This window comes from Camellia sinensis, chromosome 8 (assembly GCF_055761805.1).
Source record: "Camellia sinensis isolate YWXY chromosome 8, ASM5576180v1, whole genome shotgun sequence".
NCBI classification, from domain to species: Eukaryota; Viridiplantae; Streptophyta; class Magnoliopsida; order Ericales; family Theaceae; genus Camellia; species Camellia sinensis.
Genome location: NC_138968.1, coordinates 88,118,405 through 88,190,493, shown reverse-complemented (window position 1 = coordinate 88,190,493; position 72,089 = coordinate 88,118,405). Strand labels below are relative to the sequence as shown.

The 72,089-nt window shown below is 42.4% G+C and overlaps 1 protein-coding gene and 1 long non-coding RNA gene across 7 annotated transcripts; one reads left to right on the top strand and one right to left on the bottom strand.

Moving 5' to 3' along the window:
• Positions 1-19,837: 19,837 nt before the first annotated feature.
• On the bottom strand, positions 19,838-21,078 carry LOC145797876 (uncharacterized). The gene is made up of 2 exons (XM_082885307.1): positions 20,772-21,078; positions 19,838-19,908 (listed from the first exon to the last, which is right to left on the bottom strand). The coding sequence occupies exons 1-2, from the start codon at positions 21,076-21,078 to the stop codon at positions 19,838-19,840; spliced, it is 378 nt and encodes a 125-aa protein (XP_082741433.1).
• Positions 21,079-43,923: 22,845 nt separating this feature from the next.
• LOC145797012 (uncharacterized) lies at positions 43,924-50,562 on the top strand. 6 transcript variants are annotated; one of them, XR_014337935.1, is made up of 7 exons: positions 43,924-44,246; positions 45,988-46,535; positions 46,820-47,060; positions 47,457-48,246; positions 48,662-48,784; positions 48,983-49,061; positions 50,221-50,562. It is a non-coding gene; the product is annotated as an uncharacterized LOC145797012 (long non-coding RNA). The 6 variants fall into 6 exon arrangements; XR_014337933.1 differs by lacking the exon at positions 48,983-49,061 and having other exon boundaries at positions 45,988-46,073; positions 46,284-46,535; positions 50,221-50,561; XR_014337937.1 differs by lacking the exon at positions 48,983-49,061 and having other exon boundaries at positions 43,924-44,141; positions 50,221-50,561.
• The last annotated feature ends 21,527 nt before the right edge of the window (positions 50,563-72,089 follow it).

The window sequence follows — 72,089 nt, the reverse complement described above, 5'->3', positions numbered from 1 at the left end:
AAGAGATGAAAAAGTGATGAAAAATGAGGCTACTACGAATTGATATACGCATAGTCTGCTCTAGTGCAAGAAGTGACGCTCGAGTGCCAGACACAGTAAGTTGTTCCACTCAAATGCAAGAAGTGATGCTCGAGCGCAGAATGCACACATCTAGTAGTTTTGCAGGCAAGAAACCAATTGCTCGAGCGCAAGAATGGCCGCTGAAGCTAAACCCATTTGAGCGCAGAAAGTACCGCTTGAGCATAGAATACACTCTCCTAGTAGTTTTGTAGACCTGCAAAAGTACTGAGAGTTTACAAAGCCCACTTGAGCACAAGAAGTGCCGCTCGGGCGGATGACCAAAAATCTGGGCAACAAAATGTTTGAAAACCAATCGACCAACCTATTCAAAACACAATCGCTACAACCTAAAAGCCAAACTTAAGGAGATACAAGGGAAACAAGATGTAAATAGCAATATGAAACCATCAAACTCGAGTCTAGTGTACCACATGGATTGGGTCAAAACTTGAATCGCTATAACCATGGCCTTTTGATTATTAGATTTATAGAGATATCTGATGTTAGACCTTTATAGTCCCTTCCTAAAAACTATATGGTTTATTTGTCAGTCTTTTATGGTCCCTTCGAATAGACCTTGATGGTCGCTTTGATTTAGGTCTTATGGCCCTTTTGTTACTCTATTGGATGTACCACGTATGATGTGTGATAATTGATTTCAATATGGCAAATGCTCTATTTGAATTCAATATATGATTCATTTGAAAATGTAAGATATGGCAAATGCTTTTGTTTTGGAAAGTGATACAAGATTCATTTTGGAATTCTAAGACATATTTCATATTATGGTGATTTCAATCACTAATCTCTTCGTTTTAGTATTACTCACTGGGCCCTAGCTCACCTCTCTCCCTTATATATATGTAGGTGAGTATCAAGAAGATCAGTATTAGAGTGTACTTTGGAGTTCGCCCATTTTGTCAAGCCACCCGAAGATGTGCCTCCATGTTGAGGCTTAAGCTTTTGTTTTTGTCAAGCTTGATAAGCTTTATATTTTGTCAAGTCTTATATCTATTATTTGGGATGTATAAGATATGCATTTGTGTATATATATATTAAAAGTGTGTAATGAATGTTTTAAGTATTTCAGTTTGTCATGTATTCATAGCTCAATGGACAAGATTAATTTTGTTTTTGCTTCTACTTCATGACTCGATATTATTTAAATATTTTGAAATTGTCTTTGAAATCGTAGGTAATCTATGATTATTGGCCGGTTACCACTCTAACCTCTAGGGACTGGTTGGGGTCGTGACAGAATCTAACACTTTATGCAATTTCCAGATTGGACTTTTTAAGAATTTTCTCAAAAAACTATATGTTTTAGATGATGTTGTGATTTTTTATTAAAATATGTGTAAAAAGTAGAACGAATGAAAATAATTTTTTGACTTTTTGATATTTGTTAGTTTTTGACTTTTAAACTAAAATCTCATGTTGCGAAATGAGCCATAAGTGTAGTGTAACTCTTTTTTTTAAACTATTTTTTTGGCAAAAGATAAGGTTTTATTAAAAAAAAAAAAAAAGGATTACAACAGAGAAAGTTTGGTGGGAATAACGTCATAATTTGAAGAATATATTCCAGCTAAGGTGTTGTCTGGTTAGAGATTATTTGGCTAAAATATTCAATAAAGATAAAATATATTAAAATAATTAATAAAACAAAATATCATATCTAATCTATAATTGTTTAATCTTTTCTCTTACAACCATCAAATTAACTGTACAAAAAAAAAAAAAAAAAAAATTATCTATAAATTCCATTTTGAGAAATAGTGATCCATTTAGTCTCAAGAATTTTCTTATAAACCAATTAGTCCAATTAATTTTGAAAATGTAGATTTAACATATTATTTAAAAATTAAATTTACGATTATACTCTCATTTCTATAAATTTGGGATGAACTTTTTTATGGGAATATTTTTTATTTGAAAAACATTTCAAAAGGAGCATAAAAATGACTTGAAATATGAAAATTTTCAAACATTCTATAAGGACGTGACATATTTCAAACATTTCAAAAAGGAGTATAAAAATTTCTTAAGTTTTGGAAAAATGTATAATTTCAAATTGCAACACTCAAACGTAACACTCCAAAAAAAATCCTTAATGTATTTTTTCCAAACATAACACTCCAAAAAAATTTCTTAATATAACATTCTAATGTAACACACAAAAAAATTTCTTATTATACTTTTCTGAAATGTAATACTCCAATATAATACTCCAAAACAACTCCTTAGTGTAACACTCTAATGTAACACATACAAAAATTTCTTAGCATACTTTTCCCAAAGATAGCACTCCAAAAAACTTCTTAGTGTACTTTTCTCAAACGTAACACTCTAAAAAAATGATGTGTCCTTTAAACCATTTCAAAAGGAGTACAAAAATTTCTTAGTAAGTTTTTGACAAATGTATAATTTCAAATTGTGAGTATTACATTTGAAAAAAGTATGTTAAGGTATTTTTAGTATTTTTGTATTGTTACATTGGAGTAAGTTATATTGGAGTGGTACGTTTGTGATTACATTGATTGGAATGTTATGTTTGAAAAAAATATACTGAAGAATTTTTTTCTTTTTTTGGTTACATTAGAGTGTTACGTCTGGGAAAAGTACACTAATGAGTTTTTTTGAGTGTTATGTTGTCACATTTGATAAAAGTATACTAATAACTTTTCTAATATGTTACATTAGAGTATTACATTTTTGTTCATAATGTCGGATTTGTTCCAAAACTTGGGAAAATCCAAAACTTCTATAGTGCAGATTGCCCAAATGTGTAATTTTATAGTTAGAGAAACTCACTTTTATTCTTGAAAAATTAAACCCAAACATGTAAGTGACTACACTTTTGTGTAATTTCCATTTTAATGGGGCTTTTAGGTTTCTATGAAAAAATGAAAGACTAAATAGTTCAGAAGATCAGATTTTGAGATTTATTGATACTCCACCCAAAAAACTAACTATTATCTCAAGCACAATATTTTTTTTTCTTTAAAAACAAACTAAAATAGTTAAAAAAATTAAATAATCAATTAAAATAGCATATTTCCAAACAGGATCTAAGTTGACATCTATTTCCAAGCACAATCATATTGCTAACCAAGGCAATAGGAGGGTTGGTGAGATCCCAACCGAAAGAGAAAAAAACAACACGCAAAGAGAAACAACGCAAAGAGAAAGTTGATTGAGGGCGATTTGAGTTTAATGGTTTTAAGTTCTTTAAACGATTAGATAAAGTCGTTGATTGAGCTGCGATTGAGGTTTATCGCGCTCTTCACCCAAATGGTAGTTCTGATTTTGATAATCACCGCTAATTTTTTCTAATTGTAATTTGAATAATTTAATTTTTATGCTTTTAATTTATTTTTTTTTAAAGTGATCCATCCGTCATCTGTTATTAATATTTTGAATGAAAAAAATCACGTGTAAAAATAGAGCACTCAAAGTAGAATTTAAAACAAATTATAAGGATTACCAGTGTAATGAATATATTACACCAATAGTCCTTATAGTTTGTTTTAAATTTTACTTAGGTCCCTCTAGTTTTATACTTGGTCTTTTTTAGGGAAAAATTCATTTTACCCCATTGTGGTTTAGATCTGGAACACTTTATTCCATTATGGTTCAAATATAAATAGAGACCTCCCTTGTGGTTTTGAACTAAATTGCAACCCCAATTCCATTAAAGTTAACAATAAAAAGTCATTTATACCCTCCTTTGTCTTTTACATTATTGTTTGCAAATATATATATTACATCTCATTAAGTATCAATTTTTTATAACTTCAATTCACTTTCTTTTAAACTTAATTTGTAAGATTTATTAATTTTCTAAACTTAATTAATGGAATGGGGTAGCAACAAGGGTGGTTTGGGAGGGCAGATGGGGTAGCGATGGTGTAGACTAGAGAAGGGATATTGGCGATAGTCAAGGAGGGGAGAGGGGGTTTTTTGTGGCGGTGGTTGGAAAAGGGAGATGAGGCATCAACGGTGATCTAAGGAGAAGATATGGCAGTGGGGTTGGTTTTCGAGAAGAGATGGATAGCAGTGGGCTTGAAGAGAATAGATCAGGTGGTTGAAGAGTATTTCACTATAGGGGAAAAGGGATTAGGTGGCGTTTTTTTAACGACGTATTTTTGAACGTCACTTTTTTTAATATTTAACGATATTTTATAAATCGCCTCATATTTATTTAGCAAAACGACACCGTTTTAAAATAAAGAAATGCCTCCAAATGTGTTGTGCCTCACGCGCTTGGTCTCCCTCTCTTTTCAAGCCCTAATTTTGAATCTAAGACTCACCTAAGACCAAAATCTCGGTGCTCTCTCTCTGTCTCTCTCTCTCTCTCAGAGCGATTTCGAAGCTCCACTGCTTGTTCATTCTCAGCGCGAGGTAGTGAGCACCAACGAAGGTGAGCTCCATTGTCTCTCTTTCTCTCTCTCTCTCTCTCTCTCACTCACTCTCTCTCTCTCTCTCAACCCTCTCTAAATCCTCACCAGAGCGATTCAAAGATTCATCTCAGTGATTTCATCGTAGAGATTCAGAGATTCAGAGCGATTTTATCTCAGTGATTTCATCGCAGAGATTCAGATCGGTCTCCATCGTCTCTCTCTCTCTCTCTCTCTCTTTCTGTTTTAGTGATTGATGAGTTGTATGTGCTCTGTTTCAGCAATTGTTTTTCACTGATGAGTTGTATATGCTTTGTTTCATTGTTTTTTCTTTGTTTGGTTGTTGAGAAAATTGGGAAAAAAACATGCTCTGTTTCGTCACAGAGATTCTTTCTTTTCATTGTCTTTTCTTTGTTTTTCACTGACGAGTTGTGAGTGAGTGATGGCTGCTTCTTCTTCTTCTTCTTCAGTGCTGTCGTCGTTGCCACCGCCGAAATATCCAGACTTGTATGGGAAGCGGGAGGGAGCTTGCTAAGGTTCAGATATTGGAGAGAGATAGATTACTTTTATTGAGGTTAGCTTCTAATTCAAATTTATTTATTAATTAATTTTTTATTTTGAATTTTTTTTTGGGATGTTTTGTTGTTAAATTCATGTAATTATTGTTTTTACTCTTGATTGGGGTTGGATGGTGAATTGGAAATATGAGAAATTTTACCTTGAAAAACTAAAAATAATTAAAAGAAGATGAAAATTACTGAATTAGTGAGAGGGAAAAAATTATGGTGGAAAGTGGAAACCAATTAGAATTACGATTTGGTTGTTATATTAAAATGAAGAAATTGTTTTTGAATTAATGATATCAATTTGGGGATATTCTTGCTTGATATAACAGTTTCAAAAACCTTATCGTCAGCCTGCTTCCTAGTGCCGTAAAGGGTACGTGATTGGTCTTACAATTGTGTTGTATAGCATGCAGTTGATTTTTTTTCCCCCTTCTTTTTCTGCCAGACAAATTCATCCATACAATTTAAATATCTTGATTTTTTTTTTCAAAAGGTTATATTTTATCTTACGAATTAATCACCTTGCTTGTTTCTACTTTTCAAAAAACACATTTAAAAAAATTCTACTTTCATACTTTTCGTATTTTTTTGTTTCTACTGAATTTTTTTAATATTTTAAGCAATTTTTTTTTTTTACTTTTTAGACACAGCTAACATAAATACACCTAAATAGTAAAAAAATTGTAAAAAAAAATCTTTTAAAATTTCACTAAATACCAAAAATACAAAAAAAAAAATGCTAGAATTCAGTACATTTTTTGTATTTTTATGTATTTATTAATTTTTTAAAATATTTTTTCACAATTTTTTTACTTTTTAGATACGTCTAAGTAAGCTGCATCTAAAAAAGTAAAAAAAATGTTTAAAATTTAAAAAATATTCACTAAAAATTAAAAAAAAATTAATTTTCAAAAAACTTAATCCAGAAAACTCAAACCAAACACACTGATTGATGTTCGGTTACTAAACCTAAACTTGATCGGACTTCACAATTTGGTAGGGTTACTGATTTCATGGTGGCAAATTCAGATCCTTTCAGTCCAAAGAAAGCTGAATTCTGAATCTTATGTATGATGTTGCATTGCTTATTGAAACTTTAGGAAAATAAAATTCATGGAAGCAAACTGAACTAGTTGTCTTTGTCTAATTGCTCTTACCTCAACTTGAATTTTTATTCTTGAAATTGACTTCTCTTCAGATAACACAACAACACATCATGACTTTTAATTCCTGGTTTTAAATTTTTATCTTTGGGACATCACATCTTGCACCTGCAGTAGGCTTATCTGTTGGTTTTCCATTATGCTGGTGATGTAAGTTTCTATTCTTCGTGTTGCTATATGTATTTATTTAATAGTTCATTAAGATGTAGAATATACACTTTTGAAACAAGAAACATTGACCAGCACTTCAATTTATTTTTCAGGTCACCTATCAAATTGAATTTTTTCTGGACAAAAACAAAGATTATGTTATTGCTGAATATCAAGCACTCTTGAGTGCTTCCAAATGTTCCATTGTGTCTGTTCAATATGGGAGTTAGATTAACATACTTGTTCAACTTTCTGATTTGAAATCATGCAAGTTAGTTTGTGAGCATTGAGAATTTTCCTTTTTTGGGTCCAATAAATGGTCCAGTTTTGGAAAATAATGGAATAATTTTCGAGAGAATTAGTCAACCTCAGTAAAAATTCCCAAAAACGGTTTTTGCAAACGGCCACTGCTCAACGAGCACGAAACCTACTCTCGAAATGCACAACCTCGGATTCATAACAATGGAAAACTGCCCCTTATCTGAAGGACACTGCATGGCAACGGAAAGTTGCCCCTTGTTTGGATAGCACCGCAGCACACTGTAATCAGTCCTCAAAGTGATGATTACAATCGAACTCTCGGATACAGAAATGACAAAGATGATTTGAACCATTACATGGACACAATTGGCTTGGAAATGTTTATGGCTGGACTTCAGGACGAAGTTGCCTACCTATCCCAAACATGGGAATCAAGCCTTACGTAGTTTCGGTCAAGGTACACTCGGGTATTAACCTCTCCTTTTACGCTCTAACTTTTGCCAAGGCCGCCTTTTTTGGGTTTTCAATCTTGCGAGCTTTGTTTTTCTTTTCTTTTCAATTCTTTTCTTCTTTTTTTTTTCTATCTTTATCTTTTCTTTTCATTTTTCGCATTTTCTTCATTTCTTCTTTTTGCTTTTTCTTGCTCTAACTTTTGCCTGGGTTGCCCTTCCGGGTTTTCGGCCCAACGAGCCTCTCAAAGGTAAAAGTGTAGCTTTGTCCATGTCAAATGGTTTTAGGATCTCGAAGCTATCTGAATCCAGGAGAGTGGCTATTTTTCGCTGACGATGTTGGAGTCCATCCTATGGGGGTTGAATTTGCCCCTGGCATTGTGGATAGGAACTCGGTTGTCCTTCAGCAATACTTTCTTCTTTCCTCCCTTCTGGGATTTGGCATTTTTTCCGATCTTCGTTGATTTGCGGAATGATCTATCTTTGGCTCTTCGAGCATAATCTGACATCCTTTGCCCCTAGTTCGAGGGGTGTTCCCAATCTAGCTTCGCAAGCTTCTTTTGATCATATCTGATCTACTTGCCCCTGGTTCCGGGGTTTGGTTCAAACCGGGCCACATGGGCCTCACATTGTGGTTCACCGTTGAACTTTCTGAATCTAAGTTCCAGGTTTGAAAGCCAGGGGTCGAGTCTCGGGGCTGAGAGCGATCCTTAGGCTGCACAATCTCAAGAGCGATTCTACACATGTCTTCGCTGGATGACGCAAAACATTTTGTGAAATCTTTTAAGAAAGCGACAAATCGCTCGTGCTGAAGACAATGCGGAACCAATCTGGATCAAGCCAGGATCCTTCTCAGTACTCACATTAACAAACATGATTTCATTCATTAAGGGCTTAGCGTGCCTTTCTTTCTCTCAATTGATCAAATTTTACAAACCCCGAGGAATTCCTTCCTCTTCGTTTTCATCACAATGTTCAATTTGTTTTGAAAAACTTAGGTCAATGCAATGATTTGAAGGCACAGAAAAGTAGGTGAAATGCACTGCTGTTTCATTCAAGTTTGCTGGCACAACAAGCTCAAAGCAGAAACAAGCACAAAAGCATGAAAACCATAACTCTTTCATTCAGATCTTCTGGTGTAACTGGATCCATGGTAGAAACAGACTCAAAAGGAAGCGAAAAGACAAACACAAAGTAAAACAGTGATATCCGAGGTAACGCCCCTGGAATCACTCGACTCCTATGCAACAGGACTGACTCGATACAACAAGACAGACCCAACTGACATAGTACAAAAAGACTGACTATATACAAGGCAACAAAAATGACTTAGTACCCAAGTCATAAAGTACAAAAACTAGCTTTCACAAATGCTAAAAATAGTGCGTGCCATACACCACATCTGAAGTAAACTGAGTGCCGTCCGTAGGTGGTTCATTCCCTGATCACATCACATTATCTTCCGGGTTCATTGATCCAATAACAATAGACTTTGCTGAGCTTGGTGGGAGGATGACCTCGTTGTCAAACAAGTCCTGTTCTTCATGGTGAAGACGGAAGCAATTGTCAGTGCTATGGCCTGTTTGCTGATGGTACGCACAGTACTGAGTAGCATCATGAGTTGATGGAAGACGACTAGCGAGAGGTTGCGGCTCGAGGGGTTTGAGATGCCCTTTTTCAGCAAGGATTTGAAGAGCCTTGGACAAAGGCATATAGAGGGCATGGAAGACCCTGCGACCTCGGGGTAGATACTTTGAGGTTTGAGGACTTTTGCTGGATGCACTAGCAAAGGGAACGGCAGGCGCCGATTTAGTTTTCTGATCTTTCCCGGTTGAACTACATTGAAATTACATTGAAATTGTTAAATTCTCAAGATTGCATTGTGCATGAAAGTTTCAAAAGATAGAGATATATGTTTTTGAACATGGCATGGCATATGCATTCATCCCATGAAACTGTATAATACTGGGCTTTGTGCTCACCCCTATGGGATTTTGTGCAGGAAAGGATATGGTGATCCTGCCAGGTTAAAGGCGTGGAAATATGTTTTGAGAGCACAAGGCTCTTTTCTTTGTTGTAATTATTTTTGACAAGACAAGGGCTTTAGATGTATGGGTTCGAAAACTATTTTTGTGTAACCGGGCATAAGCCCTGGAAACTGTAGCCCTTGAGGGCATTTATTTTCACTTGAGTTGTATGCCACATGCTATAGATTCATATACTAGGGATGTTGAATATATAACCGCATGTGGAACATTCTTTTGTAAATTTCTTGATGGTTAATGAATACAGATGTTGGAGAATTAAGTATGATGTTAATATTGAAACATACTTACGTTTACATTAAACAATGGAAGCTGATGATTCTTTATTGCATAAATTTTTGAGGTGTGACAACTTGGTATCAAGGCAACTGGGTTTGAATACTTGGGGTTGCGGGAAATGGTTGTTTATCCGCAATGGGCTCATTTTGCTTAATTAAGAGATGTTCCATGTATTAGGTGTTATGTGATAACTTGCTTGTGTGACTAGATGGGTATGGGATTGGACTTTGGGGATGTGGTTTGTGCCTATTAAATTCCTTAAGGTGTTACTAGAAGTGTACGCGATCAATACTCATTCTACTAAGAATTCTTGGTATTTAGTAGGACAAATTTCATCGTAAAAGAGTAATCTGTATGTGTTTATGTGGAGTGAAACTACGTGTTTTGTGATATGGAAATATATGGAATCATTGTGACATGACATGTAAGATAAGTTGTGAGCACATTTAAGTTTGTGTGCAAAGTTGTTTATTTTTATCCTTAATTAGGATGTCAGGAAGAGGTCTAGCACGTGGTGGTAGAGGCGAGAGCCGTGGTAGGCCTTGCCAAAGTGTGCATGAAGTATTGATTCATGAGGTTCTAGTGTAAGACAAAAGGTTTTGGCTGTGCTAATGTGGTCAAGCAAGCAGACCAAGCTAATGTGGTTGAGCAAGTGGGACAATCGAGAGTCCTAGACCAAGTGGGTCAAGCCGCAATGGGTGCCCTAGCCTGAGAGATGGTGGTAGCTTTGAGAGAGTCTATGAACATTTTGATGGTGCGTAACAAAGCCCGAGAGAATGCCGTGGAGTCAAGGGCGAGTTTTCTTACTTAGGAGTTTTTGCGGGCCAAGCTAGATGAGTTTCACGGTGGCCCCGAGCCCAAGAAGGAGGATGATTGGCTTGAGCAAATGGTGAAGGCATTTGAGATGCTTCACATTGAAGATAGTGAGCTAAGGGTGACTCTAGCGAGTTACTACCTCAAAAGGGATGTGGGCTAATGATGGAAGTACGTAGAAGGTCGAGCGACACTGACGTGGGAAGCTCTGCCATTACTTTCTAAGACAATTACCTACCTCCCATTGCTAGGGAGAGACTGAGGCAAGAGTTGCAGAACCTCAAGCAACATAACCTATCTGTGGCCTAGTTTGAGGTGGCGTTCACAAGTTTGTCACAGCTTGCACCGGAGTTGGTGGCAACGAAGGAGTGTCGTTGTATAGAATTCGAGAAGAGATTGAGAACGAAGATTTTGTTCAAGGTTGCTAGAAATATGATCAGGAACTATGACCGTCTTGTGGATGCGGTGGCACATGTGGACATTATAGTGCAGGCCGAGGAGGAGAGACTTCGGGGTTTGAGGCCTAAGGGCTAGGAGTTGCAGGGTGACTTTAGACCTGGCAAGAAGAACAGAGGCAGTTCTTCATCCTAGACCCAATTACAGCAGTCTAGATCTACCTTTCCATTGTCAGGTGCTGGCATGGGGAGGAATGCTTAGGGGAGCTTTACTTGTTTCAAGTGTGGCCAATCAAGTCACAAGGCTAATTCCAGCCTATAGAAGGGAGGAGAGCAGATATTACCACCACCACCTAACCGATTTCAGAGTTAGTCCCAGAGTAGGGGACAAGGGCCTACTTGCTTTTAGTGTAGTCAGTCAGGGCACATGAGCAGATCTTGCCCATAGTTGGAAGGCATATCGGGCGCATCAGGGTCGAGGTAGACTCAGAGCCATTAGTGGGCTCATTCAGTTCAAACCCCACAAGCTAATCAGGGAGTCACTTCAGCTCAGTCAGTTCAGTAGGCCTATGCTCCAAGAGATGAACAGGTTGATCAGAGGCCACAAGGGGCACGTGCATACTGTTACAGCGCCAGATCAGTTGCCAGGATCCTCTATTATGAGAGGTATTTTTATTGTGTACAATTCTTTAGCTAATGTATTGATAGATACGGGTGCGTCGCATTCATTTATATCATCTGCTTTTGCTTCTGCATTGGGGTTAGAGGTGGCTCAGTTAGTGTCTCTACTCATGGTAAAGTCACTAGTTGGGGGTAAGGTTGACTTGGATCGGGGGTGTCGTGGTTGTTGGGCATCGACTTTCTTTTGTATTTGTGTTGCTAGACATGTCGGATTTGGATGTCATTTTGGGCATGGAATGGTTGTCCTCGTATCATGTTGTGATTGATTGTTAGCATTAGAGGGTTACGATAGTGGTGACTATGTTTATTTTCTGGGGGACGAAGTTGATAGAGTCTTATTGCCAGTTTATGACCCTCGTGGTAGGAGCGTGCTTAGTTGTCTTCTTGCAACTCTCTTGGATAGTGAGAGTGATAGGGTCCGCATTGAATTGCCGAGGGTAGTTTTGTGAATACCTGAATGTTTTTCCCGAGGATCTTACTAGTTTGCCGCCCCACTGGGAGATTGAGTTCTCCATTGACTTAGTGCCTGGCATGACACCGATTTCCATAGCACTGTATAGATTTGTACCCGCAGAATTGCATGAGTTGAAAATTCAACCCCAAGAACTTTTAGGCAAGGGCTTCATTCACCCTAGTACATCACCTTCGGGAGTGCCAGCTCTCTTTGAGAAGAAGAAAGATGGATCGTTACGGTTATGTATTGATTACCGCTAGTTGAATTGAGTTACCATTAAGAACATGTATCCTCTAACCAGAATAGATGGCTTATTTGACCAACTTAGGGGGTCTCGTTTCTTTTTGAAGATAGACTTGAGATCAGGGTACCATCAGTTGAGAGTTTGGGAGGAGGATATCAAGAAATTGGCATTTCACATGCAATATGGCCATTATGAATTCCTTGTAATACCTTTTGGTTTGACCAGTGCTCCTGCTTCCTTTATGAACTTGATGAATCGATTCATTTGACAATTCTTAGACCGCTTTGTGGTCGTCTTTGTAGACGACATCTTGATTTATTCAACCTTCGAGGAGGAACACAGAGGTACTTGTGGATAGTGCTTGACTTGTTTAGGGCGCACCAACTGTATACTAAATTTGAGAAATATGAGTTTTGGTTGATTGAAGTGAATTTTTTGGGACATGTGCCAAGAGAAGGAGTAACTGTAGACTCTTCTAAGATAGATGCCATGCAAGATTGGGAACAACCTAAAAATGTTTTTGAAATTTGGAGTTTCCTGGGGCTGGCCGAGTATTATCGTCGTTTTGCAAGGGACTTCTCTAGACTAGCCGCACCATTGACCAAGTTGACACGGAAGCGTGTCAAATTTGTATAGGACGAGACTTGTGAGAAGTCATTCCATGAACTTAAGACTAGATTGACCACCACACCAGTTTTTATAATTCTGGAAAGAAGCTTGGGTTATATCGTTTATTGTGATGTGTCCCAGGATGGACTTGGTTGTGCATTGATGCAAGAGGGGAAGGTTGTGGCCTATTGTTTGTGACAATTGAAAACTCATGAAAAGAAGTACCCCATCCATGATTTAGAGTTAGTGGCGGTAATTTTTACTTTAAAGATTTGGACGTATTATTTGTATGGTGAAAAGTTTGATGTTTTCATTGATCATAAGAGTCTAAAATATTTATTTTCCCAAAAAGATTTGAATTTACGCCAAAGGAGATGGATAGAATTTATGAGAGATTATGACTTCGAGTTACATTATCATTCGAGAAAGGCCAAAGTAGTGGCCGATGCCTTGAGTCAGAAATCTATGAGTAGTTTAGCAAGTGTGGCAATTCGGGAATCAGATGTGCTAGGCGATATTGGTGAGTTGGATTTGCAATTTGGCGAGTCTAGCGAGGGTGATACCTTGTTTACCGTGATTGCTCAACCTACCTTGATTAGTAAATTCATAGAGGCACAACAGGGTGACTGTGAGGTGGTGACTGATAGGATCTCCAACAGGAAGGAGGAAAAGGGTTTCAACATTCACTCGGATTTGAGTGTAAGGAATCTAGATCGTTTGTTTGTGCCGGAATCTTGTATAGAAGAGGTTTTCTGAGAATTTCATCACTCACACCTTGTGGTACATCTGGGAGGCAGAAAAATGTATCATGATCTTAATTGCTAGTTTTGGTGGAGGGCTACGAAGCGTGATGTTGCTTTATTTGTTTTGAAATCCCTTACTTGTCAACAAATGAAGGTCGAGCTTAAAAAACCAGTGGGTTTGCTACAACCCTTATTGATAGCCGAGTAGAAATGATAGTATGTTACAATGGATTTTGTAGTTGGGCTTCCTAGAACACAACGGGGCAATGATGCCGTTTGGGTGATTGTTGATAGGTTGACTAAGTATACGCACTTCATCCCAATGTGCACCGATGACTCAGTTGAACATTTGGTAGAGTTGTATATTAGAGAGATAGTTCGGCTTCATGGGGTTCCCGTGACCATTGTATCTGATAGAGATCCTCGTTTTACTACCCGATTGTTGCAAAGCCTTCAAGAGGCATTGGGAACGAAGTTGACCTTTAACACTCAGATCGATGGGCAGTCAGAGCATACCATTTAGATTTTGGAGGACATGCTTAGAGCTTGTGTCCTTGACTTCAAGGGGTCTTGGAAGAGGCATTTATCGTTGATTAAGATGGCACTGTTTGAACCCTTTTATGGCCGACCTTGTAGATCACTGGTTTGTTAGGTTGAGGTGGATGATGCACCAATGTTGTGCCCAGAGATTGTTAGTGAGACGACTGAAAAAGTTGCTCTCATTCAAAAGAAGTTGGCTATGGCTCAAAGCCGGCAGAAGAGTTATGCTGATAAGAGAAGACGACCCCTATCTTTCGAGGTTGGCGACCATGTGTTTCTTAAAATCTCACTGAGACGAGGTTTGATGAGATTTGATAAGAGTGAAAAGTTGTCTCAAAGTTTAATTGGGCCTTTTGAGATTTTAGATCGAATTGGAGAAGTGGCATATCATTTGGCCTTACCGCCATAACTTTCGGGGATTTACAACGTATTCCCTGTATTTATGCTTAGGAAGTATGAACCTAACCCTTCACATGTACCTGACTGGGTTGATTTGGAGGTAGATGAGGATGCCTCAGATGAAGAGCGACTGGTTCAAATTTTAGACGCCCGAGAACAAGTGTTATGGGGCAAGATCATACCATTAGTGAAGGTGTTGTCGAGGCACCATGGGTGGAGGAAGCAACTTGGGAATGGGAGGCGGAAGTTCGCTCCAAGTATCTGGATTGTTTAGTTTGTTCTATATTGAAATTTCTCTTGTTTTTGAGAATAAATCGTTGAAATTGTAAACCACTCGTCGTTATGATTGTTGTTGTCTTTTGAGCATGAGAACGGTTGTAGGATTGTTACAATTGTTGTTGAACTCGTGCCTATGTATAGACCGCCCGAAACTCACTCTGCGCGGGATGGCGCGAATTGGGTTCTAGCTACTACAGTTCGAACTCCCATCACGGTTCTAAATCTAATCTCACAAAGTGCAATGTAAGACTGATAAATCACCAAAGAGTCTAAATTCGGCAATTGGTTTTGAAAAATCAATTTTGAATGAAAAAGCGCCAAATATGGACTGCTTTGCCAGATTTCAGAGTCGCCACCTAAATATTTTGTTTTGGGAAATTTAGGAAACCTTGACTCGTGCCTAAGGCCACATGTCCGTCATCACCAAAGTTGCCTCGGCTCGGGAACTTGGGTACGAGAGGGGAAGGTCCTGCAATGAGCACCCCCGCTCGCCCGATCAAAGGATCGACCTCTACTGAACATGATATGTTATTTTGAAAACACACGTGTTCTTATTCCGGTTTATTAACTAACTTACTACGTGATGCACACAACATACAAGTATAGACTACATCACCCAATTTGGAATAAAACATCTCATGTTTGTTTTTCGAAAATGGTTTGGAAATGCTACTCGCAAGTAGGCTAAAATGCGGATTTGCCACCCTTAAGTGGGCTTTGAAAAACATGATTTTGCCACTTTGCAAAGTGGGCTTAAAACTCACATTTGATGAATTGTCCCAATTCAAGCAATGAAGCCTTCATCCATAGGCATTCATGCAGTTAAACACTTAAGCAAATAGCCTCATGGCAAGCATGCTATCATGGTAGTCACTTACACACATGCAAGGATGCTAAAGCGTAAACACTCACAGTGTACTCCGAGCCAAAACAAAAGCTAGTTAGAAATCATGCATGATCCTAGTTATGTTAAGATGCCTAATGCAACACATGCAAAAATGCAATTAAAATAGGCTTGGCTATCTAAGATGGCATATGGATGCAACAACTTTGATACACGTATTCAAGTAGGTATTGAAATACTATGCAGTTTGAATGATGCGTCGAGCCCGGTGCATGCTGTACGGGGGCGAAATATCCTCTACATTCCGTACTCCTTGTACTCCAAGCTTCTCTTGATGGCGTCTACCTGGCAACACAGAAACGGTGAGCTGCCCGACGGTGGTGTGCCGGATAGACCCTCCAACGTTCAAGTCAGTCCACTTGAGGAAGAAGAAGACTGATAGAGAGAGAGTATTTTCTTTGGGGAAGAAGTTGCATACCTCTAACGTTCGTCCTCCTCCCATTTCAAGGCTGGCCATGCAGCCTCAAGATTATGCGCGCACTACCTCTGCTGTCCTTCCCAGGACAGGTGGCAGTGCTCGCCTCTCACCACCTTACGCGTGTAAAGGCTTAGTCCTCCCACCAGTACACGCAGAACTGTCCAACGGTATTGGCGCATGCTTGGAGCTGATTTCCTCTATCCCTCACGCCATTGGTCCAGGTGGCACACTCGACCAGAATACCATGACCGGCCTATCACTCGTGGAGAGTTGCCATCACATGCACACCACCGAGCTATGAACCGCCGGACTGTCCCTTGCGAAGGGACCAAAGGGCGACACTCATGGCCGAGCTGATATTGCTCGGTTCATTAGAATAACCGGTTGTGAGGTATGCCGGCCTCTACCCGTCCTACCTTCATTCTCGGTCACACGAAGCCCACTTATCTCGGCTGGTCGGTCAGAAGCCTACCGGCCCTAACCGCGTCCACAGTCTAGCCCGAGTTGCTCTTAGCTTGGTCATCAGACACTGCTACGCCCTCGGTCGCGTTATAGCTCGGCCAGGCATTAGTTCGTGTCTGGCCGGTCTTCTACTCGGCGGCGTGCGGTTTGTCATGATAGGCGTTATCGTAGCTCGGCCGTACTAACGCGCAAATCTCCCCTCTCAATTGCCCCTTAACCCCATCCGACCTAGTCGTGACTGGGGTTACCATCGTGACCGAGCTAACGGATGAGTTGCGCCATCACCAAGCCGAGCATGATTGGGGCATATCTATCGCCGAGCTGTCCCGTTTGGTTGGCCATTTTCTCTGCTGTCTCATCAAAGGTCGTACAGCCGTACTGACAGCCGCGTTTCCAGTGCCACGTGGCTTCACGCCATTGGGTCGTGCAGCCAGCTGTCCTGCACGCGCAGAATTCAAACGGCGCAGCCGTTTGGGGTTCGTTCCCCCCTCTTTTGTATTTCACTTTTCACCTTCTCTTCCACACAAACCCTAAACCTCTCAAACCTTCGAACCCCCCAGACCACTGCCATTACTGTCTCAGTGCTACATCCTCCATTTCAGATCCTTTCGAAGGCCACAATCAAGCTCTCGAGGTCGCGTTCCACCCTCGCATCTGTCCCACTGGTAAGCTACACTACCCTCCCTTGCATTTTCTGTTTCTGTTTCTCGAAATTCTTTATACATGTTCTTCGATTCCATGCCACTGTGCTTCATGTTTTTTTTTTTGTTTGTGGCCACCAGAGCCCCCTTTCTTTGCTTAGAACCTGCACACCATAGGGCAAATGGGAACTTTGAGAATGGAAGGGGCCTCTGAGCCCCCTGTTCCTCCTTGGTTCAAACGAGTTCGCCCCACTTCTGGGATGAACAGTTTAAATCTGGGTAGAACCGAGCCAAACGGTCATTTAGATCCATAGGTAGAGCTATAGCCGGGCAAAAACTGGTTTGTGGCTTCTTACCGAGGTCGCAACCGAGCTGAATACTTTAATTAGGTTGGTAAATAGGAACACACCGAGCTGAATACCCTAGCCGAGCTGAATACTCCATTAGATCTTCAAATAGGAATGAACCGAGCTAGGAAATCGACAAAGTGGTCTAGCCGAGGTAGGGGTCGAACCGGCCAAACACTAGTGACCCTTTCATTGAGCTAGTTGCAATAAGAGCTCCGCAATTTTTGCCGTACTAACCCTTGGAAATTATTTTTAATAATGCAGAACGCACTAGGACCGTCCAGGCCAGTCCAGAACCATCATTGGTGGAGCTCAAGGTCCGAGCAAATGCACCTTCCTTTTTGACCGAGATAGTCAATAAACAAAATAAAACCGAGATAAATGGGGAAGTACCGATTTATGGTTAGCTCGCCCGGCACGATGGCGGAGTTTCGAAGGGAGTACAACATCCCAGATGACGTCGTCTTAGAGCTCGCCAAAAAGGGAGACACCCCTTGGGGGGACCAAGACTGGTGCCCCTTTACCGTCGTATCAATAGTAGAGGGAGTGCTCCGTTTCCCAGTTCAACCCTTGATCTGCGAATTTTTGAGGCAGACAAGGCTTTGCCCGACCCAAGTTTCAAATAACACTTACAAAATAATAAACGGGGTCACCGAGCTGAACCGGAGTCTCGGTCTCAATCTCGGTTTGGCCGAAATTTTCCATCAGTATAGTCTAAGTAGAAACAAGGGCGGGCTTTGCTGGTACCTCAAAGTCAAGAAGGGCCGAGCAAAGCTAATAGAGGGCAACCCGGACAAGGAGACCAACGATGACGACTTCTTGTGGGTGTCCGGTCGCTATGAGGACACCGAGGCACCCATACCGGGATGGTATATTAGAAAGGATTTTGGCAGTGCCGGTGAGTCGCTCGGCTGACCGCGCTATTTTCTTTATGCATCAATTACTTTCCATTCCGATCTAACACTTGTCTTCTTTTTGCAGATAAGCACCTAGTAGCAAACTACTACCGGGCCAACCAAGAGGCCATCAGAGTCCTGCTGTACCATCCCGCCGAGGAGAGGGAGGCTTCGAAATTGCTCGGCTTCGAACAGACCTACCACTACACCGCGCCGCACAAGAGCCGGGTTACTGATTTTCTGCGTGCGCCAACCCCAGAACCGGATCCAAACCTACCACCGATCAGGCTTATTCCACTCACCGCCGAGCAAGAAATGGCGAAAATCAGGGCCATCAAGTCCATGATCACCGGGGAAGAAGACGAGTCCCAAAAACTAGAGGCAACCGGGGGGACATCCTCCACACCCGCCGTGCAGCAAGAAGGGGCAGTACTAGCGCTTGCCAGCGAGCAACCGGATGGTCGGTCCAAGAAGCGGCTGAGGAACGAGAAAACCGGGCCGCATCTGGCGGATGAAGACTCTACCGATCGCGTCTCTACCGAGCTCGGGGACCAGACCGAGCAACCACGGACCGGCAAATCCAAGGGCCCAGCCACCCCCCCCGGTCTAGGCGCCCGAGTTCAAATACCAGGGCCGAGCAGTTTCTGCTGAAGACTCTGTCTACGCGGACAAGGACTACTCCCTTGGTTTCAATTTGACCAAGGGGTTGATCTTACCCGCTGATATGAAAAAACAAAACGAGCTTTCCGACCTCAAGGTCCTCCGCTCGGCGGGGAAATCCATAGTGCTGGTAAGTTCTCCATTTTTTACGTCAACTGTTTGCTCGGTTTTTGCTCAGTTTTCCGAATACTGACGATTTCTAACTTGTATTTAGGCCGTGCAAAAGAACTATTTGGCCCACGACCGAATGATCAAAGTGCGGCAGAGCCTGCAGGATGCCATAGTTGAGAATAAGGCACAAAAGGCCGAGATGGCAAAGCTTAAAGTTGCGCAGGAAGCAGTTGAGGCTGAGTGAGATATCCTGAGCCAAAAGGTTGACCGAGCTACCGAGGACAAACTTCGGGCTGTGAAGTCGACGAAGGCACGGTATCTCGCCGAGCTGAGGAAACTGCGCGATGCGCACAAAGCCGAGAAGGACAAGGTCGTAGATGATGTAGAAGACCGGGGATACGCGCAGGGCGAGAAGACCTACGAACGGCAGGTCCAAGTGACCAAGGACATCTTTTTCCAGTGCGGCTGGAAAGCTGCCGTGGAGAAAGTTGGTCTTAGGCAGGATTCTGACATGTTCATCAATCCACCTGCTGCCTATATCCCGGTCTACATGCAGGCGTACTCCAAGGCCGCCCAAAATCGGCTCATCGCGGAGGCAAGGAAAAAGGCCGAGGAAGAAGCCGCCACCGCGAAACAAGCCGAGCAAAATCCTCCCGGAGCATCTTCAGATGCGGAGGAAGAGGCTGATCGGGATATTGCCGTGATGGAAGGCACTGACGATGACGCCGAAGAAAACCTGCCCGAGCACAATGTGGAAGAGGCCGAGCAAACTGTGCAAGTTGCCGAACAAACGGTCGACGTAGAGTTGGATTGACAATTTTATTTTTTTTTTTTTGTAACCGGGCTATGCCCCCCCCCCCCCGTCTTGTACTTAAATTTCCTTTATCAATGAAGATTTTTGAATTTTTGCTCGCTCATCTTCTATTTCTTTTCGGTTTGCATCTGCATGGATTCCTTGATTCAATTGTTAACAATTCACAACTGCCAGGTCGGCTGTACCGTACAGTTTGCCAAGCTAAAATCACCTCAAACGTTTTCTAAGCAGAACTAGTAGTTTGGTTCCACGAACTTTCAAATGAACTGACATTTTAACTCTCCCGAGCAAAATCTGCTCGGCCTTAATTCGTTTGTACAGTTCATGCAATTTCGACGTGATCGAGCAAAATCAGCTCGCCTTTTAAGTTGGGTAATCCGCCAACACTCTTTTAGGCCGAGCAAATTCAGCTCGGCTTCTTATCGGTTGGACAAAACTCCAACATTGTGAATTCTGCCGAGGAAACTCCGCTCATTTTCCATATTGGGCAAGACACCAATATGTCCACTTGGCCGAGCAAAATCAGCTCGGCCCTTACACTAGGCAAAACACCAATGTTTCAGTTGAGTTGGTCATGACGCCAACATTTCAACCGAGCGAGCAAGACCAGCTAGGCCCTAATGCGAATGGGGCCATACGCCAATTACATCGTCGGACAATGCACCAACTGTTTGTGCGGTCTGCATTCGTTCCGGCGAGAGGAAATCAGTCCGGTCCCATTCAGGTCAGTCTCTTGCCCTGGTATTCATAATGACCTTGCGTCCTTGCGAATTCATTGTACAAAGACGTAATTCCAAACAACAAGAGGGCTATTTTTCATTACAAAAGCATTGATATCCTTTACATTATGTGCCAAAAGGCTAAAGGTCTAAAAAAGCTAAACAACACAAGCAAATTACATCTTAAAAGTAAAAGACCTTAAGGTTGGCCGTATTCCATGGTCTGGGGACAACCTTGCCATCTATGTGTTCCAGATGGTACGCCCCTTTACCAGCAAGACCAATCACCTTGTATGGTCCTTCCCAATTTGCACCGAGCTTTCCTTCGCTAGGGACCACTATGTTGCCAAGCACCTTTCTTAATACCCAGTCCCCAATCTTGAACATCCTGGGGTGCACAGCCTTGTTGTATTTTTTGGAGAGTTCTTGTTGATAAGCCGCTATGTGGATCAATGCTCGCTCCCTCCTTTCTTCAGCAAGGTCCAACTCCAATGCCACCGCTTCACTATTCAGATCTGGTTGGAAACTTTCAGAGCGAATGGTTGGCATGCCAATTTCCAACGGGATGACGACCTCCATGCCATAGGCCAAAGTAAATGGTGTTTCCCCGGTTGACCGCCTGGGCGTAGTGCGGTATGCCCAGAGCACATTAGGGAGTTCTTCAGCCCACTTGGCCTTAGCCTTCTCAAGCCGCTTCTTCAGCCCGTCCAGGATGGTCTTGTTTGAGGCCTCTGCTTGACCATTTGACTGAGGATAGGCCGGCGTCGAATTGTAGAACTCGATCTTCAACTCTTCGCAAAATTCGTGAAAGAGTTTACCATCAAATTGAGTGCCATTATCCGAGATGAGGGCCTTGGGTATATTGAAACGGGTGATCACGTTTTGCCATACAAACTTCTTCACGTCCTTTTCCCTTATGGTCGCTAGTGGCTCGGCCTCAACCCACTTGGTGAAATAGTCGGTGGTGGCGATGAAGAACTTACGGTTGCCCGAAGCAGCTGGGAGTGGTCCAACAATATCCAACCCCAAAAGCGCGAACGGCCAAGGACTTGTGAGAGGGAGCAAATCTCTAGCCGGTTGATGGATCTAGTGGGCGAACTTCTGACACTTCTCACACCTGCGAACATATTTTTGCGCATTTGCCTGCATGCGCGGTGACCAATAACCCTGAGAAACTGCTCGGTAAGCCAAGGATCTGCCCCCTGTATGACTGCCACAGATGCTCTCATGTATCTCATAGAGGAAAGCCTCCACCTTGGTGGGGTGGACACATTTCAAAAACGGGCCGGTGAAAGATTTCTTGTACAAGGCCCCGGACGGGGAGAGCCAAAACCACTCTGACTTTGCCCAGATCTTGTGTGCCGCTTTCTTTTCTTCTGGTAGAATTCTATCTTTCAGGAAGGCGATGATAGGATCCATCCAAGAAGGGCCCAAGTCGATGCAGAGTACCTTGGCTGATTCCGGTTCCTCAATGCTTAGCCGGGGTAAAAATTCTATCATCAAGGGGTTAGGAAAAGCTGTTTGAGCAGAAGCAAGTCCGGCCAATTCATCAGCCGCGCTGTTGTCCTCGCGGTCGATTTATTCGAACCTTATTGCAGCGAACTTCTTGATCTCTGCGTGTACCAGCGCCTGATACTTGGCCATTCTTTCATCCTTTGCCTCATACTCCCCTGAGACCTGATTGACCACCAACTTGGAATCACTAAATACCATAAGGGTTGTGGCTTTCATTCTCAGCGCAGTTCTTAGTCCGGCAAGGAGAACCTCATACTTAGCCTCGTTGTTGGATGCTGGGAAGTCGAGTGTAATTGCCTGCTCGATGATCAGCCCGTCCGGCGAGTTCTGCACGATGTCCAGCTCGGCCCCGTGTCTGTTGGACGCCCCATCAACGAAGAGCTTCCACATCTCGCAAAAAAATAGCTTCTAGCAATCAGAGGGGTTCTGGAAGCTTCTCATTTCCAAGTCTTTGATCGGTTTGTTATGGTCCCTTTCCTTGTCTTGGTTGGGTTCATCATCGTCGGACTTTGTTAGTCCGGTCGTGCTCGTCCCTTTTCCTACTTGCGAACCAACATTCGTTTCCGTTGCCAGAACCATGGGTTGTGCTAAATCAACACCAACTAGATCAACCGGGCAAACTGGATGCATCCCAGGGGCAAATTCCGCCACAAAGTCGGCAAGTGCTTGAGCCTTGATTGCTGTGCGCGGTCGGAACTTGATGTCATATTGTCCTAATTCCACGGCCCATTTCAAAATTCTCCCAGTGAAGTCTGTCTTTTCAAAAAGCACTTTAAGTGGGAACTCGGTTAACACAACTATTGTATGGGCATGAAAATAGTGTGCCAGCTTTCTTGATGCCATCATTAGGGCTAACGCCAATTTTTCCAAGGAAAGATATCTCGTTTCGGCTGGGAGAAGTGTCTTGCTTACATAGAAGATCGGTAGGTGCTGGATGCCTTCAGCACGCACCAATACCGCGTTGACTGCGTGTTGAGAGATAGCCAAGTAGAGGTACAACTCTTCGCCCGGCTGAGGCGTGACCAAAATAGGGGCTAAGGAGAGATATGCTTTCAGGCTTGCTAGTGCACGGTCACACTCATCATCCCAGAAGAACTTGGACTTCAGAGTTTTAAAGAAGGTCCTGCAATGATCAGAAGACCGGCTGATAAATCTGTTCAACGCGGCTGCCATCCCAGCAAGATGTTGCACGTCCTTCGTGGAGTTGGGACACTCCAGGTCTTGTATAGCCTTGATTTGTGATGGGTCGGCCTCGATTCCCTGGTTCGTAACCAGAAAACCCAAGAACTTCCCAGTGCCAACTCCGAAGGCGCATTTGGAGGCGTTCAGACGAAGCTTGTGGCGCTTTAGGATGGCAAACATTTCTGCTAGGTCGGCGAGGTGTTGGGACTTCTCCCTACTCTTCACCACCATGTCGTCGATATAGGCCTCCATTGTTCGGCCCAGAAGAGGAGTGAACATCTTCGTTACCATCCTCTGAAAAGTCGCCCCGGCGTTCTTTAGTCCAAACGGCATGACTTTGTAGCAATATAAGCCTCTGGGGGTTGTGAACGACGTGATCTCTCTGTCCGGTTTATACATGGCTATCTGGTGGTAGCCGCGATATGCGTCCAGGAAGCTAAACCTCTGATGGCCAGCGGTTAAGTCTACCAGCTGGTCAATTCGTGGGAGGGGAAAGCTATCATTGGGGCAAGCTCGGTTAACAGTCTTGTAGTCAACGCGGACTCGCCACTTGCCGTTCTTCTTCGGAACAACCACCGTGTTGGATATCCACCAAGGGTATTGCACCTCCTCTATGGCCCCAGCTTCCAACAAATTCTTTACTTCTTCTGCGACCACTTCAGCATGGTGCAAGGCTGAGCAGCGCGTCCTTTGAATAACTGGCCGTGCATTAGGGAAGACATTCAACTGATGACAAATGAAGCTCGGGTCGATGCCAGGCATGTCGTAAGGCGTCTAGGTAAAGGCCTCCAAATTGGAAACCAAGAAGTTGACATAATCCATTCGCTCGGCGCTAGACAAGGATGATCCCAAGAGGAAGAATTTAGTTGGATCGTTCTCGTCAATGCGCACTTTCACCAAATCTTCGACTGACTTTTCCTTGGCCTTTCTTCCTACGTCTTCAAGGACCACTTTACCCTCGGGCCCTTCAATCATTTGGACGAACCCTTTGGCCGCTCGGCTGCCATTTACCGCAATGAAGCATTGTTTCACCATCACCTGGTTCCCCCAAAGTTCCTCTATTTGTCCGCTTGGTGCCGGAAAGCGGATGACTTGGTGGAAGGTCGAAGCAACTGCTTGCATGGCGTGCAGCCAACCCCTGCCTAAGATCAAGTTGTAAGTTGATGGAACTTTAAGCATCCAGAACTCTACTTGCTTTACGACCGATCCCGCTTTGACCGGCAAAATAATCTTTCCCATTGGCCATTCTAGCTGTGAGTTGAAGTCGACCAAAGGGGACGTTGCGGGGGCCAAGTCCTTGTCTTCCAACTTCATTTGTTTAAACGCGTCATAATACATAATTTCTGCCGAACTCCCCTGGTCGATCAAGATTCTCTTGATGTCAAAGTCTTTGTCGTGGAGAGTGACTACTAAAGCATCATTGTGCGGCATCTGAACTCTTTCCAAGTCCTTAGTCGAGAATGAAAAGGATGTCCCTTTCTTCGGTCTTTCCCTTCTTCACAGCGGGCTGAACAAAGAGCACTTCCCTCATGTGCTCGGCCTTCTTGATCATCCCTCTCAGCTCGCAAACCCTGGCCGGTTCAATGATACCGTGGATGACGTTGATTACACCTTGCAGGGGCGCTTCTAGGGCGGCCAGGCCGTTTGGCTCGGCTTGGTCCACTGGCGTGGCCTTGATGCCCCCATCTATGTATTGGTCAAGATGCCCCGCCGCCACCAGCTCCTCTAAGTGTTGTTTGAGCGGCAAGCAGTCCTCTGTTCGGTGCCCCCGTTCCTCATGAAAGGTGCAGCGATATTTTGAATTGAAGCCCCATCTGCGCACTCCCCAGCTTGGCCGGCCAACGGACAAAGGGTTCACCTCGAATCTCGCTCAAAATGCGGTAGATGGGGATTTTAAATACCATGGTGATCCTAGTCCGCGCCTTTAATTTTCTTTTGGCATCCTCCGCTGCATCACGGGGAGGGTCAGCCCGGTCGTTTCGGCGGCCCTTGTTTCTGTCATCACGGTTTGAACCATGGCGCTGGTCTTTCGACTGGTTGTTTGGGCGGTTATCCTCCTACCCAACCGAGTGAACTTTCCCCGCAACCCTTCTGTCCGTCGCGACCGGATTACACTTCTCGATCACGGAGGCGGCATCATCCTCCACACGAATGTGCTCATTGATCCGCTGCATCAATGACTCCATGGTTGTGGGTTGATGCATCGTAAGTGAATCTCGCAGCCTGTGTCCGACTGGGAGACCCCGTTTGTACTGAGTGATCGCCAGATTTGGGGGGCAGTCGAGGATCTCATTGTTAGTTTCCCAGTATTTCGCATTGTATGCCTTCAACGAACATCCAGACTTCATCTTGACGCCCAGGAGATGGTCGACCTCCTTCGGCGTTCATGTGTTGGTTTTGAATCTGGTGACGAAGGCTTCCACTAGTTGCTGCCACCCCTCAATACTCCTCTCCAGGAGCCTTTCGAACCACTTCAAACCCAGCTCTCCCAAGCTTGCCGGGAATATGAGGCACATCAAGGCGTCGTTGCGCCGGTGGCCAGCCATCACTTGCCGGTAATGGCTCACATGCATGTACAGATCCATCTTGCCGTCGTACAAAGTGAACTTTGGCTGGTGGAATCCGGCGCGGAGTGGTGTACTCTCAATCTCTGGAGACAACGGCGTGGCTATAAGTCGCACCAGCTCTTTGTCCACCAGCGCAGGGGCTATTACTTTGGGGGCTGGCATCGCCACTTCCTTACTACAACAAATTGGAGCGCGTAACCTCTGCAATGCTGACACTCTCCGAGCCTCCCGACGGTGCGCCCTCTCCTCCAATACATCCCTCAAGTCCCTGGAACATGTGGAGAAAGAGGATCCCGACGTCGGCGTCGGGCGTGAGGGGCGGTAAGTGCTATCGCGAGAGAGGGACCTGCCCTCTCCTTGGTCGGAATCTCCAACCCCATAGTTCCTGGTGATGGAGAGAGAGTGACTCCTCCCCTGGCGGCAACTGCTACAACGAGGGGACGGGGTGCGCTCACTGAGGTTGCCCTCTCCAGCAACACCGTTCCCTTTAATCTGGCGTTTCAGCAGCTCCATCTCCGCCTCCATCTTCCGAATGACGGCGTCTTGGTCCTTGAGTTTGTGCTCCAGGCGCTGCGCATGGGACTTCCCCCAGCGTCGGCGGCCCTCAGGACTCTGCAAGCGATCAGTACTCCTCCCGCGTTTGCCTCGCGCACATCGCGAAGGAGTCTCTAGGCCCGCTATGGCTGGAAGATTCGGAGGACCTTCTCTCAAGCGGACATACTTAGGTTTGACGCCATCGACGACGGACAGTGGGGATTCGCCGTTGTTGGCCATGGAAATGGTTGAAGAAGCTCTAAAAACAAGGGTTGAGTATCAAAAACTTCCCACACACGGCGCCAATTGTACGGGGGCGAAATATCCTCAGATTTCCGTACTCCTTGTACTCCAAGCTTCTCTTGACGGCGTCTACCTGGAAACACAGAAACTGTGAGCTGCCCAGCGGTGGTGTGCCGGATAGACCCTCCGACGTTCAAGTCAGTCCACATGAGGAAGAAGAAGACTGATAGAGAGAGAGTATTTTCTTTGGGGAAGAAGTTGCATACCTCTAACGTTCGTCCTCCTCCCTATTTCAAGGCTGGCCATGCAGCCTCAAGATTATGCGCGCACTACCTCTGTTGTCCTTCCCAGGACAGGTGGCAGTGCTCGCCTCTCACCACCTTACGCGTGTAAAGGCTTAGTCCTCCCACTAGTACACGCAGAACTGTCCAATGGTATTGGCGCATGCTTGGAGCTGATTTCCTCTATCCCTCACGCCATTGGTCTAGGTGGCACACTCGACCAGAATACCACGACCGGCCTATCACTCGTGGAGAGTTGCCATCACATGCACACCACCGAGCTATGAACCGCCGGACTGTCCCTTGGGAAGGGGCCAAAGGGCGACACTCATGGCCGAGCTGATATTGCCCAGTTCATTAGGCTAACCGGTTGTAAGGTATGCTGGCCTCCACCCGTCCTACCTTCATTCTCGGTCACATGAAGCCCACTTATCTCGACTGGTCGGTCAGAAGCATGCCGGCCCTAATCGCGTCCACAGTCTAGCCCGAGTTCCTCTTAGCTTGGTCATCAGACACTGCTACGCCCACGGCCGCGTTATAGCTCGGCCAGGCATTAGTTCGTGTCTGGCCGGTCTTCTGCTTGGCGGCGTGTGGTTTGTCATGATAGGCGTTATCGTGGCTCGGCCGTACTAACGCGCAAATCTCCCCTCTCACATGCAATACGAATGAATGATGCACGTATGCAAAACATAAGGAATGCTAATCAAAATATACCCTAACCTAACCACTGAAAGCGGGTAAATAAAAGGGAGAAAGACTTGGGGTTGGAAGACATTCACACACACGCGCACACTTATTACAACATTTGCCCTCTTGACGGAGGGTCCGAATAATAAGCCAAGTAGCTGCGCTAATTAAACTAATTATTACAAACCAACTAATTAACTATGGTAAGCTAATTAATTATTACAAAACTTTAACTAATTAATCAAATTAATTAAGTTACAAAACCAACTAAGTAAGAAAAAGAAGCTAAATTAGGCTGCCACAGCTCTGCCTCGGAATAATGAATGATGCATGCTCGGTTTCCACCCCGAAAAGCTCTCTGGTTTGCTCTCAAAAGGCTCTGCTTGCAGGGTGTCTTCCAGTGCTTGCTGTTGAAACTTACCAAAACAGTGCGGGAGAGTGCACCAGTGGCCTGCCGACCATGAATGGTTGCTGCCGACCCCTCTGCCGGCCAAGGATGCATTCTGCCGACCAAGGATTAAGGTGTGCCGGCCAACAATGAGAGGGTGCTGGTTACTGGTGTGCTGTGACACCAAGCTGCAATAGAGCACAAAACATAGAAAATAGATGGTCTCCCAAGAACATGTACGTACTGTGCCCCTCCACAGTATCTCAAAACATCAGGGGAGAGGCATCGTTGGATCCAAAACCATCAATTAAGCATCTCAATGCATGATGGCCAAAGATCAAACATGTACAAATTCAATAAATGCATGACAAACAAGACACTTAGACCATCTCCTTATCATGAGAGATCAAAGGCAATGGAGACCAAGGGAAATTGGCTCACTTCATCACTTCAAGTATGAAATGAACTAATCCACCTTGTGCTCAACACAACATTCGATTGAACACAATGCAAAGCAAGCAACATGACATGCAAACAACATGCTAGTCTTGGCATGAAATGCAAGACTCTAACGTGCAAACACTCATGCACAACATACTAGAACACTTAAGCATTAAGAGCTAGTGAAGGACACAACACTAGAATCATGCAAAGCAATGTTTGATGGACTAAACCAACACCAAGCAGACTCCATGCATGCCAAAACAGTGGCAAAATCCGACTGGAAATGAAACAACAAAAGCTACAACAACGTGCTCATGCATTGGCTCGCAAGCTAAGCATTAAACACAACTCTCAAACACAATCAAAGAGTGATATGCATGAGAATATGGAAATGTTATATGCTCTGTAATCAAGTGTTAAATGATGCCAAATCACCCAAATATCTCAAAAAAGGCATGCTAGAGGGCTTAAAACTCAAGACTAGCAAAGGCACTTGCACCATAGCCATATCAAGCAAGCCTCAAAGGACCAAGATTACTCAAAACAGTCCTAAAACATGTCAAAACAAGGCCAAAAACATGCTTGAACATAGCCAACATATGCTAGAATAAAAGGCCAAAACACCAAGTAAGCTAGGCCAATGAGCATGATTGCACTACAAGTGTAAGAAGCAAATGAGCGATACTCTAACCAACCAAAAACAGAGTTGTATCATGGAAAAATAAGACCAAAAACACACTGAGATGGTAGCCCAAAAGCTTAGGCAAGCTTGCCTACAAATTAGCCCACGATCAAGACATAAGGCACAACTCTCTAAAAGCAATGAAAGTGTGAAACACGTGAGAGTATGACTACACTATCCACACTGAAATCATGTTATAAATGATGCCAAAGCATGCAAACAACTCTAGTAATGCATGCTAGAGACTTGACACTCAAAACTAGTCAAAGCCACTTACACTACAACCATACAAGGCAAGCCTCTCATGGCCAAGACCAACCAAAACAAAGCTAAGGCATGCTAAAATAACATCAAAAACATGCTGTGATAGAACCAAAATAGGCTAGCATGATGGATCAAAGCATTGAGCACACAAGACTAAATGGCAAGATTACACTACAAGTGTAAAAAACATGCATGAGGTGACCAAACTAGGCCAAAACAGTGTTATGCCATGCTAAAATAAGGCCAAAAACAAGCTGAGAACAAGCCAACACATGCTAGAAAAACATGCTCAATCATTAGGCCAACAAGGCAAGCAAACAAGACAAGAGGAGAAGGGACCATCCCCTCTCATTTTGGACCTCAAAACCACATTTCTACCACTGAAAATTCACTGGATTTTAGTGGCTAAAAGGCCAAAAAAAGATGATCTCAAAGGCCTTAAGAGATGGTACAAAGCAAAGCAAAACAAGCCACCAAGGGGGGATAGACCACCTCTAACTCAAACAAGGCCTCAAACAACCATTTTAAACACTTAAAAATAAATCTTTTTTTAGTTGAAAGCTAGGCCTAAAATAACATGCAAAGGTGGCTAAGATGGCATACAAAAGTAAGCTTAAAGGGGGAATACACTCGCCCTTGAAGGACAGCAGCAAAGCAGACCTTCCTCTGAGCCAAAACTAGCCTTTTGAGTCCAAACAAGACCCTCAAATACCTTAGCAACAAAATGACGGTGCTTTACTAGGTGTTGTAGTGCAAAAGTGAAGAGAAAATACACTTTGAGACACTATTAAGCACAACACAGAGAGAGAGTGAGAATTCAAGAGAGAGAGAGAGATATCTTGTCTCAAAAAAAATCTTGAACCTCCGAAAAGGGAGAGGAGCCTCCCCTTATATGGAGCAATGCAATGCAAAGCTTGCTTGACAAGCTTGAAATGGCCTCCATCCTTCCATACACGTGTATGAAGGATGGTTCAATGAAAAACAGCTGGCTCAAAAGTTCTGACATAATATTTGCTAAAACAAGGTATCCTGCCGGCCATCAGTGGTGGCCGACAGTGCCGCATTGATGGCCGGCAGGCCTTATCAATGGCCAGCAGGGCCAAATCCATGGTCGGCAGCCCGTTCCTCATGGCTGGCAGGCCATCACAAACAACAATATGAAGGGAGCAAGTCATGGTCCAAAAATGAGATAGAATGGAAATAGGGTTTGGAAAAAGAAAACCTGGCATTCAGTCGCGAAAGTTAAGCACTTAGCGAGCAATCAAACTTGTAATCGGATGTACCTACAAGCACATCCAAGTCTTGAGGACGGTCAAAAATGAGGTGTCTACACTATGATTATCATATTAGTGGTTGTTGGATTGTGGCCTTAACCCATGGAAAGATTTTGATAATGACAGTAAAATGTTGTTGAGATTGAGATCTCCATGTTATAATTGATTTGTCTCTATTGTGGATTCATGTTGTCATTAGTGTGGTTGTTACCACTCAGAGCCTTGTTGTTGTTTTATTCTTGTCCTTTCGACGTGTTGATGAAAGGTGTAACCAAATTTCGGGGGTGAAATTTCCTAAGAGGGGATGTTATGATGTCCTCGGTTTTGAGGGCTTGAATAGTATTGTGTAGTAGGGTAATATGCTTTTTTTTGGATGTTTGGTTACCGTATCGAGTCGTTGAGATTCCCTTTCTACTGCTACTTAACAGCTCGTAACTTTTTCGGGTTGTAAACTTTAAGTTTTGGGAATTGGAACTTGCCTTGGTTTACAAAATCACTTTTTGAGCTCTAGACAAAACCACTCATACGGAATTGAAACTCGCTCGAGCGGATTTTGGGTCTTGCTCGATCGGATTTTGGGTGATTTTTTTTTAGGTAGCTCTCTGGAGTAATCCTCCCTTATGCTAAAATTTTCGCTCTGGCAGATTTCGGCGCGTCAGTCTCGAAGTTCGTGCTCTTTTCCTTAAATTTGATGCCAAAAGTGTTTTTTTACACATATTTTATTCTCTCGCTCTCTCTCTCTCTCTCTCTCTCTCTCTCTTGTTTCTTTCTCTCTCTATATTCATCTATTCTCTAGAAAAACACACCCAAATCCAACTTCTCTCTAAGATTTAGCTCAAATCTGCAACAGTTTGACGGGGCTTTTTACAATATATTGAAGAGGGTGGCGAGGGCTACGTTTATAACTGATTGGATTGTGTTTTTGTCAACTTTGATTTCTAGGGTTCTGTTCCTCTTCATCTCCCAAGCTGGAGCTAGGGATAATCTTTGAGTTATATATACATTTGCAAGTTTATACATGTTTTGAGTATTTAATCATGTTGTGAGTTAGGATTTTTGGTTGTTGAACGCTAGATGATGTTAGCAGTGGATTTCATTTATTTTTTCTGAAAACTTTTAGAATATGAGTATGTTCTAGGGTGTGGGTGTTGTTTTGAAAAAATCTTTTCAAAAATGAAACAAAAACCTTGTTTTGGTGGAAACCCTAAAATTTGTGGATTTTGGGAAAAAGTCGTGATATTGTGAAATTGATACTTGATAATTTTCCATGTGAGTAAATGAGGAGGAAATTGTATAGTTTTATCAAATGAAGAGATTTCATGAGAAAATGAGAAATTGTACAATTGGAAAGCTAGAACAATAGTTTGTTGTCATTGTGGAAAGACCAAATGCTAAAAATGATGTTTAACATGTAGAGATTACATGAATGTTAATATTGTTATATTGTCTCGTGAAAAAAATGTACTATGATATTATATTGATAAGAGATGTGGAATTTGATCACAATGGAGGATTGTGTGGATGAATTGAGAAATTGGAAAATTTCAAGGCATTGATATAAAAATATATTGCATTGGCACTTGATTTAATTATCATCACTTTTTGATTTGTCATTGTTGAGATGTTCAAATCGAACTTTATTGTTGCATTGGACATTGCATCGCCGTTCTATTTTATCATTAATGCAATTGATTTTGAATATTGCATTGGAAAATGTATTGCTTTGAGAAAGGGAATTGTTTTGCAAAACAAGATCATATTGATTTGTTTTTTGGATAAATACGTTGGTAAGTCTGGATAGGGTGTGTAGTTGGTATTGGTTAAGTTGGCCTGAGTGTCTATGGTGAAAGACTGAAAACACGCGTGGAGGAGGTACCATGTGCCTTCTAGTTAGTTACTGGTAAAGTCCAGATTGGTAGTGCTTGCGATGCCTACTTGCCAACACCAACCTACGGATTATCTGAGTTGTATTTACCGCCATTTTGAACTACATTGAAATTATTGAATTGTTAAATTCTCAAGATTGCATCATGTACGAAAGTTTCAAAAGATAGAGATATATGTTTTTGAACATAACATGGCATATGCATTCGTCCCATGAAACTGTATAAAATGTATATACTTTGTGAAGATTTTCCTACTGGGCTTTATGCTCATCCCATTGGGATTTTGTGCAGGAAATGATGTGGTGATCCCTCAAAGTTAGAGGAATGGAAATATGTTTTGAGAGCACGTGACTCTTTTCTTTGTTGTAATTATTTTTAACAAGCCAAGGGCTTTATATGTATGGGTTTAAAAATCGGGCTTAAACCTTAGAAATTGCAACCCTTGATGGCATTTATTTGCATTTGACTTATGTGCCACATGCTATAGATTCATATACAAGGATTGTTGAATGTATAACCGCATGTGGAACATTCTTTTGTAAATCTGTTGATGGTTAATGAATACAGATGTTGGAGATTTAAGGATGATATTAATATTGAGACATACTTATGTTTACATTAAATAATGAAAGTTAATGAATCTTTATTGCGTAAATTTTCAGTGCGTGACAGGGTGGTTGTTAGGCTTTTCATGTCTAATTAATATATTTAATATGTGAAATGTTTTTAGTTTTCAATTTTTTGATTTAATGGATTGGTTCAATGATGATATCAAAGTTGTCACCATATTTGACTTTTGGAAAAATAGAAACTAATATAGTGAAATAAAAAGAAGCACCTATTACATGATAGTCATTCAAACACATAAAAATTATTTTTGTAAAAAAATAAGTAAATGTCTAAAAGATTTATCAATTTTACATAATTTTATCTTTAATGTGTAGAAATAATTTTTAAAAATTCAAAAATATTTTTTTTGACATTTATTTTTGTCAAATTAGTTTATATTTTATCAAATTGATGACTTTGCCCTTGAAATTGAACACTGACATCTTCAATTGTCCTTATTTGGAACAAGATTTAAAATTTAGGGTTAAATGTGTCACAGGTGAAAAGTCAAGGACCAAAGTGACACAAGACCCAAACTATAAGGATCGTTATAGTAATTCGCCCTAAAATTAATAAACATAAATATATAGAAAAATATAAATACAAAATAAAGCATTTATAGACAAAATAAGAAAAGTCATAGAAGAATAAAAGAGAAAAGAAAAGGATTAGAGAAAAAATGCAAGAGGAAGATGAAAATGAGTGATAATTGTGGAGGATGCATTTTTAGGGTTGCACCACGTGGTCGAGGTGTTTACCGAGGTGCCACATGGACGAGTTGTGATCCTGAAATTATTGTGATATTGCCGATATATGGTGTGGTAATATTGGAATCTGTGATATTCTAATTGAGGACAAGGCTTCTAGATAAGTTAAGGTGCTTAGTTTGGATAGAGATTAGGTCTTTTATTAGGATCATTCTTATCTAACTATGAATCCGGGATAAGTGCTATGCTTGAATCCTATGCTTGAGTCCTATGAAGTGAGACTTCTTGGGGAAGTTAGACACTAATCATTATAAAAGTAAGGCAGCTCCGTGGGTCTAAGGTATACTTTTGATTATGAGCTATTTACTTGAGTTGATATCTTGTGAGATAAGTGACTGACTTGATTGTTAGAGTGCCCCTAGGTTAAGGAGCCACCGTGGTATTTCTTGTTTTCTTGTGTCCAGGTGCTTGGCTTAATCTATTCTTTTGTGTGCTCTCCAGCTAAGTTCTCTATCTGGTTGTGAGGTTATAAATCAACACCCACAATTTGTCACCGTCTGTGGGAACTTAGTAAGAATAGATGGCCGACATTGAACAAGAGGAGAGAGTCAAGGATGACATGCACAATGAAGATGAGGAGTATGTTGATCCAAACGTTGGAGGAGAAAACAATGAAAAAGAAGTGCAATAAATGAATCCATAAGAAAACCATGCTGCGAAGGGCTGCAATAGAACAAGGAGGGGCAACTAAGAAAAGTACTACAATGAGAGCAATCTCTAGGTCTGGAAGGATCGATGCATGCGGAGGGATGATGAGGTAAAGAACTTGGCAAACGAGTTGATAGACCTACAAACCTTGGTGAACTTCATGATGCAAAATAAGGTAATGTATCCAGCTTTGCCATTACCAGCAACACTGATGCCAACAACAAATGCCAATGCCCAGAAGGGAGGGAAGACAATGGTGTCGATCATCCTACAGCACGAGAAGAGACCTGAGACTTCAAATCGGCGACCTTAGAACATCGGACAGGCAAAATCACGACTAGTAGATTGTTAGAGAACCAAAGGAGCGCAGATTAGGGGATCTAAACATATCAACAGACAAGGTCTCTGCGTTGATGAGATAGTAGACGTGGAGAAGTCCAAAAGGACGCATCCCAGTACGGGAAGTAGCGCGTCGAAGAGATTAAAGTTGGTAGACAGTTGAGCCTCGTAATGGACATGGAGGACTTGCGGGATTACCTCAAGAGGAAGAGAAACAGTGCCGAGGTAGTGTTCACAGCACAGCTGAGGTTGCCATTCTCAATGGAGTTGGACGCGTTTGAGGTGCCTAAGAGATTTACCAAATTGAGGTTCCAGATCTATGATGGCAAGTCAGACCCGAACTTTCACATTGGTTTATACTTGAATGCAATGTCTTTGTGGAGCGGGAACGAAAAGTTGTTGTGCAAAGTGTTCCTATCAACATATAGGGAAATAACATCAGATTGGTTCCTCAAATTGCTAAAAGTATTTGTCTAGAGTTAGGAAGGACTGGCCGAGATGTTTGTGGCCAGGTTTTTTATGAACAAATTGCAGCTATTGTGGGTTAATTCCCTATTGGCCTTGAAGATTGATGATGGTAAAAGCCTTAGGGCTTATGCCAAGAGGTACTACGTGGTTTACAATCAGATTTTTGTGTGTAACCAGGAACTAGTTGTCGTTTCTTTTAAGAACAGATTAGAGAATGATTGCCCACTTCGACAATCCCTTGCAAAGAGCCCCTCGAAAAATATGTGTACCTGGCTTTTCTTGCTCCTCGGAGGGGTTTAGTCTCCTCGAGTACGACTTCTCTATAGTTCGGACTCTCGTGATTTTGAATCTAGTTTCACAAATGCAATGTGAAACAGAAAAGAAACAAATGAGAGTACAAATTCGACAAATCTTAGAAAAATCCATTAATCACAAGAGATGCCAAAAATGGACTGCATTGCCAGATTTCAGAGTTGCCACCAAATATTTTAGGGAAATTAAGAAACCCATGACTCGCACCAAAGGCCACTTGTCAACCATAACCAAAGTGTCTCGGTTCAGGAACTTAGGTATGAGAAGGGAAGGTTATGAATGGAGCACACCCCTCACCCGATCAAAGATCGGCCTCTACTAAATCATGATGTGAATTTTATAGACATTATATGCTTCTATTCTGATTTGTTTATATGCCAACATTACTGTGTGAGGCGAACAAGTATAGACTACGTCATCACTCACTTTGGAAATACCTTGATCTCATGCAAATTTGAAAAAGTTTTAAATGTGCATGACTCAAAGGAGAAATGAGCTCATATATACAACGATCAAAGTCATTTCCAACGTAAGCAAAATAGCCTCCATCCACAGGCATTCAAAGAGTTTATTTCAAGTAAACATATATCCTTATGATAGTATGATGGTAAAAATCACACATATGATATGCTAAAGCGAAAATGCTTACCCAAAAACTCGTCAAAGGAAAGCAAAAGAAAAGAAAGTAGTTAGAAAATGCATGATCCGAAAAATGCACATGACTAATGCAACACATACAAAATGCAAGTACTAGATTCGGATATTTAACATGACATATGAATAAACTAAATGCATGCGGTAGCGCACATAATCAGGAAGTATGATGAGCCAAACCTTAATGCATGCAAAAATGGATACAAATCATGAAAATGATAAAGGTAAACAAGATGCTATACAACTACGGTAAGCATGTAAATAAAAAGGAGAAAGAAATGAGGGTTGGAAGACATACATCAAGTGTTACAAATTTCCCTTCTTCACAAGGGGGTCCAAATGTCCTAATTAACAAATTATTACAAATACAAATTTCAAAGTGACTAATCTGAGGGAGTTGAATGAAATGAGGAAAATCGCATGTGCGCTAGCAAGAACATCCTCCGGAAACCTTTCTTCCTGTCGATAGAATTGCCTTGTTTGTAGCTAGAGAATAGTTCTGTTTTGGCCTCAGGATCTATTATGTTTTTCTGAATAACCACCACCGCCATACCAAGTAGTTGGTCGGGCGGCCTGATGAACTAGTCGGCCGTACACTGAAGTGGCTAGCCGGTGTAGACCGCCCAGAACTCTGCTCTCCGTGCGCGAAGGCGCGAATCGTTTTGTTCTTAGCTACTACAGTTCGGACACATGTCACGATTCTGAATCTAATCTTGTAAAGTGCAATTCAGGACTGATAAATCAGCAAAGAGTCCAAATCCGGAAAATTGTTTTGGAAAATCGATTTTAATAAAGAAGTGCCAAACATGGACTGCTTTGCCAGATACAGAGTCGCCACCTAAATGTTTTGTTTTGAGGAAATTTAGGAAATCCTGACTCGTGCCTAAGGCCACGTGTCCGTCATCACCAAAGTTGCCTCGGCTCGGGAACTTGGGTACGAGGGGGAAAGGTCATGAAATGAGCACCCCTGCTGGCTAGATCAAAGGATCGGCCTTTACTAACATGATATGTTGTTTTTGAAAACACATGCATTCTTATTCCGATTATTAGCTAACATTACTATGTGATGTGCACAGAAAACAAATATAGACTCAATCACGTGAATTGGAACAAAACCACTCATGTTTGTTTTTCGAATATGTTTTGAAGATGCTACTCGCAAGTAGGCTAAGATGAGGTTTTTCCACCCTCAAGTGGGCTTAGAAAAACATGATTTTGCCACTTCAAGTGGGCTTAAAAAAAGAACTCACAATCATTGAGTTGTTCCAATCTAGGCAATCAAGCCTCCACCCACAGGCATTCAGGTAGTTAATCACTTAAGCAGTTAGCCTTATACCAAGCATGCTATCATTGCAACACTTACACACATGCAAGGATGCTAAAGCATAAACACTCACCGAGTACTCTGAGCCAAAACAGAAGCTATGTCAGAAAGCAATGCATGCTCTTAACTATGTTAAGAATGCCTAATGCAACACATGCAAAATGCAACTAAGATAGGCTCGGCTATTCTAAGATGTCATGCGAATGCAACAATTGATACATGTATTCAAATTGGTATTGAAATATAATGCAGTTAGTATGATGTGCCGAGCCCGGTGCATGCAAGACAGATGAATGATGCACACATGCATAGCATAAGGACGTGAATTGAAACATGTCCTAAAACTAACCACTGAAAGCGGATAAGTAAAAAGGAGAAAGAAATGGGATTCGAAGACATGCATCACACACACGCACACTTATTTACAACATCGCCCTCTCGGAGGATGGTCCGAATGAATAATACAAACCAACTAATTAACTAAGTATTCTAGCTAATTAATTATTAAAAAACTTTTAACTAATTAAACAAATTAATTAATTTACAAAACCAGCTAAGTAAGAAACTGAAGTAGGCTGCCCCAACTCTGCCTCAGAATGATGAATGATGCATGCTTGGTCGTGTCCTCCCGAAAATCCACCACCGTGCCTCATGATGCCTCTGTTTGCACTGTTTTAGACTTCTGAAAATCATGCCAACCTCCAAAATACTTCTGATCCACTTTAGGAACAATCTGAGGGGTAGTTGGCTAAGGGGAATGGCCATCGACCAAATAAAATGATCATCGACCATTTTGATGGTCGATCGGCAGACTTTGATGGCCGGTTGGCAGCTCTGATGGCCGATCGGCTACTGCTTCCTATAAATTCTCCTCTTGCTGCAATAGAGCACTAATAGAGGCATGGCAGTGTATTTACAAGAAAATGTGTGTGCAACCACACTCCATATCGTGTATAAGGCTCAAAGGAGTGTAGTGCTCAGCTCTCGAGCCATCAATCATGCATCTCAATGCATGATGGCCAAAGAGACCGAGTTGCACAAATCAATGACAATGAATGCACACAAATATCACATAAGACTTAATGAATCTTCACCTTATCATGCATGATCAAAGGTGTCGGCGACCTAAGAAATGAGGCGCGTTTTATCACTTCAAGTATGAAACGCCCCTCGTTCCTCGTGTTTGGATTAACATCCGATTCCAAACACAATGCAATGAAAAGCATGCACACACAATGCAATGCGACAAGCATGCAAAAGTCATGCAATGCAGCAAGCATGCAACAACATGCTATCTAATCAACATGCTAAACATCATGAACGTGCAACATGCAAACAACAATGTCATGCAACAACATGCAAATGACAATACAATGGCAAGAGTCATGTAATGCAACAATTGGTGGACTTAAACCGCATATGGACAGACCTGAGAGGGTCCAAAAATAGTGGCCAACATACCAAAACTTAGGCACAAAAGGGGCCAAGGACATGTGCTCGTGTGATGGCTCCTCAACTAGGCATAAGAACACAACTCTCAAACATGATGAAGAAGTGACAAATATGGTGATGTGGCAATGAAATAAACTCTGAAATTACATTCCAAATGAGGCTAAATCATGCACAAATGACAAACAAAGCATGCTAGTGGGCTCAAAGCTTAAAGCTAGCCAAGAGACTTATACCATGGCCATATAAAGCAAGCCCCAAAGGGGGAAGGTGACTCAAAACAGTCCCAAGGCAGGTCAAAATAAGGCCGAAACATGCATGGAATGAAGCCAAAACAAGCTAGCATGGTGAGCACAAAACTTGACGCATACAAGGCCAAGGAAGAGGATTGCACTACACCTACCAAACCAAGCATAACATGACTTCACTCACCAAAATCAGAGTTATGGCATGTCAAAATAACCCCAAAAATGCACTGATATGGCTGCCCAAAAGTTTAGGCAGTAAGGCATGCACATAGACTCATACGTAAGGCATCAAGCAAGATTCACCAAAAGCATAGAAATAGTGGAGCATGAGAGAGTATGGTCATACTATACATACTGAAATCATGGTAGAAATGAGACCAAAGCATGCAAACAACTCAAGTAAGGCATGCTAGAGTGCATGAAACTCAAAGCTAATGAGCAAGAATGCATTATGGCTATACAAAGCATGGCATGCATGACCAAAACAACATAAATCAGAGCTTAAGTAGGCTAAAACATGGATAAAAGCTTCTTGGAGTTAAGCCAAAACATGCTAGAATGATGGTTTAAACACACGATGCATGTTAGGCTAGTGAATGGATTTGCACTACAAATGCAAGGAGCATGCATGATATGATCAAACCAAGCCAAAAAAGTGTTATATCATGGCGAAACAAGGCCTAAGACGTACTGAAATGGAGCCACAAAGAGGTAGAAAAACATGCCAACTTGGTGAGCCATCAACACAAGCATTCAAGAGAAGAGGAGGGGGGACAACCCCCTCCTATTTAAGCCCTCAAAACACACTTTCCACCACTAAAATTCTCCTGGAATTTAGTGGTAGAAAGGCCACATAAAGGAGAAAACAAAGGCCCAAAGAGATGATTCAAAACAAGACCAAACAAGGCTCTAAAGGGGGTAGACCACCCCTAACGCCAAAGAGGCCTCAAACAAACATGTTAAGCACTACAAAACAAGACTTTTTTTCAGTTAAAAGCAAGGCCTAGAACAATATACAGGTATGGCCAATATGGTATACAAACAAAAGCTTAAAAGGGAAATACACTCACCCTGGAAGCACAACTTTGAAACCAGCAGCTTCTGAGGCAAAAACCAACTTTTAGAGCTAAAATGACACTCCCAAGAATCTCAGCTCAAAGATGGTGGTGTATTGCTAGGTGTTGTAGTGCAAAGGTGAAGACAAAACACACTTTAAGGCTCAAACTCACACAGATATATAGAGAGATATATATCTTTCATATCAAATCTCAGAACCTCTAAAAAGGGAGAGGGGCCTCCCTTCTTATAGAAAATCAAGTCCCAAGCTTGTTGAGCAAGCTTGGAGCTTGTTAAAATCCATCCATACACGTGTATGGAGGATACACCAAGTGACCAACAGCTGACACCAGTTGGAAGAAAAATATCTACAAAAGCAGAAAAAGAGTTCTCGGCCAAAAAATGGCCGATCAACCAAAAATAGTGCGGACCGGCCAACACTAATGGCCGATGAAGAGAAAACATGGCCGATAGGCATAAGGCTTGACCGATGGGTTGTAGGGAGCCCAACAAGCTACCCCCGTTCCCTCAGAAACAAAACCCCAAGCTCTTGGTTCATAACCAAGCACAAAACAGACAAGTTGAGAGGCTCTAAGACAAGGCACACGGCCGAGTCCTTCAGAAACTCAAAATGAACACGAGTGTGGATAATCATCGAGTGTTCAAATGATGACGTCCAAGTCATGAGGATGGTCAAAAATTGGGTGTTTACAGTTGTCCCTCTTTAACAGAACTTGAAAGTCATAAGATGACGAGAGTGAATGTCAAAGCCCAGAGACGACCCATTTTTGACAAGGCCGAAGACTTAGACAAACATAGAAGATAACAATACGATGCACCCGCAGGCAGGGGCAAAATGCAAAAGACATGCACGATGCGGAACATAACTTATGATTATGCAAAGAGGTATGTGATGAAGAAATTATGCAAAATAAATGCAACATTTTAAGCGAATGTTATACAAGCAAGTAAACACGAGCCAAACTACATCTCATGCAGAAAGGATGTAAGAAAATTATACAATTCTCCTTGCGTCTCACGCGGAGAAGGCAAAAAGCGACTACCGAGAATACCCGGAGTCTCTAAGACAACATCTCTCAGCGTATCACACGCAAGACTTCTCAGCGTATCACACACAAGAGAAGGAAAGGGCCACACTTCTCAGTGTATCACACGCAAGAGAAGGAAAGGTACACCTCTCAGCGTATCACACGCAAAAGAGGAAAGTAAGCATCTCTCAATGTATCACACGCAAGAGAGGAAAAGAAGCATCTCTCTGTGTATCACATGCAAGAGAGGAAAAGAAGGCATCTCTCAACGTATCACACGCAAGCGAGGAAAAGAAGCATCTCTCAGCGTATCACATGCAAGAGAGGAAAGGAAGCATCTCTCAGCGTATCACACGCAAGAGAGGAAAAGTAGTATCTCTCAGCGTATCACACGCACAAGAGAGGAAAAGTAGCATCTCTCAGCGTATCACACGCGCAAGAGAGGAAAAGTAGCATCTCTCAGCGTATCACATTCCCAAGAGAAGCACTACAACAAAAATAGCCTTTAGTGACGAAAACTAATGACGAAATTTTTTTTTGTCACGAAATACGTATCTTTTAATAACGAAAATCATATTTTGTCTCCAAATGTACCATTTTTTGAGACAAAAATAAAATTTCGTCACCAATCTAAATCATAATAAAAAAAATAGGTGACGAAATTATATTTCGTCATTATTTATATTTTTTGTCACCAAATATTTTCCCGCTAATATTTTCGGAGGGCGCCAAAATTAATAGACTTTTGGTGACGAAAAAATTGGTCACCAATTATAAAATTATTAATGACGAATATATTTTTGTCACCAATAATTTTTAATATTTTAATATCATTTAGTGACAAAACTATTTTTGTGGCTAATATTTTTATCTTTGGTGAAGAAATAATTTTGTCACCAAAATATAATTTAATTACTAAATATTTTAGGGGGGAAATAAAAATGTTTTGGCACAATCGGTTCTTCTTCTCAAACACACACAATAATTTCTCGGTTCAAACCTATTTCACACACACGCGTTATACTTTCACACACAGGGCCCTCACCGCCGCTGCTACCATTGCATCAACCCACCGCCGCTGCTACCATTTCCGACAGCCCTTACCGCCGACAGCCCTCCTTTCCTCACCGCCGCTGTTGTGCCGATGGGAGCACACCGCCGCTGTTAGTCTCTCTCTGCTCCCTTTGATGTATTTGTCTGATATATATGCTCTGTATACATATAAACACTTCTTTGGAGGCTACAGATGCTCAAATCAGCTTCTTTGTATGTCAATGCACATCTAGGTGCTATCAAATAGGGCTGAGCAAGGAATCCGTGAAATCCGTAATCCGATCCAGTCCAGTCCAATCCGATAGGTTTGGATTAGTTTTTTGAATCCACGGTTCGGTTCCGGATTGAAGAATTAAAAATCCGTAATCCACGGATTGGTTCCGGATTGAACCCCACGGTTCCGGATTGGAACCGATCCGGACCGTATACAAATAGTCTATATTTTTATTATACATTCTCCCCCATAGTATCTTCTCTTATTCTATATAAAATCTAAACTCAAACCTAAAACCGTATAATATCTTATTTTATTACTTTTGTTTGTATTTTCTTATGGTTGTTTAAATTCAAGAACAGTATGTCACTATTATAGAAAAACATGTTGCTATTATGGAAATGATATAGCGCTATGTTTATATTTTTATGAAATTAAAGTGTTATATATATATATATATATATATATATTTTTGTTATTTAATTATGTGAATCCGTGGTCCTAAACCGATCCAATCCGTATTTAAATGGATTGGTTCGGATTGGTTCCATGATTTAAACGGATTTGATTAGTTCCAATTTTTCAAGAACCGTAGATAACGGATTGGTCCTGATTTTACCCCAATCCAATCTAATCCGGACCATGCTCACCCCTACTATCAAAGCACAGACACTGATACTTTCCAGGTCCTCTGTCTTCAAAATTTCCAGCCCATCCAATTTAGGTGAAACAGTAAAAATAGATATTAACATGAAAACATATTCATTGAACATATGATACCTAGCAACTGCTTATTAGTTTCATGAAATTAGCCACATTACACAAAAGCAAAAAATACCCTTCCTCACTACTATAAAAATAGTTAAAGATCACATTTTGACAAATAAAAATATCTCACTTTTATTAAAAGTGTGATAAAAAAATTTAGATTGATATTTTAAGCACACTTAATTAGATTGAGTGTGATAATATTTATTTTTTATGTCACTTTCCAATTAAGTGTGATTACATATATATTTTTTAATCACACATTCAATTAAGTGTGATTATATATATATATATATTTTAATCACACCTTCTAATTAAAGTGTGATTATATATACACTATTACAATAATACTTAATAATATCTATTTTTAATCACATTTTTTAAATAAATGTAATTATATATATATATATATATATATGTTTTAATCACACTCTCTAAATAAGTGTGATTGTATAAAATATTTTAATTTGATTTTTATATAAAATACTATTCCCAAATTTGTGCCCTATTCTACCAGAATTAAGAGAGCACGACTCTTTCCCATTCCCAGATTGAATTTCACAAACAACACAGGTCTTCTCCTTGCCTTCTATTTCTGAAACGAAGAGTCTTTCTCCTTGCCTTTTGTTTCTGAAACGAAGCCCTATTTGTGTGTTTTGTACCCACAGTGTATAAATCTCACAGCTCACTCTTTCAACAACAGGCACACTCAACCCATATGTTTGTTCTTCATCTATGTGTGTTTTGTACTCCTTTTTCTCTATGTTCTGTTGCTATTTGTAATTCCATTCACTTTTGTATTTTTATGTTGTCACTGATGTGCTGCGAATCCGGACAACAAGGTATGTAAAATTCTTGTCTTTCACTTTTCTGTCTTCTACGGAAGTGTTGAACTGATTTGTATGCTTTTCGTGTTTGTTAGTGCGTTTATCAAATTAGGCATACCATTTGTTTGATAATTTGCCTGACTAAAAATCAATTTACATGGAAATCGCGTAATGTTTTACTTGACTGGTATATCTCGAAAGATCATGACAAACAATATGCATTAATTTGCTTTTCTTGGTTTCAAATTTGATAGAGACCTCATAGTATCTGGTGTCATTGGCCTTGATTTGTGATTTGGGGTCATTCTTAGGACTAGCCCAACCTAACCTTGTAATTGCAAAGCAAACTTTTACAGATACTGAATCAATTATCTGGTGTGCAATTTTGAATCTGGTTGCTGCCTGTATAAGCTTCTCTCTTTTACAATTATTTTTCTGTGCAATTTCCTTCATATTTGTAGTTTTGTTAAATTTGTACTTCTGTTACTCTTAGTCCTACTTGATACAAAACTTTTAGATTTTAATTCTCACACAATTCTGACATTAAATTCACCTGTAGTTTGGACAACTAAAGCTATGTCATTAACAAACAAAATACACCACATGATCTCAGGCATCTTTTTGAATGGTGCCTTAGAATTTATTGCTTGTAAAGAAATAAATGAAAATACTTAAGTGGACAGAAAATTGTTGCTAGCATTGGATAAAAATAGTTACTTTTGGCTGTTTCTTGATTAGCTTTCTATTTTTGGGAAGGCTTTTATGTTAGTTTTGTAGAGTGGTCCTTCAATTTTAGCTTTGTTTTTTGTATTTCCCATTTTGGGACTAGAAAAGTGTTGCTAGCATTAGATCAATAGTTGCTCCTTTTGTTTCTAGATTAGCTTTCTATTTTCTGGGAAAGATGTTTTTATATGTTAGTTTTGTAGAGTGGTCCTTCAATTTTAGCTTTGGTTTTTGTGTTTCCCATTTTGGGACTAGAATAGTTTGTCTACTTATCTACTCTGCTTCCTCAATTCCTGTGATTTGCATAATTCTCCTCAGTTAGTGTTAGTCTATTTTCATAGTTCTCATACCATGCTTGGAGTATTTTGGTTTGGGATGTGTCTAGCAATCCATGATTTGCTTTGCTCTACTTAATTTCTTATTGCATAGAGAAGTGTAATTCTATTTATTAGATATAGTTGTGCTGCCTGTAATTTTCTTTTCTTTTCCCTTTATTTTCATTACAGTAATGAATACCCCTTGTGAGAGTGCTGAGTACACTCTAAAACTTTATCTCTCCCCCTGAATTGTGGACCCTCTTTCTTAGAAAGTTTAGTACACTAGGTCGGTTGGTGTACCCATGGCATATGAATTTTTTGTCTCCCACTCCCTTGTGAGAATATTTAAAATACTCAGATTCACCGAATATGACAAGGGTATGAGTGTGAATGTGTGTCCGACACCGTATTTAATTTGAACACTTCGATTATGTAATTTTTTTTATTATATTTGAGTAAGAACTCACAGTTCTTAGTAATAGAATACTTTTATAGATAAAAGATAGAAATTTCATATTTTTCTCCTAGATCCTATCTAATTTCATATACATTTCTACATAATTAATAAATTACTATTGCATATAAAACTACCTCATCACATTCTGACCATGTGATCTAAATCAGGCTACTCCAATTGCCAAATTTTCTTAGTATCTACTATTTCTATACATTACTTTTACATTTTCCTAGCTCCCTCTATCTTTGGATATTTATAGACTAGAACTGAAGGGTTCCATTCTCTAGGGGTCTATCAATCATTAAAGAAGTTACTGAAGCATGAGGATGCTTTAGGATTCTACAAGTAAGTTTAGGATTCTACAAGTGGTGAGGAATATATAATCACTTCAAGATTTCATTTTGGATTTATTGATTCTATGTATATTTGGTTTTATGACTGTAAAATATCTGACTTTGGATTTATTGATTCTATGTATGTGTCATATCGATATCATAATCCAAACATTTATACTAGTAACAATCAAAGTGGTTATTCTTTTTCTATTGATGCAAGAGATGAAGAGTCAGCTGTTTTCACCCTCCATTACCAAGCGAACCAGCCAAAAAACTAGGTTTTGGGAGGGGCAACATTAAACCATAATAGCTTAGGCACAAGCAAATTGGATCCCTGTTGGTCTTCTGCCCACCTTCTGATAGCAGCCACAGAACTTTGAGTTGAGAACATGGAAGCAAGATCAAAGAGTTGAAGAAGAAATATGTTACAAGAAATGTGATCAATATAAGAAGAAATGCTCCTAATTTTAAGGTTTTCATTCTCTCTCTCTAGCCAATCTCTTTATGTAGACAGTGTATTATAGTGCTTGATATGAAACATATTTCAAGTTTTAGCTATATACAGATCTCATGGTGGAAAAAATACATTGGAGACTTCAAATATTTTAATTTAGTGTTTCTACAAGTCATGATAGCAGCCATAGACTATTGTGTTAAATAATAACCAAAAGCCCCATTATTAGTTTATGAGTTGCACTATAGAGTTTTATGTGTACTTGACATCACAATTTTCATAACCATTAAAACACTCGGCAGCAAAACAGAGCTAGCAGCAGCAAGGCAGAATCAACAGCAGCAAGGCAAAGACTCACTCCCACACAGCACCTGGGTAGCTATTCATAGCAGCTAAACTAAAGCAAACACAAACCAGAATTTATAGACATTAACAGCAGGCAGACACGGCACCTGGATAGATTTACACAGCAGATCACATCACACTCTAGCAGAATGTGTAGACAGACCACCAGAGTTTAGTCTAACTAGTTCCATATTTGAGGTACCAACACAAAAACAGTATTAATGGAACTGTGACTTGAAAATATAAGAAATATATTAATGGAAGTATTATTTTCCTCTCTCTCTCTCTCTCTCTCTCTCTCTCTCTGTGGCTATGCAGGATACACACACATGGAAGTATTATTTTCCAAATATTTTAGATCTTATGGAAATTTAACTAAAAATATTAATGGAACTGTGACTGGAAAATATAAGAAATATATTAGGGGTTACAATAACAAAAAATCAAGTTGAAAACCAGGAAGATGCATGACCATATGTAGTTTTGTTCCTTGGAAATATTATTTATTCTTCAGAATTTTGAATGAAGTTAGTTTCGCTAGAACTTTGTTCTTTGATAATGATATATATTAGTGGTTCTACCAATATGTAACAGGAAGATGGTATTGATTTGGTAACTATCATAAAGGGTACTAGTTTTTATCGTCGTGCAAAATGTGTTGACTATGCCTCAGATTACAAGCCACCGAGCCCTTCTGAATTCACAAGCATATATGAATTGTACAGGTAACGGACATTTGCAACAAGCAAATAATTGAAATTTAATTGTTCACAAACATATATGCCACTTGTCAATCAACAGCATACCAGCAGTGCATATGCATGGGTCATTGTCCGTTCATTTTGTTTCTTGTGTTTCTGTGGTATTTATGATTATGCTGTCAGTGTAAAATGCTGACAGCCTACTTGTCTTCCCAAAAACATTTTATTGATGAGTTTGTGTGACTGTTGAAGCTGTTGTAGAATTGTTTTAAAATTTAATCATTTATTGCTTTACAATTATGATGGATTGTAAATGGATTGAAGTGGCTACCAGTCCTGTGATGATCTCAACTTTAGAAAATGGGAAGATGGTGAGGGGCCTTGAAGGGATTCCTTCTGAGGGACCTGTCTTGTTTGTTGGCTATCACATGTTACTAGCGTTAGATACGCTTCCAATGTGTGTCAAGCTTTGGGCTGAAAGAAAAATTCCTTTACGACCGCTGGCACACCCCATGATGTTTGAGAGGTTGCGAGATGGAAAATTACCTGATGTATCGACATTTGATAAACTCAGAATTTTGGGTATAGTTCCTGTATCAGCAACTAACCTGTATAAACTTCTTTCTTCAAAATCCCATGTGCTATTGTTTCCAGGAGGCATACGCGAGGCTCTTCATTGGAAGGTAACTTTTACTTCGATTCATCTACATGCTAGTGGTTGGATGTTTTGTTGTTTATAATTGAATTACACCATTTTAACTAACGCAGATTTATGCTGGTTTTTGACCCCACCATGCTGCTTCTTCCTCTGCTTGCCTTAGATCATAAGTTTCATTTGAAACAAGAAAGAGTAATGAAATGGATTATAATCTATTTTCTTTCCACAAAATTTTATTTGACCAAGGATTGGTTGACTGTAATTTATAGAGAAATCTATTCTCTTTATCACTTTAATGTAATTTTTATTTTGCCAAAGTCCCTTAACTCCAAGGCTGTGTGAAGAACTTACACTTTCTTGATGTAAGGTAATTCTTCTACTCGGCATTAGTGTAGTTGATGTGGCTCAGTCATACACAAATATATTACTCTATTGTTCAGGCAAATGAAAACAAAACATCGATGTGGATCAAAATCAATCCCGGTCAAGGTATATAGCTCGGTGCGTATCACGGGAAATTTTGAGAGTGGAGAAAGTTCAGATTCTGATGGACAAGCTTCTTGGTTAGTATATTATGTTTCTATGCTAATTTAGTAGAAATTTCTTCTTCAACTAAGATAGTGAACTATGCACGTAAAAGCCTGAAAAACATCACAAACACTAAAATATGCACGTGGCTCCCAATTAGGAAACTACTTTGACATTTGCACTATTCCAACATGCAAGCATGAAACTAAGTCGAAAACTATTCCAACATGTAGGCATGGAACTAGTCGAAAAAATGTGCAACAGTCATGAGACGGCCCGGGAAACACCTCAAACACCTCGGGATGGACCAATGTGAGTTGTGGAAACTTACGGAACTAGCACGGAACGCCCGATTTGAAAACTAAGTCCAAAAATGCACTTTTTCACACTTAAGCTTGAAAATAGGCCTTCGGGGGCCAAAATCGTGCAACAGCCATGAGACGGCCCGGGAAATACCTCAAACACCTCGAGATGGACCAATGTGAGTTGTGAAAACTTACGGAACTAGCACAGGACTCCCGGTTTGAAAAAGTCCAAAAATGCACTTTTTCACACTTAAGCTTGAAAATAGGTCTTCGGGGGCCAAAATCATGCAACAGCCACGAGACGGCCCAGGAAACACCTCAAACACCTCGGGATGGACCAATGTGAGTTGTGGAAACTTACGGAACTAGCACGGGACTCCCGGTTTGAAAATTAAGTCCAAAAATGCAATTTTCCACACTTAAGCTTGAAAATAGGCCTTCGGGGGCCAAAATCGTGCAACAGTCACGAGACGGCCCAGGAAACACCTCGAACACCTCGGGATGGACCAATGTGAGTTGTGAAAGCTTACGGAACTAGCACGGGACTCCCGGTTTGAAAACTAAGTCCAAAAATGCACTTTTTCACACTTAAGCTTGAAAATAGGCCTTCGGGGGCCAAAATTGTGCAACAGCCACGAGACGGCCCGAGAAACATCTCGAACACCTCGGGATGGACAAATGTGAGTAGTGGAAACTTACGAAACTAGCACGGGACTCCCGGTTTGAAAACTAAGTCCAAAAATGCACTTTTTCACACTTAAGCTCAAAAATAGGCTTTTGGGGGCCAAAATCGTGCAACAGCCATGAGACGGCTCGGGAAATACCTCGAACACCTCGGGATGGACAAATGTGACTTGTGGAAACTTACGGAACTAGCACGGGACTCCCGGTTTGAAAACTAAGTCCAAAAATGCACTTTTTCACACTTAAGCTTGAAAATAGGCCTTCGGGGGCCAAAATCGTACAACAGCCACGAGACGGCCCAAGAAACACCTCAAACACCTCGGGATGGACCAATGTGAGTTCTGAAAATTTACGGAACTAGCACGGGACTCCCGATTTGAAAACTAAGTCCAAAAATGCATGTTAAATTGTATATGTTATGGATAAGATAATAATTGTCTAACTGACATTTTTTTTTTTTTTTTGTCTCTTTTTTTTTGCAGATTCGAGATTTGATATGGATGTGTTTGGTAATTTGGAGGGCCGATGGTAGCTCATTTTGTGTTTTTGTTCATATTAGCTTACATGTATTTTGGTTGTGTTGTAAATTTTATATTTTTATTAGTATTATGGGGCATGTTTGGTAATCCGCCCTTGATATTTTATTTTTGTTGATATTAGTAGACATGTTTTTTGTTGGATATTAGGAGATGTGTTTGGTAATCTGCATACAGTTGATATTATATTTTTGTGGATATTAGTAGGCGTTTTTTGTGGATATTAGGAGACGTTTATAATCTGCATGTAGTTCATATTGTATTTTTGTGGATAGTGTTAAAATCCGATTGTGATGTTTATGAAAATGAACAGATTTTTGTATTGATTTGTAATAGATATTTTATTGAACAGGTTATTGAAATGCGCAGGGAATTGTTACTGAAAAGAAAAAATTTCGGAAGAAAATAGTACTACCATTTTCAAAATTTTTAATTTTTATTAGTGACGAAATAAAAAATGTTGCTATTAGTTTTCAAAAAGCATGGCGAATAATTTTGTCACTAATGATATAGTACGAAACAAATAATTTCGTCACATTTGCTGAATATTTCGTCACTAAATTGAAATATTTGGTGACAAAATATTTTGTCATTGAATAATTTTTTTTTTGCTCATTTTAGTGATGAATTTTTTTGTCACCTTAATCCATATCATTAGTGAGGAAAACTTTCGTCACTAAAATATATTTGGTGACGAAATATTTCGTCGTAAAAAACAATTAAAATAAAATATTATTTAGTTTTGTTGACGAAATTGGTGTTTTAGAAGACGAAAAATTCAACCTTTGGAGACGAAACATTTCGTCGCCAAAAATGAAAAATAGGTGACGAAACTGTTTTTCGTCACCAGGTACTTTTTGTGACGACGTATAGGCCACGAACGTGGTGACAAATTTTTTTCGTCACAGATCACTTTAGTGACGAAATTTTGATGTTTGGAGACAAAATCAGTCTGTCACAAAAGGCTTTTTTTGTTGTAGTGAGGAAATGAAGCATCTCTCAGCGTATCACACACAAGAGAGGAAAAGGTAGCATCTCTCAGCGTATCACACGCGCAAGAGAGGAAATGAAGCATCTCTCAGCGTATCACAGGCAAGAGAGAAAAAGGTAGCCTCTCTCAGCGTATCACACGGAAGAGAGGAAAAGGAAGCAGTGCTAGGACTGAGGAATTACATAAACATCAGAGTGAGTCCCAATGCTCCTAACAAGGGTATACCGTAAACACCGAGCGCACCTAGGTGTTCCTAACCGAAACAAAACAAACTCAAAGGACAGGAAAGGTCTTACTTGGAATTTCTCTGAATGAGCCGTACACATAGTACCGTTTGGTTGCACCAGCCTCAGATGAACCGTGCATACAATATTGTGCCCTGCATAAGAAAGAAACAGTTACAATATAGTAGCAACACAGGTTCAACGTCACATCAACAATTTCAATATAAGATGAACGCATGCACATAGGATGCCGATGGAAAGGTGCATAGCAATGCAAGCGAAAAGTGAGTGTGCATAACAATGTAGGGCACGATAACAATGGAAATGTGCACCACAATGCAAGTGAGTGTACATAACAATGCAAGTGAGGGTGCATAATAATGCAAGTAACGTGGTGCATAACAATGCAACGAGTCGTGTGCACGACAACGCAAGACGTCTGTTCCATGTAACAACATAGAGATGCGTATATTGAATGTAGGCATGACAAAACACTGTAATGCAACACATTCAAAAGCAATTTTTGAATCTTGCGATATACAAAAGGATGCAAAAAAGGATACATCTTGTGCGTATTGAGTGCTGCACATGGAAGACATGGTTCGAGGTTACCACGGAGGACACTTAAGCTTCAAAAATGCATTTTCTTGCACTTTCTTGAGATATGAGGGCACAAGTCAGCAGAAAAACCCAAAACAAGTGTATTGGAGGTTCATCGGCCACAAGGGGGATCCATCGGCTAGCCATCGACCATAAAACAAGCATATCGGTCAACAATTTAGCCGATCAGCTAACAAATTGGCCGATCGTCCAAAAGTGGCAGATTCGGGGCAGTTTTGTCCATTTGCCTCGGGTCTTTAACTATAGGGTTCAAAACCCTATCCTTTCACTTTCTCTTTGACGAAAAACATTTCCCTCTCTCTCTAGATCACTTTTCTCCCTTTGATCCGAGCTTTACACACTTTTCCAAGCATCTCACAACTTTCGATTCGCGAAACCCTCGACATTTTACACACTTTGAACAGATTGAAAAGTGATTTCGGTGCCAGATTCTTGATTTCCATCACTTGGGGGTTTGTTTCCCCTGAGTTATCCTTGGTTTCCGTGTCCTCTTCCGAGCATCGACATTTTCTTTCATTTTTCACCCCTCGTGGTTGACTTTCGATTGACTTTTGGCATTCTCGCCCATTTTCTATACCTTCAACCATTTTCTCCCTCTTCTCGAGATGGCGGATGATATTCCAGAGGATGGGGCTTCTCCAAGGATGGAGATGGATCCCGAGTTCGAGCTCTTGCCGCTCAGTGTTCGACCTTTCGGCCCGGTGACGTACGAGCCCGAGGTACAAGTGTTGCCCCCCGACAGTATTTGCCAGTTCAGGAGCTTCGAGCGAGGTGCGCTAGGGGAGCTCCTACTATGCGAATCGGAGTCACACTTATCCTACGGCACTGCCGAGGTACACTCTTCTCTTTTACTTTATGCGATGTAGATCACATGTCTTGGATAGCCAATACTGCTCGTTATCTGATCATCACAAACACACTTGTACATCGCATGCTTAGTTCACCCTGAGCACATTCATACACGATATCTATGTCAACTCGAACATATGCACACACACTGCATTTTTATCAATTCTAAACACATTCAAACACTGTATTTGTGACACTGCTTCGCATCTATTTGTCTTTGAACACAGGGAGATTCTCATGCCTTCCGGGGGTATGAGAATACCAACGCACGGGGTTGGCACATGGAGCTACCCGACGAGGTTCGCCATATCGTTGATGAGGCCGGTTTTGGCATTTTCTGCATGGGACTCTCGCGCCTCACTGCGAGTAGGCCCCTTCTTGGTGCGCTAGTGGAGAGGTGGTGGGACACCACCGATTCCTTCCACCTTTCTGGTGCAGGGGAGATGCCGATGACTCCCTTTGACTTCTCCATGTTCACTGGCATTGAAGTAGGGGGTGATCCGATCCCCTTTGACACCGACATGGGCGAGTAGGATGCTGCCCAGATCTTCTTGCCTGGCGATCGTCCACCTCTCCCCGAGCCAGGGTTCGTGAGATACTTGTGGTTCGAGGACCAGTTTCGGGCACAGATGCCGAGGAGCCATGAGGAAGTCGAGCAGTATGCCTGAGGGTTTCTTATGTTCTTGCTGGGCACCACTCTCTTTGTTGACCGAGAAAACACAGTTGGCCTTTATCTGTTGAGCGCGTTGGTGGACGTGACCCGGATTTGGCGCTATGACTGGGGTGGCGCAGGCCTTGCCACATTGTATGGATACATGAGCTCCTCCTCTCGTCGTAGCGGACACCTGCTAGGGGGATATAAGCGAGCCTGGGAGGTACACCTTTTCTTTCTGCTTTACATTATCTGTACACTACACACACCGCATACACGCAATTTGCTTTATATTGGTTGTACACTGCACACACTGCACAAGACACTTCACACACTGCACAATACACTGCACATCATTCTCTGACTTTTGCTTTATATGTATTATGCTTTACTGATAAACATACTCATTGTTGCCCTTTTACATTCTGTAGTTATAGGTGTATGCCTTTTTCCCGAGGCTTGCTCCAGAGCCGGAGGTGGAGATGCCCCTCGTTGTTCCATATTCTCACAGATATGATGTGAGGTGCGAGCAGAGGCTACGAGAGTCTTTCTTGTTCTTCCGCAGATATTTTGATACCATAGCCGCAGCAGAGGTATTTCAAACCTTACAGTTCATCTGTATTCTTGCTTTATATTGCACTTTCAACAGCAAATAACAAACTGTATATTCTGTCATTTACAGATCACCTGGCTGCCCTAGGTAGTACTGCCTAACGCAGTGAGAGACCAGTACAAGGGAGCTTGGGAGACTGCCCGATTCTGAGTTTTGCTGGAGGGTCCGGTCTGCCGGGCATGGTACTTGGGAGAGCGCTTCCTGCGACAGACCCTCAGCTTGCCAGTGCAGATAGTGCCGAGGCCACCTCTCACCCATATGACGCATACAAAGAGGTGCACCCCGTAGGAGATGATCGATTTCACGATAGGTTGGGACGCCAGTTTCTTCGGAGATGATGGCAACTACATCGACTTCATTCAGACATATCTCATGCGACCTCTGGCCAGTGCTCGCCGAGGTGAGAGAGAGAGACCTGCAGCCCCAGTAAGAGGAGCGAGAGCATCCAGGGTGACTCAGGCCCATGATAGGAGTGGTTCTTAGAGGGGACAGAGAGCAGAGTGGCCAGGCTTGCCCACCACTATGACATGTCGAGGACATGGTGGGGAGACTTATCAGATACCCATCGCTCCTCCTCCGGCTGATCATGAGCTCATCGGAGTTCGGGGCTTGACCTCGGTACATGCAATGCATTTCATTCTGTAAATTTATTTCATTTCAGTTGATATCCCGCAGATTACTAATTGCCTCAACACTTTTGCAAGCTTCTATCGAGTGCACTAGGCAGGCCCTGGCGCTTACGACTTCGGTGATGGGGATGCTGTAGAGGAGTATGGACCTGCTGAGTATCTACAGTATCCCGGTAAGTTCTTTCAACCTCAATCCCAAAACCTTGCATAATCTATTCCATACTGATCTGATTCATTACATTACCAACACGGCATTTGATACATCATGCTCATATACCATTCACAGCACTGACACATTGTATCTCATATACTGCTCACAACATTCATACACTGCTCACAACAATGGCACACTATATCTCATATACTGTATTTGATATCATACTTAGCTTCGCATAGCATAACTGTTGCATCTGCCAAATGTTCCTTTTCAGGCTCCATTCTAGATACCAGCCACAGCGGGTGCCTCAGCGGGACCTTCAGCGCCTTCTAAAGTAGTAGGCGGAGCCGGACGAGGGATGTCGATACACAGTCGCGGCAGACATAGGCGTACTCATACCGAGAGCAGTTCGTGGGAGCCTGCCCCAGATGATGATGAGTCTGATGAGGAGGTAGTGAGCCTATAGTCAGAGTCTTCTCAGGATGGAGACAACGCTAGAGATGGCTCGGGCTCAGACTCTGGCAGCCGAGCTGGCGGCGATGATCCTGGACCTTCGTCCAAGAAGAGGATGAAGAGGGATTCGCACACTTGAGGCAACTGGTGCCGATTCCAGATGTTGCTTCAGATGTTTTGCTTCTTTGTAGTTTTTTTTTTTTTTTTTTTGCTTTATTTTCCTTTTTGCTAGTAGTTTTTGCACATTGCACTGCATCAGGTAGATTTATGTTCTTTAAAACTTTGTACTCTTTTTACAAAAGAAAACATGACACACTCACATCACATCGCATTACATCACACAGAATGTAAATGAGATTGGACTTTGTTTGAAATTTGCACACTCAAATTGCATCGCCTTAATTAGGTAGTGAACCAACTGACAACTGAAAGAACAAAACAACTCGATAAGCATAACTTGGACTTGACAAGTTGACCAAAATGTAAGTACAACTCGATAAGTAAGACAAGAACTTAACAATCAATGCAATATACAACTCCATAAACAAAAATACAACAACTCGATAAACAAATTGAAGTAAAATAGGCACGACTTCACAAAATCGTCACAAAAAGGCATTTGAAGTGGAACAGGACACACGTTCTCAACACTTCCAAGACATGGACATCTGAGAGAGCAAAGGAAGGGGCCATCGGCCAAGGGAAATGACCATCAGCCAACATTACTAGCCGATCAACTAAAAAGATGGTCGGTCGGCACTCTTTTTGGCCGATCGGCCAAAAATGGCAAGGACTCCAGAATGCTGCCACCTGTCTCCTACTCAACACCTTATCCTCTACAAAAGTCCCAGCTTCGTAGTTTTTCCATTTCAACTCAGTTTTTGCCCCAAATGGAGGCATTTCTTATCCAAAATCTCACAAATTGGATTGCCAACTTGGATGGCTCGAAAAAGCTAAATTTTCGAGGCTTCGACATAAATGCACTATTCATGTTGAGCCGTACTTCACTGTATTTTCCATTCCTCCATGCCGCGGCTAGGTATTGAAATCCGATTATGCACGTTTTTAGCTTTGGCGGATAAGAGATATGTCCCACTTTCGAAGACTTCCAAGCTTTGATGGAATCTCAGCGTGATGAAAAAATCTTGCCCCAATTCTGCTTCGGCCATATCCAAGCCTTGGGACGGATGTGCGGGCTCACTTTGCATGATGCTCGGTCTTCGATCCGCGATGGAGAGCTGGACATTCCGAGTTTGATTCGTCAATTTTCTGATGCCGGTGACTGCGACTATGTTGACTGGCAGGGTTTTCAACGACATGTGCTTTGTTTGTGCATGTTTTCTCAATTCTTGCTTGCCCTAGGCTCCGGTGGATCTAGTGTCCGTTTGATTGAGGTTGTTGAGGGCTTGAAAGAAGGCAAGATCTGTATCGTCATGACGCTAGCTAAGACATTGATGGGTTTGGATACTTTCCATCCCTAAGAGATGACTAGATTCACGGGGAGTCCACTACTGCTGCAGGTAATGTTTCCCACCCTATCTCGCATATATTTCTCACATCACTCGGCCCTCAGGCTCAGTTTCTTTCTCTCAAAACCCTTTTCTCACTTTTCTCTCCATGTACACCTCTATATTCTTTAATCTCTCATTTTTCATCCCTCCCCAGATATGGTTGATGGATAAGTAGAAGGTTGTGGACTCATGCCTAGCATATTAAGCTCGCAGTTATTTCTTCCGGCAACGTCTAGTCGATGCCACTGATGAGGGATGGCGGTGCGAATGGATGTGTAGTTTGTCCGCTATCAGCATTGCTCGGCGCTGCCCCTGGCTTAATTTGTTGGCAATGAGTTACAGCATGTCTCGCATGCCCGAGATTCAGTTGATCTGCCTGACACACTATGTCTTTTACTTCCCGTTCCGATTCCAGCGCCAGCTCGGACATAATCAGACTTGTCCGGAAGAGGGGATAGAGTACCCTGCTGCATTTTTAGTCCGAGGTGCACAGCTAGCTCGGTATGCCACAACATGGAGGACGAGAGAGCTTCTGGTCCCCGCTCCCACTTTCAGTTGTAGCCTCTCTGATGAGTGCATAGCTTGGCCCGATCAAGAGGCGTAGGTTGGGCCTACTTTGGCATCAGAGGCTTCCACAAGCTCTCGAAGGGGACGTAGGAACACCTGACTATGCCCCGAATTTATTGCTTTATCAGAACTTTCAAGTTTTCTTTATGAATGTAATAAAAAGCAACTTCAATTGCATTCAAGAGTAAGAGAACTCTGTACTGAAATCAATGCAATTGAAGGTTGTGGGTACTAAAAATTTTCCATTTGGTCCCAAAATGGTCTAAGTCGTAAAAAGATTAATTTGAACAAAATCTATTAAAACTTTTCAAAACCGTTTTCGATATGGATCACAACTGGACACGCCCGAGATCTGTCACTGAGATGTACAATGCCGGATCCCAGCAACTAGAAAGTTGCCCCTAGTCTGACTAGCACTGCGCTGGAGATCACAACCGAGTTCTTAAATGTAGAATAGACAAAGATGACCAACATGATCACATAGACAAAGTTGATTTGGAAGTGTTTATGGATGGACTTCAGAATGAAGTTGCCTGCGTATCCCGAATATGGGAATCAAGCCTTACGTAGTTCGGCTCAGGTTCACTCGTGTATTAACACTCTCCTTTTGCGCTCTAACTTTTGCGAAGGCTGCCCTTTCTGGGTTTTCAACCTTGCGAGCTCAGTTTTATTATTTCAAAATTTCCATGATCTAACTTTTGCCTAGGTCGCCCTTTCGGGTTTTCGGCTTAGCGAGCCACTAAGGGAAAGTATTTCTTCAACTTGTCCATGTTGATCGGTTGGGAGAACTCTAGGCCATCTAGGTCCATCAGAACGACAGCTCCACCCGACCAGATAGACTTGATTATGTAAGGGCCAGTCCAGTTGGGTCAGAACTTGCCCCTAGGGCCGTGGATGGGAGCTTGGTTATCTTTGAGCACTAGATTCCCTTCCTTCAAATTCCTGGACTTAACCTTCTGGTTGAAAGCCCTGGTAATTCTTCGTTGGTAACACTAGACGTGATACAGCACTGTCAGCCTTCTTTCATCAAAGAGCATGAGTTCTTCGAACCTGCTTTCCTGCCAATCTGCCTCCGCTATCTGACACTCAGCCAACACCCGTAATGACGGAACCTCAACTTTGATAGGCAGAACAACCTCCATCCTGTAGACCAAGGAATACAGAGTTGCCCCGGTAAAAGTTTGAATTAAAGTCTGGTAGCCCCAAGAGCAAATTGCAGCTTATCTGGCCAGTCCCTGTAGATTTCCACCATATTCTGCAATACGTGCTTGATGTTCTTGTTGGCGACCTCAACTGCTCCATTGGTTTGCAGCCGATATGTAGATGACTTATGAAAAGCCACGTTGTATTTCTCCAACAAGTCAATCACGTCCTTCTTGAAATGGGAACCATTATCCGAAATAAACTCATTCAGGACCCTGTAGCGACAAATGATGTTGTTCCTGATGAACTTAGCAAAGTGCGATGGCTTCAACACCGCATAAGATTGAGCCTCAACCCACTTCATGAAGTAGTCTGTCGCTACTAGAATGTACTCATGTCCGTTGGACCCCTTTGGAGAGACAGCCCCAATTACATCAATCCCCCAGACTGAAAACGGCCATGGTGAAGTCATGTTGTACAGCTTCAATGGCGGAATGTTCATGCGGTTTGCATGGATCTAACATTTGTGGCATCGCCGGACAAAGCCAATACAATCCTCCTCAATGGTGGACCAATAATAACCCTGTCTAAGGATCTTCTGGGCTAGCATGACGCCGTTTATGTGCGATCCGTACTCTCCTCCATGGACGGCCTCCGTCAGGCACTTGGACTCTACAGCATCAACACACAGTTTATGCATCCCGAGATGACCTCTCTTGTACAGTTTACCCCCGCAGACGATGAACTGAGCAGCCATTCTTCGAATTGCCCTCTTGTCTTTGGCATTTGCCCCTGGTGGATACACTTCCTTTTCCAAGAAGTTCCAAACATCGTAATACCAGGGATTCTCATCTTGTACCTCATCTATGGTAGTAATCAGCTCGTAGGCCAGCACAAATTTCTGTTCGATGATGATCGGATGCATCCAGACTCCGAAAGGGATGTCTATCATAGAAGATAGAGTTGCTAATGAATCCGCAAACCTGTTGTTCTCTCTTAACAGATGAGCGAAATTCAGTTTCTCAAACCGAGGAATCAGAACGTCCAAGGTCTGGTGGTAGATTGTCATCTTTTCTTCTTTAACATTCCAATCTCCTTTAGCTTGAGATAGAACAAGGTTCGAGTTCCCGAAGACGTCCAACCGTTTTGCCCTTAGTTCCAGGGCGGCTTCTAGTCCAGCAATACATGCCTCATATTTAGCCTCATTGTTCGATAGTTTGAACCAAAGTTTGAATGCTTAGGGTATGCGGGAATTGCGGGTGCTATCAGCAACACCCCTATCCCATACCCGTATTGGTTTGATGCTCCATCAAAGTACATCGTCCAAGTCTCTTCTTCGACATGCAGAATGGCCTCATCTAGGAACAAATATGCAACTGCTTCATCCCCTTCAACTGGGTGGTCGGTAAGGAACTCCACTACCTCTCTCCCTTTCACTGACTTGAGCGTTATGTACTTCAGATAGAATTTGGAAAGTAGAAGCAGCCAACGGCTGGCCTACCCATAAGTGCTGGTTTCTCGAAGAGATATTTGATGGGATCTAATCTTGAAACTAGTATTACGGAGTGAGCTAATAGGTAGTGCCGCAGCTTCTAGGTAGCCCATACCAAGGCCAAACAAGCCTTCTCCAGCGGAGTGTAGCGGGTCTTGTAATCCAACATTTCCTTGCTCAGGTAATAGATAGCTTTCTCCTCTTTGTCTTCAAACTCCTGTGCTAGCATGCAACCCATCGTAGTTTCAGTCACTGAAACGTACAAAATCAATGGTTTCCCTAGCTCAGGCGGTGACAACGTAGGTGGGTTTTGTAGATATTGCTTGATCTGCTCGAATGCAACTTGGCATCGGTCATCCCATTGGAACTTCTTTCCTTTCTTCAGGAGACCAAAGAGTGGTTCACAAGTTAAGGTTAATTTTGCAATAAACCGTCTTGTGAATCGCACTTTACCCAAAAAGCCTCGCACCTCCTTTTTAGTCCTTGGTGGTGGCATTTCTAAGATGGCCTTGATTTTGGAAGGGTCGACTTCGATGACCCTTTGCGTGATCAAAAACCCCAGCATTTTCCCTACTGTAACACCAAATGTACATTTCTGAGGATTCAGCCGCAACCGAAACTCTCTGATCCTTTGGAAGAATTTCTACAAGGCGGTGTAGTGCCATTATCTTTCCTTGGACTTGATAATCATGTCGTCCACGTACACCTCAACCTCTTTATGGATCATGTCGTGAAAAATTGTGGTCGCAGCCCGTTGATATGTAGCTCCAGCATTCTTCAACCCAAACGGCATCACCCTATAACAATAGCTTCCCCACGAGGTTGTGAAAGCAATCTTCTCTCTGTCTTCAGTGGCCATCAAAATCTGATTGTAGCCTGAAAATCTATCCATGAACGAAAGCAGCACATGCCTAGCAGCGAAGTTCACTAATTCGTCGATATGTGGCAGAGGAAAGTCGCCCTTTGGGCTAGCTTTGTTCAAATCCCTGAAGTCCACACATACCCGAATTCTGTCGTCCTTCTTTGGCACTGGAACTATATTGGCCAACCAAGTTGGGTATTCGGATACCAACAGGAACCCTGCGCCAATCTGCTTGGTGACCTCTTCTTTTATCTTTAGAGCCCAGTTTGGGCGGACCCTTCAAAGCTTCTGCTTAACAGGTCGGGCCTCGGGTCAAGAGGGATCTGGTGCTATACAATCTCAAGATCGATTCCAGGCATGTGTTTGTTGGACCACGCGAAAACATCTTCGGAATCATTTAATAAAGTGACTAAGCGCTCGCGCTCCTCCGAAGACAACGTGGACCCGATCTGGACCAGCCATGGGTCCTTCTCAGTACCAACCTTAATTGTGGTGATTTCATCAACCAGCGAATTTACAAACCTCTCCTGCTCTTGATCAAGCAAATATTTCAAAACCGGAGGAATTTGTTCCTCGTCGTTTTCATCGAAATTTTGAAAGTCCTGATTAATGCAATAAATTAAGGGCACAGAAAAGTACTCAAAGGCCACAGCCGCACAATTCTCATTAATCACTTCCAAATCGCCTGATTCCTCTGTTACAACAGACTCAAAGGAAAAAGAAAAAGACGACCTAGACAGGACTATGGCATCTGGGTTGTCACCCCCAGGAATACCGGACTCAGACTCAGACGAGCTGGAACCTGATTCTGACTCCACAGACTCGGTGGAATCAGATTCCAGCTCACTACTTGACCCGATGCTACTTGATAAAAATCCCTCCTCGTATTGCCAGACGAGAGAGGGTGCGATGGACGCATCCAGAATGTTTGAAGATGGGGTCACAGCCGTTTCGTTCCCTATCATAGAAACTGAGTTATTCCCCAAGCACTCCTATACGATCTGAGGATCTGAGAGTAGACAAGACAGTGCTACCCCCATTTCAATCTCTGTGCTCTCAAAATCTTCCTCTTTGCACTGCTCAACCTTAGTTGGTGGGTCTGTCTGCTCTTCGGCAACATCATCCCTGGACAATTGCAAGTCAAAGAAAATATCGAATCCCGGCAAGCGCCGCCTCTCCGTATTTAGCCATTGCTCTGGGAAGCCACAGAATGGGAAGTTTTCCCCCTCTTGGACAGAGCGTCCATTTAGGGTCCCCCCTGGATAGGTCGGTGCATCAGCTCATAATGCTTGTCGGCCTGCTTGGCTCTGGCTCTTCCGGCCATCTCTTTTCGTTTCCTTGCCCAATCCTCTTTGGTAGGCTGATAACCTAAGTCAAAGGTATGTGGGTTGTGTGGCACTTTCGCCAATATTGCAATGCCCTTTCGGCCACTTCTCCCTAATCCCATCCCGGGGATGTGCTGGAGCTTGTTCATGAGGTACACAGACTGTGCGTTGACATAAAGCTCCTCGTCAACAGCTAGGATATTCTGTACAACCCGGGCCTCGGCTCAGATGAATCCCGAAAAAAACACATCCTCTACGCCATGCTCAATCTCCAGAACTGGCGTAGAAACCTTTGGAGGGGGATGGATCGAAGAATTCCCAGAAATGATGGCTACCCCTTCCCATGAGGGTATTTCAGCATTTCGTGTAGGGTGGAAGAGACCGCCTTCACTTGGTGCAGCCACGACCGCCCCAGGAGTAGATTGAAGGTTGCCGGGACATCCAAGGCATGAAAGTTAATCTCCTGTTGTCCTGGACCAACCTGAGTCCGAATATGTACAGTCCCTATCACCTCTCTGCTAGTATTGTCATATGCCCATGTCACCTGGGCCGTAGGCACAAAATCTGCGGGCTTCAACCCGATAGCATATGTTGTCCTCGACAGACACACGTTAATAGCAGATCCTGTGTCAACAAGGGCCATGGGTATCCATTTTTCTCTAAACTCAACAGAGATATAGATTGGTTTGTTGTGATCTCAACCTCAGGCGGTAGTTCTTTGTCAGTGAAAGTCAGCATCGGGGAAGCTCCTCCCAAAAAAGCCAACCCTACTAACCGTTCGGGTGTGGTATCAATTGAAAGTTTCGCCTTGTCCATTGCAGAAAGGACAGCTTGCCTATGAACTCTTGAGGCCATTAGCAGTCCCCAGATGGAGATGTCTGCTTGGATTTTCTTAAGCCGTTTCAGCACAGCCTCCTCCTCGAGCAGTTTTTCCATCTGCTTCTTCACTTCTTTGTCCTTTCCAGACGGCTCTAGTTGATCTAAATGTGGGGGCTTGAAATGCCATCAACTTCTAGTCATGTGGTCAACTTCCCCAACATACCAGGTATCATCCGGTTGATTTTGCCCCCAATCTTCATCGTTGTGGGCAAGATATAAGTCGTCATCTTCCCACCATATTCCGTCGACAACCGACAAACACCTGTCCGGTTCCGTTGCAACTATTTCTGTGCGCACAGCACGTTCCGTCCCCTCAGGGGCTTTGGGCTTTCTAGCCCTCTCCAGATCTTCGATCTTTTCCTGCCCAAACTGCTCTAGTACAGCCTGCTGTTCAGTATCTCCTATATTCAAACTGCCCAGATCCCGAGCAAAATTCTTAACATCGGTGCTCTCCAGCGATTTCTCCTGATTCCCAACCATTCCGACCATTGCTGAAGTTCCTGCCCCTCACGGTCCCTGTTCTGGCTGAGGCTGCTCAATAACATCTGGTTGGTCGTCAAGCCACCCAGTATTCTCTGTTGACCCATCCCAGTCGAACTAGTTGATAGTCACGTCCCCTGAGTGTTGCTCTTCAAAGAATTAGAGATTTGCGATATCTTCTTCCAACTCTGCCAGGTCATCTAGCCTTTGATTAGGTCCATCCTGCCAAACCACACAGATTTCTACCCCAACCGGCAATTCTATCCTCCGCCTAACCATATTTGTTGATGTGATATAACCACTCGGGTTGTACTCGAAGCTCGCAGACCGCTTAGGCTCTGAATCATCATTTCCCTCTGCCCCCGAAGTCGTCCCAATTCTATCTTCGATAGTCACCACCACCGGTTCAAGTTGGGTTTGGGAGGTGCTCAACACGAACAAATCCATGTTGTCCAGGATGAACACCTCCGGCTTGGATAGGTGGGAGGGTGTGATATATACACTAGGGTCATATGACATAATCCGAGTTTGGATCAAGTTGATGCATTTGGGTGGTGGAGCTTGGTTATGTTGTGGGAGAGGGTTGGTTGTGACATTCGATTTCTCTGGAGGCACGATCACCCTATTGTCAATGAGATCCTGAATCTCATGACGTAGTCTATAGCACTGGTCGGTGTCGTGACCATGCTGTTGGTGAAAGGCACAGTATTTAGCTGGGTTATGGGTTGGTGGGAGGTTATTTGGTAATGGCCGTAACTCTAGGGGCTTCAAGTGCCCTTTTCTAATCAAAACCCCAAGAGCTTTGGACAGAGACATGTACAGTGGGGTACAGGTTCTCTGGCCTTGGGGTGGATATTTGGTTGTTTATGAGATACTTCCGGACGCAACGGTGAATGGTGTGGCTGCAAGGGTTTTTGGAGTGGTGGTGGTGGTGACCATGCCCACATCTGAAATCTTGGCAGCTGCAGCATTGCTCGTGCCTGCATTCGTACTGCGGGAAAATGCCCTCCTGGGCTGCCCTCTGTCATGGTCAATCAGGCCCTGTTTCATGGCATCCTCGATCTGCACCCTAATCTCATATAAATCGGCAAAGGTAGGAAAGGGTAGGATGATCATCTTTTGCATGAGTTTGGGTTGGAGGTTGCGCACAACCATCCATATTTGGTCCTTGTCGACTGGTCTTATGGTCATCATAGAGGCTTTAGCCCTCCAACGGGTTACGAAGTCGGAGAAGCTCTCTTTTGGCTCCTGTCTAGTTGTCTCAAGATCACGAGTAGTGATCTCGATCTGTGTATTGTAGGACTATTGAGCTACAAAGGCCTCAGCCATCTCGTCCCAGCTTCTCTTGGTAGGGTCCTCCAGCTTTGCATACCAAATAGCCGCAACATCCGACAGGGTCCGGCTGAAGAGCAAAAGTTTTTGCAGTCTGGAGAGGACCATCGGCCGTAGGATATCTAAAAACAACCGTAGATGGACCATAGGGTCCCCAGAACCGTCAAAGTAGTCTATGTGCGGCATCTTGAACCGGTTCGGCAAAGTCACCGCTGAGTCAGTGTATCCATCCTCCATGTCTGGAATGGAATTGACCCCCTGGGCCAGTTTGAACAGCTTCTCAAGCATACTTATCTTCAGAGCGATTGGGTTCATCTCAGATTCAAACGGTGCATCTGTTGAGAAAGCCGGTGTCTTCAAAATCTGCGGTAGCACGGGCGGTGGAATTGGCCGTGTCGGGATATTCGTATCTTCCTGGACGATTATTGTATCCCCAAGTATCGAAACTCTAGGTGGGGAAGGAGGTGGGTGCGAAGTAGATGCTCCGGCTTACTGTGGTTGTTGTTGTTGCTGAATTCTAGCAATCAGCTCTGCCTGTTGGGCCACTACTTCCGCTTGACGTGCGACAACCTCTGCCTGGCGGGCAGCATCCCGCTGCATGGTTTGCATAGTCTCTTGGAGCTGACATATCATCTCTTCCATGCCTGCCATAAGATGCTAGTCTATCAAAACAATCGGTATACCCCTCTCTGCGGTAGAAACTGAAACCTCAGCCTGACTACTCATTGGCGGGGTGGGTAAAGACCGCTGATCTAGTAACCGTTGTACTGATAAACTGTGCCTAACCGACCTTCATCTAGTAACCGAGGGTAATGAATGGAACACTAGTTGCCCGTCTATCAGATCATCGGATCGATGAAGTCTTCGACCTCTAACCCAGAGTGCTTGGGGAATATTTTTCTGGTCGGAAACAATCGTGCTAAACTACCTTGCAAAAAGATAAATAAAGCATAATAAGGAAACAAACAACCAGAAAAACGGACAGCATAACGACTTAAAATAAAGACAACACACAGTTGGCATTTATAAGCTGAATACACTGTTCTCAACTCTGATCACTGTTCCCAAATCACTGCCCCAGATCTGATACCCTCAGGTAAAACTGATTCTCCAAATACTATGGCCGTAGGCTTGATACCTAGACTTGCAAACTGATACATGCATTCTTGTAGAGACAGGCTCTAAAAGCACATAGCGAGCAAGTGAGAGCCGAAACACCCCTATGGAGGGGTAGGGTTTCCCTATCCTATTGTCAGGAGCTAGGGTTTCACTATGCACACAGCGGTTTCAAACAACCTATAATCGGGTAAGTAACCTGTCCTAGTTTGGAATGGTCACTATGGATTCTGATATGCACTAGGTCGAATGGTTAAAAAAGGTGCTTCGGTAAAAACTGAGGTTTGTGTTCCCATCTTGGTAGAGCCCGTAACCGATCTGCCTTATGGCACGTAGCCTCTAGCAAACCACTCAGGAATAGCAGATGGGAAACACGGTGTCCTAGGTGCACCAATGTGAATGCAATGCAAAGAGACACATAAGTGTAAACAAAATAAGATATCATGAGTTCGAGTCAAGTTCTCTAAATCCCCAGCAGAGTCGCCAGAAACAGTAGACCACCCGGAACTCCGCTCTCTGTGCGCGATGGCGCGAATCATTTTGTTCTTAGCTACTATAGTTCGGACTCATGGTTCTGAATATAATCTCGCAAAATGCAATGCAAGACTGATAAATCACCAAAGAGTCCAAATTCGGCAAATCATTTTGGAAAATCAATTTCAATGAAGAAGTGCCAAACATGGGTTGCTTTGCTAGATATAGAGTCGTTGTTTTTGGGAAATTTAGGAAACCCTGACTCGTGCCTAAGGCCACGTGTTTGTCATCACCAAAGTTGCCTCCGCTCGTGAACTTGGGTACGAGGGGGAAAGGTCATGAAATGAGCACCCCCACTCACTCGATCAAAGGATCGGCCTTTACTAACATGATATGTTGTTTTTGAAAACACATGCGTTCTTATTCCGATTATTAGCTAACATTACTATGTGATGCGCACAACAAACAAGTATAGACTTAATCACGCGGATTGGAACAAAACAACTCATGTTTGTTTTTCGAAAATGGTTTGAGGATGCTACTCGCAAGTAGGCTAAGACGCGGTTTTGCCACCCTTAAATGGGCTTGGAAAAACATGATTTTGCAACTTCAAGTAGGCTTAAAAAAAGAACTCACAATCATTGAGTTGTTCCAATCTAGGCAATCAAGCCTCCACCCACAGGCACTCAGGTAGTTAATCACTTATGAAGTTAGCCTTCTGGCAAGCATGCCATCATGGCAACACTTACACACATGCAAGGATGCTAAAGCATAAACACTCACCGAGTACTGCATGCCAAAACAGAAGCTATGTTAGAAAGCAATGCATGCTCCTAACTATGTTAAGAATGCCTAATGCAACACATGCAAAATGCAACTAAGATAGGCTCGGCTTTTCTAAGATGTCATGCAAATGCAACAATTGATACATGTATTCGAATTGGTATCAAAATACAATGCAGTTAGTATGATGCGCCGAGCCCGGTGCATGCAAGACAGATGAATGATGCACACATGCATAGCATAAGGATGCTAATTGAAACATGTCCTAAAACTAACCACTGAAAGCGGATAAGTAAAAGGGAGAAAGAAATGGGATTCGAAGACATGCATCACACGCACGCACACTTATTTACAACATCGCCCTCTCGGAGGAGGGTTCGAATGAATAATACAAACCAACTAATTAACTAACTATCATAGCTAATTAATTATTACAAAACTCTTAACTAATTAAACAAATTAATTAATTTACAAAACCAGCTAAGTAAGAAACTGAAGTAGGCTGCCACAGCTCTGCCTCGGAATGACGAATGATATATGCTCGGTCGCGACCTCCCGAAAATCCACCATCGTGCCTCATGATGCCTCTATTTGCACTGTTTTAGACTTCTGAAAATCATGCCAACCTCCAAAATACTTTTGATCCACCTTAGGAACAATCTGAGGGGTAGTCGGCCAAGGGGAATGGCCATCGGCCAAATAAAATGATCAATCGTGCGACAATGTGGCATACTCAATGCTGTGAAATACAATGGCATACTCAATGCAAAAATGGACTTAAACCAAAATGAATGGGCCTCAACCACACCCAAATTAGTGGCCAAACATGATGAAAACAAGACTCCAAAACTCATCCTAGGATACACAATGCAAGGACCTAAGCCCAAGGGCACAAAATGCAACTCTACAAAAGCATTGAAAGGATGAAATATGGCATACAATGACACATGTTCCAGCTCTGAAATGACATACAAAATGGCTCCGAATCGTGCAAACAATTCACAAAATGCATGTTGAAAGGCACAAGTATTGAAGCTAGTGAAGCACTTTACACTAGAGGCATGCAAGGCGATGCTCAAATGACAAAACCAACTCCAAACAGACCTTAAGCAGGCCCAAAACAGTGGCAAAATGAGCCAAGATGGTGGCTTGAAAGGCATAAGAACGAAGCTCAATGCACAGGCTCACAAAGGGGGTATAATGATGTAACTCTCAAACACATTGAAAGAGTGACAAACATGAGAATACGGCCAAGAAATAACTCTGAAATATCTTGCTCAATGATGCTAAAACATTAAAACCCCTCAAGTTAAGCATGCAAGGGGATTCAAAACTCATGGCTAAGCAAGGCTATTACACTACAACCATACATGGCAAGCATGATTCGACCAAGGGACCTCAAAATAGAGCTAAGGCAACCCAAAATATGAACAAAATCAGTTTGGAGCATGGCCAAAATATGGTAGCATAGAGGGCCAAAACAACATGCATTATAAGCTAGTGAACATGATTTACACTACAAGCATGTGAAGCATATGAGAGGCTACCAAACCTGCCAAAAACATAATCATCGCGTGTCAAATGGTGGCCCAAAACCCACTAAAACGTGGCCAATACATGCAAGAATGAGGTGTTACTTTGATAGGCTATGTAAGGGATTGCTCTACACATGCAAGAGGCAAACAAAATGTGACCAAACCAGCCATAGAAAGAGCCTAGTCAGGTCCTAAAAGTCACTAAAAAGGGCTTGAACCAAGGCTAGGAAGTGTGGAAATATATGCTCCCCTGGAAAGCCAAAAATGCAAGCAAACAAGGCAAAAAGGGAGAGGGTCACCCCACTCTGATTTTGGCCCTCAAAACCACATGCAACCACTGAAAATTCACTGGATTTCAGTGGCTGAAGGGCCAATCAAAGCTTAGTACAAAGGTCTCACGGCATGGCTCAAAAAAAGGCTAAATAGAACATGCAAGAGGGCAGATGACCCCCGACACCAAAAGAGTATTAAACAAACATGAAAATCACTTAAATATGAACCTTTTTTCAGTTGACAACAAAGCTCAAATAAGCACGCAAATGAGGCTAAGAGAAGGATCAAAATAATGCTTAAAAGAGGGAAAAGTGATTACCCTTGAAGCTCAGCAAAACCAGCAAACTTAGGGACCAAAAACCAACTCTTTAACCTCTGAAAACAACCTCCAAGGACCTCAAATCAATGGTGGAAGTGTATGGCTATGAGGTGTAGTGTACAAGGTTCAAGAACAATGCACCTTATGAGCCAAAATATAGGGATATAGAGAGATATGTATTGTTTTGCCTTAGAGAAATTTTTCAACCTGGTTCAAGGAGGGGGAGGGCCTCTCTTATAGAAAAACAAGGCCAAAGATTCTTCAAGAAGCTAAAAACAAGGCTCAATATCCTCTATATGTATGGAGGATACAGTCTGTGCCTTCCAGTTGGCACCCACTCAAACAGACAAAACAAGAGGGAGGTGGCCGACCAGAAAAGGTGGTCGGCCGACCACTTTCCCTGGTCGGCCAACTAGGGCAAGTGGTCTCGCAGATAAAAAGTGGCCGGCCAAGGCAAATGGTGGTCTCCACACTGAAAGCAAGCCAATGGTGGGGTGGGAAACTAGAAAAAGTGGCCCAAAGATCAAGAAAACCAGTTTCCTGACAAGAAAACTGGCTGGCGGGGAAAAGTGGTCTCCAAGGAGAAAAGGTGGTCTCCCACTCTTGTACCACCTCCCAAAGAAGGAAAACAAGGTTCATGCCAAAAATGAACCAACACGGATGCAAAACGAGAGTTCGGGAGGCAAAGCGCGGTAGGTGAGAAGGAGTGATATAGATGCTAGGATCGTAAGACACGACCCCAATCTGGATAAAGTTGATTCATTTGGGAGGTGGAGCTTGATTGTGTGTAGGGAGAGGGTTGGTTGTGACATTGGGTTTTTCTGGAGGTACGATCACCCTATTGTCAACGAGATCCTGAATGTCGTGATGCAATCTAAAACAATGGTCGATGTCGTCACCATGTTACTGGTGAAAGACGCAATATTTGGCTGGGTTATGGGAGGGGGGAATTGTCTCTGGCAATGGCCGCGGCTCCAGGGGCTTCAAGTACCCTTTCCTGATTAAAACCCCGAGAGCTTTGGACAGGGGCATATATGATGAAGTAAAGGTTCTTTGGCCTCGAGATTGGAATTTGGTTGTTTGTGTGTTACTTTCGAATGCACCGGAGAATGGTGTAGCTGCCAGGGTTCTTGGAGGGGTGGTGGTGACCATGCTTACTTCTGAAGCTCTAGCAGTTGCAGCACTGCTTGTGCCTGAATTATTGTTTCGGTTGAAGGTTCACCTGGGTTGCTCTTTATCATTGTCAATCAAGCCCTGCTTCAAGGCATCCTCGATCTGTACTTCCATCTCATGCAGATTTGAAAAGGTAGGGAAGGGGAGAATGATCATTTTCTGCATCAGTTTGGGTTAGAGGTTGCGCACAACCATCCGCATTTGATCCATATCCGTCGGCCTTATCGTCATCATTGAGGCCTTGGCCCTCCAGTGGGTTACAAATTCAGAGAAACTCTACTTATGCACCTGCCTTGTTGTCTCGAGATCACGGGTTGTAATCTCGATTTGCGTGTTATAGGAGTACTGTGCAATGAAAGCCTCGGCCATCTCATCCCAGTTTCGCTTGACATCGTCTTCCAATTTGGCGTACCAAATGGCCGCTACACCCAACAGAGTCCGGCCAAACAATGAAAGCTTCTGTAGTCTGGTCAGGCCCATCGGCCTTAGTATGTCCGAAAATAAATGTAGATGCACCATGGGATCCCCGGACCCATCAAAGCGGTCGATTTGTGGCATCTTGAACCGATCTGGCAGCGTCACAGCCGCGTCGGCATACCCGTCCTCAATGTCTGGGATGGACTTTACCCCTTGGGATTTCTTGAACAACTTTTCAAGCATGCTCAACTTCAATGCTGTAGGGTCAACCTCGAACTCAAAGGGAGAGTCCGGTTGATTGATAGGCATAGGTGCCTTGGATAGTTGCGGTAAAATCGGGGGCGGAGTTGGACCTGTTGGGATGTCTGTATCCTCTTGGATATTCTGGACATTTGGTGTCTCGCCGGGTAGTGGGACTCTTGGTGGGGGAGGAGTTTGGTGTGAAGCTAATGCTCCGGCTTGTTGCTGTAGCCGGGTAATTAGCTCTGCCTATTGGGCCATGACAACGGCCTGCTGTTTGGCAAATTCTGCTTGACGAACAGCGTCCTCCCGTTTGGCTTTCATGCTTTCCTGGAGCTGACGCACCATTTGATCCATTCCTGCCATGTTCTGCTATTCTAGCTGATTAACTGGTATAGCTATCTCTGTGATAAAAACTGAAGCCTCAACCTGACTGTCCACTGACGGGGTAGACCACTGTTCTGGCAACCTCTGCTCGGATACACTGCGTCTTCTCGACCTCCGTCTGATAACCAGAGGTAAGGAATAAAACATTGGTTGTCTGTCGACCAGATCCTCAGATCGATTGAGTCGGCGACCTCTAATCCAGAGTGCTTGGGGAATAGCTGCTTGGTCTGAAGCAATTGTACTAAACTGTCCTAGCAAAAAGATAAATAAAGCAATAATAAGGAAATAAACAACCAGACAAACGGACAGCATAACAGC

What these genes read in the sequence shown, in the direction of transcription:
- LOC145797876 (XM_082885307.1), bottom strand. Translation starts at nt 21,078, where the DNA reads ATGGAGGTCGTCATCCCGTTGGAAATTGGCATGCCAACCATTCGCTCT. An exon ending in CAAGGTGATTGGTCTTGCTG is followed by an intron (nt 19,909 to 20,771) that starts GTAAAGGGGCGT and finishes GAATCCATGCAG; the next exon opens with ATGCAAACCGAAAAGAAATA.